This window comes from Tripterygium wilfordii, chromosome 7, assembly GCF_013401445.1.
Source record: "Tripterygium wilfordii isolate XIE 37 chromosome 7, ASM1340144v1, whole genome shotgun sequence".
Taxonomy (NCBI): Eukaryota; Viridiplantae; Streptophyta; class Magnoliopsida; order Celastrales; family Celastraceae; genus Tripterygium; species Tripterygium wilfordii.
In genome coordinates this window covers 7,637,348-7,709,436 of record NC_052238.1, presented here as the reverse complement: position 1 = coordinate 7,709,436, position 72,089 = coordinate 7,637,348, and the positions used below count along the sequence as shown (strand labels likewise).

At 36.9% G+C, this 72,089-nt stretch overlaps 1 protein-coding gene and 1 non-coding gene across 3 annotated transcripts; both read right to left on the bottom strand.

The window, feature by feature from the left end:
- Positions 1-34,264: 34,264 nt before the first annotated feature.
- On the bottom strand, positions 34,265-53,727 carry LOC120002844 (DEAD-box ATP-dependent RNA helicase 20). Of its 2 annotated transcripts, XM_038851688.1 has the most exons (11): positions 53,510-53,727; positions 52,082-52,338; positions 51,016-51,195; positions 50,755-50,916; positions 50,416-50,570; positions 45,955-46,047; positions 45,685-45,770; positions 45,378-45,604; positions 35,208-35,441; positions 34,654-34,755; positions 34,265-34,559 (listed from the first exon to the last, which is right to left on the bottom strand). In XM_038851688.1, exons 1-10 carry the CDS (start codon positions 53,563-53,565, stop codon positions 34,697-34,699), a joined length of 1,509 nt encoding a protein of 502 aa, XP_038707616.1. In that variant the 5' UTR covers positions 53,566-53,727; the 3' UTR covers positions 34,265-34,559; positions 34,654-34,696. The 2 variants fall into 2 exon arrangements, with proteins under 2 accessions (XP_038707616.1, XP_038707615.1); XM_038851687.1 differs by having other exon boundaries at positions 34,265-34,755; positions 53,510-53,726.
- Positions 38,903-39,009, bottom strand: LOC120003161. The gene has a single exon (XR_005469292.1). It is a non-coding gene; the product is annotated as a small nucleolar RNA R71 (small nucleolar RNA).
- Positions 53,728-72,089: the final 18,362 nt, after the last annotated feature.

Here is a 72,089-nt window from a genome sequence, read left to right as displayed (position 1 = left end):
GTATAGTGTTAAAATATTATAAGATCAATCTATCTTGAATTTTTTATGTAAAATTGAATAACTTAAAGTACCTCCGGAGAAATGTTGTCTTCAGGAAGCTGATGATAAAAGGAGTGGTGTTTCTTTCCATGTTCAAGCATGACATTGTTTGTCATAACATTATCCACTGTAGTTCGTCTTACAGGAATGGTATCGTTTGGACATCAAGTCCCATTTTTCAACCATAATTGGGTTACTTCGTTGGAGTTGGTCTCTAAATTTTTTTCTCGCCATTTTCTACGTACCCTCTGTTAAGTATGCAGGTAAGAAGGTGTATGTATATATACAGTTATTAAAAATTTTATAGAAAGATCACAAGTGGACAGATATTCACTTATCTGCACTTTTGATGTATATTTTCATTTAATACCTGTATTTTATGGTCTCTAAGAAGAGGATGGTCGAAAACTGATTGCTTTCTTTTATCGACACAATCAATTAGATCTCCATCTGGACTCTACTCATGAGAAACAGTTGTTCAAATAATACCATCATATTACAAAAACCAAAATACAAAAAAACCTAAACAATAAGCATGAGATTGTATATGACTTTGATTACCTCTATAGTTGGCAGAGCTAGTTTACTGAAGCTTTTTGCTGTCATGGTTGTTTCTTCTGGCTTTTTGTATTCTAGAGCCGAGGCAGAAGTAGTACTTAGGAGGAAGAACGCCAACAAACAACAAACCGTAAACTTCATAGCTTGAAAATTAATTAAACAGGGGATTGAGGTGAGAAAAATCAATATGCTTGGTAAATTGAAAAGCAATTAATATATATGGAATTGAAAAATAATTAGTTGAAGATGGTTTCCTTGACAGTTTAGATTTATAATATTGTCTCCTCCGTAGAAAAATCCATAGAAAAATATTTGGACACATCGAACAATGTTTTTGACAACTCATAATCACCTATGAAGTTTCGTCAACATTTTTTAATTGACCGAATAACATAACTTTGTTGGCATGTTAATCCCAATTATTAACTATATTAGGTGTTTAGAATATTGTACATATCGAATAATGCTTTGGACCAACTCATAATCGCCTATGTAGATTCCCCAACATAGGGTACCTTCTTGTTTTTACCTCTCATTTTTTTAATTCACCGGATGGCATATTCCCATTGCATGGAAGGCATTGAATGTATGTATATGGCCGAATGAGATTTGCAAACTGTGCAAAACACGTGATAACAAGGAAATGAGGATATATAAAAGCAAAGCCCATCCTTTTTCTATTGTATTAGCGTTTGGGATGCTAGTGGCTGGTATTATATTCGTATTCAAAGGCTAAACAACTGGAAGAACTCTTGTGATAAAGCAATGATGCAGAATAAGAGTTGCTATGGGTCCAAGAATAGGAGTTGTTATGGGCTCAAGTTAGAAAGCCCAAGAAGCATGCCTTTACATGCCAAGCCCAACCTAATAAGGTACAAAGAAGCGACAATATATGCAACTTGCATTGGAAAGAACGGAACACTTTTGGAGAACTGAAGAAATTTTTTATTTGTATTTCTCTGCTTTGTTTTATCGTACATGTAGTTGCTGGGAGTGATTCTCAGAGTAGTTGCAGTTGGGAGAGGCTGAGAATGATTCTCAGTGTCACTTGTCGTAATATGTCATTGTGGTGTGTTCTGGTTGTCTTTGAAGTCTCCGCCTAGCTATTTGATAGTTGTGCTCAAGGTGTTTGTTAAAAGTAGTACTCATTGATTGCATCAATTTTGGTATCAGAGGAATAAACACAAAGAGTCATAGTGTTCACGATCATCGCTGGAGAGATGATGTTGCTCGGGTAGATTCCATATATGTTTGTTACAGTGGGTTATGTATGTGGGAACCAGTCGTTATGGATATGATGGTGTGTAGTGGTGTGACTGGCATCAAGATTATCACGTAAATTCCTATGAATGACCTTGAGCTCGAGATGGTGCTGTAGATTTGTCAAGTTGGTATCACTGGGGGAGAGAACACTGGTGCGACTCAACACGATGTATGGTCTCGATGCAGCCAAACTAGTGATTATTGAAAAAATGGTGGTCAGCCCTAGTTTGACCTAAATTTAATGACTAATTAATGAGAGTCATTGAATAGAAATTGATGGGACTTAATCTTCAATATGAAGAGAAGAGATTAGAGTTTAATTTGATCCAAAACCATTTTAATTTGATCCAAAACCATTTTTCGGTTGAATGGAAATTGACTCCAAAATAGTCATGTTAATCATGAAGAACAAAATGCAATAAGTGAGTGTATGGGAATCCCACATCGGAAAAATTCAATGTGGATGTATTGTTTATAAGCCCAATGTTTGTATGAAGGTATTGGGCCCAAGGGCATCCAATCTTTTGTAGGAGGGAGAGGCTCTCCACTATTGTCTTGGATTAAAAACACGCGCACTTGCCCACCGAGCCGTTTGTGGTGGGCTGGGCCCGTGCACGGACTTGGGCTTACAAAGGCCCAATAGTCCTCTATTTTTGCTCAAAGTTCATTTTCATTTCATTTTTGGTCAATACAGTTGTAAAAACACATGTTTATGGGCTGGTGCTTACAGGCTCGAAAAATCAGTGATAGTTACTGATTTTTCTTGGCTCACCAAGGGCATCCAATCTTTTGTAGGAGGGAGAGGCTCTCCACTATTGTCTTGGATTAAAAACACGCGCACTTGCCCACCGAGCCGTTTGTGGTGGGCTGGGCCCGTGCACGGACTTGGGCTTACAAAGGCCCAATAGTCCTCTATTTTTGCTCAAAGTTCATTTTCATTTCATTTTTGGTCAATACAGTTGTAAAAACACATGTTTATGGGCTGGTGCTTACAGGCTCGAAAAATCAGTGATAGTTACTGATTTTTCTTGGCTCACCAAGATCACACCTTCTCCTCAAGTCTGAGCTTCTTCTTCTTCTTTTTCTCTGTCGTCTTGTTCTTCTGAGAGTGTTGTTCTAAATTGGTTCGTTAGATCACCTATTTTGAAGTGTTGCTAACAAGGTGGTGAAGGAGCATTGTATCTTGGGAGGTGATTGCCCGGAGTTGCTGACACCACGGGGCAGGGGCAGGGGCTTACAGGCTCGAAAAATCAGTGATAGTTATTGATTTTTCTTGGCTCACCAAGATCACACCTTCTCCTCAAGTCTGAGCTTCTTCTTCTTCTTTTTCTCTGTCGTCTTGTTCTTCTGAGAGTGTTGTTCTAAATTGGTTCAGTGATAGTTACTGATTTTTCTTGGCTCACCAAGATCACACCTTCTCCTCAAGTCTGAGCTTCTTCTTCTTCTTTTTCTCTGTCGTCTTGTTCTTCTGAGAGTGTTGTTCTAAATTGGTTCGTTAGATCACCTATTTTGAAGTGTTGCTAACAAGGTGGTGAAGGAGCATTGTATCTTGGGAGGTGATTGCCCGGAGTTGCTGACACCACGGGGCAGGGGCAGGGGCAAATTCACTTTAAGGAGATTCGGTGCACATCGTACCTCGCTCTTCCTTACTGACATTCTCCTCTCCAACTACTGCAAACTTCGGTTTTGGTATTCTTAATTCAAGCAATTTTACTTCTGTTACTGGTTTAACTAGTGTTACTGTTTTTGCCAGTGTTACTGTTTCTAATTGTGTAAATTGGCGGTAGAGCATGCAATATATTTATTACTACATTTGCTTATGCATGCCATATCCAACAATCTTAAAGTAAAATTTGGTGTATTTCTAGAATAATTGCATGCTCATTACTTGTACGTGCATCAGCATTGAGTATCTTTGCTTCCGTTAAAACGTGAAATTGCTATATCATAAAGAAGTAATAATTGCTATATCATTTAGCTGTATGCTTAAATGATTTTATTCTCTGCCTATTGTTTACTTAACTGCTATTGCACAAATTTTTGACCAATAAAGTTACTTTATTATTTATTCATTTGTTGAATTGTTATTTGGATATATATATATACAAATATTTTGGTAATCTTTTTAGTGATTAACAATGACTAAGTAATGTTTAGAAAAGTTCTATCTAGAAAGGGGGTTACTTAATTGTGTGTTGTAGTAAACGGAAGGCCCCCTTTTACCTAGGAACGATCTGGTTGCTAAAATTGTTAGTCTCTAATTTAGAAAGCCAACAAAGTATTTCTGTGCCTTTTTGAACCAATAATTTTATGCTGATTCTATGGGTTAAATTGCTAAGGATTAAAATTTTGAATTATTTTTGTTACTTATTCTACACTTTGACTTGTGTAGAAAATCAATGGCACTAAATCAAAATACTGAGGGATCCACCATCCACCACGGAGGTGATGACTTGACCCCTGGTGGTTTGAACAACCCAGGTGGTGTGGCTACACCTAGCGAAGGTGTGCCGGTGACTGCTCCTATTGGAGGTATGGCTACTCCTAGTGGAGGCAAGCCTAAGACTGCTCATGTTGAGCCTGTTGCTCTAGCTTATGCTTATGGGAGGACTGCGGCTCCTCTGGCTGGCAGTGTAATAGTTCCCGCCGAAAAGCCTGAAAAGTTTACTGACAAGGATTTCAAAAGGTGGCAACCAAAGATGTGTTTCTACTTGACCACCTTGAACCTTGTCAAGTACCTCTATGAGGTGTGCCCCGTTCTGTCACCAGGCGAGCAAGACAGAACGACTATAGCGGCAATCCAGTTTTGGAAGGATAATGAATATCTGTGCAGGAACTATATCCTTAATGGATTAGTTGATGACCTGCACAATGTGTACTCTGAAACCTCTTTAGCCATAGAGCTTTGGGACTCTCTTGAAAAGAAGTACAAAACTGAGGAGTTTTGTGTTGTCATCTCTCAGGTGAACATAGTGGCAAACACCAAAGATTGGTGGATGGACACAGGTGCAACCAAACACATCTGCGTCCACAAGGAGTTCTTCTCAACATATGAGAAGAAAGATAATGGTGAGAAGGTTTATATGGCTAACTCTGCTCCAGCCACCATTTAGGGAGTCAGAAAGGTGATCCTAAAGTTCACTTTCGACAAGAAGCTTGAGCTGCTGAATGTGATGCATGTCCCAGATATCAAAAAGAATCTGGTATCAGTGCCCACTCTGATCGAGAAAGGATTCAAATTAGTGTTTGAGTCAAACAAATTTGTACTTTTCAAAGGTGGGATTTATTTGGGAAATGGGTATATCAATGATGGGCTTTTTAAAGTCAACTATGCTGTAATAGACGGAAAGTCTAAATTCTTGTACCCAAAGACTGTTATCAATAAAGAAGAGTCTTCGGCTTACATGATTGTTTCTCCTAATCTATGACACGGTAAATTAGTACATGTAAACTATGGTACAATGGAAAAATTGGCAGACTTAGGTTTAATTTTGAAATTCAATTTGGATGTCAACCACAAATGTGAAACATGTGTGGAAGAAAAGTTTGCCAAGAAACCCTTTCCAAATATTGAAAGAAATACCAAGCCTCTGGCATTAATCCACACAGATTTATGCGACTTGAAATTTGTTCAAAGTAGAGGTGGAAAGAAGTACTTTATTACTTTCATTGATGGTTGTACCCATTATTGCTATGTTTATTTATTAACTAGCAAAAACGAAGCAATGGACATGTTTGTAAAGTACAAGAATGAGGTTGACACTCAACATGGTACGAAAATTAAAGCACTAAGGTCCGATAGAGGAGGAGAATTGGCATACTTAGGTTTAATTTCAAAATTCAATTTGGATGTCAACCACAAATGTGAAACATGTGTGGAAGAAAAGTTTGCCAAGAAACCCTTTCCAAATATTGAAAGAAGTACCAAGCCTCTGGCATTAATCCACACAGATTTATGCGACTTGAAATTTGTTCGAAGTAGAGGTGGAAAGAAGTACTTTATTACTTTCATTGATGGTTGTACCCATTATTGCTATGTTTATTTATTAACTAACAAAAACGAAGCAATGGACATGTTTGTAAAGTACAAGAATGAGGTTGACACTCAACTTGCTACGAAAATTAAAGCACTAAGGTCCGATAGAGGAGGAGAATATGATTCTGCTCTCTTTGATGAGTTGTGTGCTAAGTTTGGAATAATTCACCAAACTATAGCACCATATACACCTCAACAAAATGGAATTGCTGAGAGGAAAAACCGAACTCTAAAATAGCTGGTTAATTTCATGCTCATAAGTTTAGGTCTATCACAGAACTTGTGGGGGGGAAGCAGTTTTGATTGCTATTTACATTCTTAATCGAATGTCCCATAAGAAAACAGGTAGCATTCCATATGAGATATGGAATAAGAGACCACCATTCTTCAAATATTTAAAAGTGTGGGGGTGTCTTGATAAGATGGTTGTACCTCCACCCAAAGCAAGTAAAACTCGAACCTAAGACGGGGATTGCATATTCTTCGGATATGCTCAAAATAGCAGCACATTCAGATTTCTGGTTCACAAATATGAAATTGATGATATCCATGTCAATACGATCATGGAAACGTGAAATGCAGAATTTTTTGAGAATTTTTTCCCTTGTAGACGAGATGAAACCTCTCAGAAATGGAATAGAGATTCAAATTTTGAGAACGAAGAAATCAGTGAAGAAGAGACCGATGAAACAGAACCAAGAAGGAGTAAGGGATCGAAAATCTCTAAGTATTTTGGTTCAGATTATCTAACATACATGTTAGAAAGCAAACCTCAGACTTATAATGAAGCAATGTCATCTTCAGAATTTCCATTCTGGAAAGAAGCTGTTGACAACGAGCTGGAATCCATTCGTAAGTACAAAGCAAGGCTTGTAGCCAAAGGGTATAGACAAAAGGAGGGTCTAGACTACTTTGATACTTATGCACCAGTCACGAGGATTACATCTATTCGGATGTTAATCTCGATACCTTTGCTATATGGATTGGTGATACTTCAAAGGGATGTAAAAACCACTTTCTTAAATGGTGAACTCAATGAGGAGATTTATATGGAACAACCTGAGGGTTTCAAAGTCAAAGGACAAGAACTCAAAGTGTGTAGACTTGTCAAGTTATTGTATGGGCTTAACCAAGCTCCAAAGCAATGACATGAGAAATTTGACCAAGTAATGATTCGAGACGGATTTCGAATCAACGAATGCGACAAATGCGTTTACACAAAAACTATGAACAATGAATGTGTAATCATTTGTCTATATGTCGATGATATGCTAATTCTTGGTCGTAATGTTGAGATCATCAACAAAACCAAGAAAATGTTATCGAAGAACTTTGACATGAAAGACATGGGTGAAGCGAATGTGATACTAGGCATTAAGATTCTCAAATCTTTGGAAGGCCTAGCTTTTTCTCAATCACACTATATTGAGAAAGTGATTGAACGGTTCAAAGGACATGGTATCAAGGATGTGAACAATCCTTTTCTCCCTCACCTGGTCTTACATAGGAATACTGGAAACAATATTAATACTCTAGCATTATTGGCAGTGTCATGTATATCATAAACTGCACAAGACTGGATATTGCGTATTCTCTTAGTAAACTAAGAATATACACTAGCAATCCTGGACATAAGCACTGGAAAGCTCCATTGAGAGTATTTGGGTACCTAAACAAAACAAAAAATGATGTTTTGAGCTATGGTAAATACCTTGCTGTTGTAAAAGGATACATTGACGCCAATTGAATTTTAGATTCGGAGGAATCGAAATCAACTAGTGGTTATATATTTCTTCTTGGAGGGGTAGCTATATCATAGAAGTCCTCAAAGCAAAAGTGCATCGCACTATCAACGATGGAATCGGAATTACTCGCTTTGGATAAAGTCGATGAAGAAGCAGAGTGACTTCGTCATTTTTTAGAGGACATTCCAATATGGCCAAAGCCTATGCCTCCAATTTGCATTCATTGCGATAGTCAAGCTGCAATTGAAAGAGCACAAAATATGATCTATGACGGTAAGTCTCGACACATTCGTCGAAGACATAATTCCTTTAGGTAGTTACTCTCGAGTGGAATAATTTCCATAGACTTTGTGAAGTTTAAAGAAAATCTTTCGAATCCGTTTACAAAAGGTTTGAGTCGAGAGGTGATAGACTGCGCATCGAGGGGAATGGGCTTGAAAGCCTTGATTCAATAAGTTACCTTGATGAAAATCTAATCTAGCGATTGGAGATCCCGGGGACTAGGTTCAATAGGACAACACAAGTCGAGTGTAACTTAAGCGTAAGCAGTACGGAGTATTACTCCAACCCATTCCTAGAATGCACAAAGTGCTGCTAGAATGGGTGTATAAGGTTAAGCTATGCTTTTAATGATTCCTATATCTTGTGATAAACAAGTGGAGTATTAGAGGATACTTTTGATAAGAAATCAACTATATGAGTGAAGAGTATGACAGACTCTATGAAAGTATTTTAAGACGATATTTTCTAAAGCACTCACTGAACCCAAGACGTTCATAGCCAAAATAATGAACACAACAGAGAACCAATTATGAATTGGATCAGTGTTGTGTGAGGTCTGTTGACTAGGCTTACTCAAACAACTGGCAAATTCAAGGCGTCAGTCCTCTGACTAGTTAAGTAAGTCCGATAGGCTTTCACTAGGGAATGTTCAAAGCCAAAAGCTTCCTATCTCGATGCAATATTGATTTTACTGCACTCTCAAATGTATTCCCGTGTCCGCGTCGTCGTCTGTTTCCATTCAATGTGGGGGATTGTTGGAAAAATGGTGGTCAACCCTAGTTTGACCTAAATTTAATGACTAATTAACGAGAGTCATTGAATAGTAATTGATGGGTCTTAATCTTCAATATGAAGAGAAGAGATTGGAGTTTAATTTGGTCCAAAACCATTTTTCGGTTGAATGAAAATTGACTCCAAAATAACCATGTTAATCATGAAAAACAATGTGCAATAAGTGTGTAAGGGAATCCCACATTGAAAAAATTCAATGTGGATGTATTGTTTATAAGCCCAATGTTTGTATGAAGGCATTGGGCCCAATGGCACCCAAGCTTTTGTAGGAGGGAGAAGCTCTCTGTAGTACCCGGTTTTCGTCCGACCCAAAAAAAATAGAAAAATTAAAAAATATAATAATAATAATAATTCAAAAGCCCGTTCTGGAGCCCGTAAGCTTACAAAAAATCAAAGCCTATTTCTTGGACCCACAAACATGCAAAAATCCTAAAGCCCATTTCTTGGGTCATAAGCCCATAAAAATTCAAACCCAAACCCAATACAACAAAACCCTAGAAAATATCTAAAAAATAGGAGAATTAAATAAATAATAAATAAAACCTTTAAAAAGGAAAGGTGACACCTTTTAGGTTTTTGTAAAAACATTGGAAAATACCAAAATATTAGTTTCTTAGGAGAAAATAAATAGGGTTTGGGGGGACATTTCTTGGCACCCACAAACTTGGTCCACACTTTTGGTCCACATAAGAGAATTTCTGTATACATATACATACATATATATATATATATTGTATATGTGCTTGTATACGTATATATTTCAGTTTGTATATTTGTATATATGTGTTCGTGTGGGCATGTTTATAATATCTATGGACTGAATTTGATTTGAGTTTTTATGGCATTTGAGTACAATTTTGACCCTCCATTTTTATGTTTGATGTTGGGTTTGGGCCGGGCTTGACCACACTTGGACCGAGGGGCAATTTAGAGGATTTGGACCGGATTTGAGCAATGGCCCCATGGGCAATATTCCAGTTGTTGTCTAATATTTGTATTTCTCGTTTTATATTTGTATTTTGTACATGATTGTAAAGTGTAAACTTTGTAATAGTGTAGTAAAAATAGTGAAAAGTGCATACATAAATATTTTAGGGTGCTAGAAGCATATAGACATTAGGAAATGATTTTTGTGAATGATGATTGCATTAGAATGCATGCTTAGTACTTTGATTTCTCACACTATGCCATGATGCTTAGACGTATGATAGTATTGTTTGAATGCAACGCGTTAGTCATTAGAATTAATCCAAGCCGTCTCACCTTAATAAACACACCAAGATTAACTTATGGAACCTTTATGTTTTGTTTAAATACCACAGAGCCTTCAAGATATTGGGGTTCCATTGGCATTCATCCAAAACATTTGGATTTCGTGGACCCGGAACGCAAATATGTTTTTAGGGATTATGAGAATTTATTTAAAGACCCAAAGGGGGTTTAAAGATATTTGGCCCATCCGATGGGCCTTAAATGTATTCTTTCTTTTCTCATGAAGAATATAATTGTGAGTAAGGCATGAATTGAACCTTTTTCATTGATAATGGGCCTTTTTGGTGCATCAACCAAGTTCCCAAAAAAATCTCTTCTCCAAAACCATCAAAACCCATTCCCATGTTTCTATCCAAATAGCTTTTTTTCCCAAATCATCCAAAACATCAAAACCCAGTCCGATATGGATTTTTCATCCAAGACCAAGTAAAACATTTTCGGCCAAGCCGGGAATGGTCGTAGTGATCCCGTGCATCTTTTTTATCCAGAACCGCTTCAAGTGGAGTCTTTTATTAAATATTTTCGGCCAAGCCGGGAATGGCCGTAGTGATCCCGTGCATCTTTTTATCCAGAACTACTTTAAGTGGAATTTTTTATTAAATGTTTTCGGCCAAGTCGGGAATGGTCGTAGTGATCCTGTGCACTTTTTTTTCAACAACCACTTCAAGTGGAGTCTTTTATTTAACATTTTTGGTCAAGCTGGGAATGGTCATAGTGATCCCGTGCACCTTTTTTCCTTCTTTTTTTTATCAACACCTATAAAAATAAGATTTTTAAAATCAAATCTTGGTCTAACATTAATGGAACATTTCCACCCATTTGATAATGTTGGACCAAACGTCCTACATTTTAATTTTGATGATCCAATATTATTGTGCTATTTGATTACATGCACTATGTGATGAATTTAAGATTGAATTTGAGATTGATTTTTATTGATGAGGTTTATACCTACTTGTGAACTCACTAATCATTTTTATATCAAATGAATTCGGATTAAGCTGAAATTTGGTAGAGACATTATTTACATCATAATAAACATTTTTCATGAAGACATGACTAAGAAATGTTGACTTCTTCTTACTCAAAATCGTTGCCCAAATATCTGTTTGAAATTGCTACGAAATGTTATTATTCAATTGATTTATGTGACTTATTATATGACTATATGATATTTATTTGAGCTGGAAACTTACATACACATTAGCCTATCTATGCAAAGATATTTGGAGAGAGAGTTGGCTGGGATTTGATTTCAAATAAAGAAAGACTTACATATTTGATTGAAGCCATTAAGCCATGAATTATGGAGAAGGAAATCAAATAAAGGAGTTCTCTTTTTGACTTACCAAAATCACAATAAATTGAGAAGATCTTGCAGATGATTCTTCTATGAATAAAGAAGGGGCAAATTCAAGGATGTTTTCAAAATTGGAGGGAAGACTTTGACATTTGAAGTTGATTATGTTACAAGTGCAAAATTCAAAGCTGAATACATAATTTGACGTGTCAAATTAATGCGTCTAATTGAGAGAAAATCATGGAGCTTTTTATAGAAGTCAAAAGAAGTTGGTTCTATCACATGTTCCGAAGACTTTTACAAGGCAAAATCTCATAATTAAAAGAGAAGAATCAAGACATTATTGCTGACTTTATGGATGATTATCTCAAGAGCTAAAATCGTGGGAACATGATTTTTCTTGGCCTATATAAGCAGCTCCTTAGCACAAGAGAAGATATACAAGAAAGAGTTAGAATTATCAAAGCTACTTGCTCTCAATTTCTCACCCAAGCTCATATAATATTCTTCTATCTTACTTCACCGTTTGCTTAGTGCAAACACAGGTGTGAAGAACTAAATCTTCATTGTTCATCTTCACCGATTGCTATTGCAATTCCAGGTGTGAAGAATCTTCTCTTCTTGTGAGCTCTTCTAAATTCAAATCCGATTTTCTATTCGTGAGCCTCACTTTAAAATCTCTTGAGAGTTCCTCCTAGTTTGTTGAGTGCAAACACTGAGTGAGTGAATCATTGAGCCTATCTTTGTAAAACCCAAACCGGGTACTATATTTGTGAGATTTTGGAAGAGTTGGGGTAATTTTGAAACCCTTGTGTAAGAGTTTTGTGGAGCTCTTGAAAAGCCACACCTTAGTGGAGGTTTGAAAATCCTAGGTGGTGAACCTAGGTAGTAGACGTAGGAGAAGGGTCTCCGAACTACTATAAATTACTTGTTTGTTCTTTACTTGCTTTACTTTTACAGCTTTCATTAACTCTTCTAATTTAACATAACTTGTTTTATTTTATTTACTTTACATTATTGTTTATTCTGTTCATATTGCCATTGTCCTGTAAAAATTGCAAGTTAAGTACTTTCTAGTGCTTATCTTGTTAGAAGCTTTGCTTCAATTGGTTCCTATTGTGCAATTTATTCATATTGCTCATATAGGTCCATTTGTGCGCAACTATACTTTGCCAATAATTAAATTGACAGGATTTTGCATCTAGACGCATTATATACTTAAGTTACAAGTTTGCTCGGAAATAAATTAGGGAAATTGTATTAGTAAGACTCACTTTGTGTGCTTGGTGTGGTGCTTGATTTGTGAAATTGATATAAGGGGATTTCTATTCGGAATTTGGGGACACAATTCACCCCCCCTCTTGTGTAACCTAGGTCCATCAGATAATACATGATTTTTCGGGTATATGGAAAACTCATTAAAACATTTGGGACATACAATCATTCCTCAAATCAAAGTAGAGTCAAATAGGAAAACTTTTTTGAAGGTAACCATTTTCGGGAGTTGTGGGGTGCCTAACATCTTCCCCACGCTCAATAGACCCCGTTACCCATTTTTCTCGTAGACCAAAATGGATGTCTAATTGCATCCTAAAAATCAATTGGTGGCGACTTAATTGTATTTCAAGCCGGTTGCTTCACTCTCCAATATGGGCTTGGATTAAAAACAAGGCCCATGCGCGGACTTGGGCTTACAGAGTCCCAATAGCCCTCCATATTTTTGCACAAAGTTCATTTCATTTTCTGGCCCATTAATAACCCAAATACATTGAGTTGGACAGAAGATTTATTCATGTCAGTCATGGCCCGTTTGAACTGGTCAATACAGTTGTAACAACACCTGTTCATGGGTTGGTGGTTACACCATTACCTGGTCAAGGGTCAGTTGCAACAGCCAAGAATATGGGCTGGTTGCAGGCTCGAAAAATCAGTGATAGTTACTGATTTTTTGTGGCTTTTGGTTGCACATCCTCCTATATAAGGAGTGACTTGCAGTAAGCTCAAACACACCAAGATCACACCTTCTTCTCCAGTCTGAGCTTCTTCTTCTCCTTTTCTCTGTCGTCTTGTTCTTCTGAGAGTGTTCTAAATTGGTTCGTTAGACCATTTTGGTATTCTTAATTCAAGCAATTTTATTTCTGCTACTGGTTTTACTAGTGTTACTGTTTCTGCTAGTGTTATTGTTTCTAATTGTGTAAATTGACTGTAGAACATGCAATATATTTATTACTACATTTGCTTATGCATGCTATATATCCAACAGTGATGACACAGCCCAGTACTATGATTGGCCTTACGATGACAAGGGATATTGGGACGGGCATTCATGGGATAACAGAGCACAATTGTATGATGGGTTTCAAGAAGCAAAGGTCGATTGGAACCACAATTCAGAACTTAAGCGGAAGCCCTTTTACATGTTTGAACAAATGCCTGAGAGATTTTTTCTACCAAACCTCCTCCTACGTGTGGGGCCACAAGCTACACATCGGTCTCGAACAATGAAAGATCAAATGATAAAGCTCACTATTACGATTGGTCTCAAGATAAGAATGGACATTGTTATAATTATTCTGGTGATGATAGGGCCAAAGGGGATGGATGGCCTCTGGGCAACGTAGACAAAATAGAGAGGTACAATGGTCCTCAATATAACACAACAAGCTGGTATGAACAATGTAGAGATGATACAGAGAATGGATATGAATGCCACCATAACATAGCAGGCTACTACCATCGTGATTTTCCAAGTTGGGATTCAGAGAAGAACACTCTGGCTAGTGGTTGATATGACGAAACAATGAAAGTTCGTTCTTGTTCAAGAATAGTTAGTCAAACTAATGGAACTTGCGGAACAAATAAACAATAATCAAAACACACCAGAATAACGAGGAAAATCCAGTAGGGAAAAACCTCGACTCTATCAAGCGACGAACCTTGACAACAATCCACTATGTGAATAAAGATTACACATGATCTAATCTCAGATACCTTATTTGATTTTCCTTCTTTTTTGTTGGGTTTTCTTTCCATCTATTTGTATGCATGTCTCTATTTTTTGTGTTTTGGTGTTTAAAAACCCTTATTTTTCCAAGCGGATTTTTGTAGGAATCTATTGGAAACAATATACACATGTATCATTACGCAACGGAATACTTGTTGTAGCACAGATTCACGGATCGAGCTGTTTAGTTCCACGTCACTTACCGTTGGCACGTCGGTGACTAACACGGATCTATTCACACCCTTACTAGCCTTGATCACGTAGGCGGAAGATCGGAGTTTCAGAGAGAGAGCGTTTACGTATATTATTTTGGTGTGTGAAATACGAAGGACTGACCCTCTATTTATAGGCTCATAAGAGATAAGAATTGATATCTTCTAATTTGATTAGAAGTCTATCAAATCTCTCAGGATAATACTATTCAAAATCAAATACTTAATTTGATTAATATCCAACTAGATATTATCCTTAATTATTAATTAAACAAATTAATTGATAATGTAGACGTTTATCCACATCTCCCACTCGTCCACATAGGACTCTTTCTCAAACTTTGTACAGGCAGTAGGGCGTGCGACCAGACGAAGAAGATTCAACACTCGGTTGAACAGTTACACTAAGTTGCCACCTAACTAGTGTAACATATCATATAGATATAGTTCGTCTATGCTCTAGACAGTTTGACAACACCAAACCAAACACTCTCAACACCTTTTGAGAATAATCTCTAAACAGTGCTTGATTTCCACACAGGTACAAGTACTCACCCAAGATCACTTTGTTGCTAAAACAATTTATGATCCCCCAGGCTATGGATTTGTACTATTAAGGCATGTTATCAAACAATCTTCCTTAATGACTCATATCAATTCGTCTTTGTTTTAATATTTTCTAGTTGTGCCTCATTCGACCGTAACAATATTCATGGCCGTGTATGACACAACTAAGAAAACACTTCAAACTCCAACTACATGATAAAGTCTTAAGTCGTAAGAGTATAAATAATTTTCAAGGCTCACACAGTGACAGATAAGCTGTTTAATTTTCAAGGCTCACACAGTGACAGATAAGGTGTTTTTCATGTCACTCCTGAAGTGGTCGACTTAGCACATATAAAAACATATTACATGTTATGATGAAGCTCCCACTTGATGGGATGTCACTAGCTTAAACATCATACGGATTTTTCATAGATGCTACACAATCATCCAACTTAAAACGTCAACTCATACATTTTGTCTGGCTTTCGTAAGCCTTATATGTGGTGATTAATCACACATTCGACTATAGAAATAGTCTCATCTCAGACTTACTGAGGCGACGTATAAATTAAGCAACTTATGCAAAAATAAACCACTCATGTCACTAATTAAGTGACAACTAGGTTTCTTGTCTCTTTCTGCCAACCACGTAGGTGATAGAATTATTCCCCGTGTGAGTAAGGAGATCGTAGCCTTGTGACATTAAATTGTGCCTAAATTTATGGTGTAATAAACATAAACATATTATGAATAATACTTCATTTTATTTCATAAAAAAAATGAGAATCCAATAAATACCCTTTACATAACTAGAGTCTACGTAGACCCATTGTTCTAACATGAAATAAAAACAAATCTCTAGGTATTGCTTTTGTTAATGGTCAGCTACCATCTCTTTGGTGGGAATGTGTTTAAGGGTAACTTCTTTCTGGTTGACCATAAGTCAGATATTATGATAACAAATATCAATATGCTTTGTCTTCCCATGATACTTGGGATTCTTTGCATACTCCAAGGCGGCCATGCTATCGGAGAAAATCTCGACAGGCTTTTCAATCTGAGAGGTATGTTGGACCTATGGTCCTATATGTCTAATTTTGATGATATTAAATCATTTATAAATGATAATGAAACATTAAAGCAATATTTGATTTATATGAATTGAATTTAAATGACTATATATTTTTGAGATAGTGCTGGAAATTAAGTTTTGAAAACAAACATACATGAACTAAGTTAGAGCATTAATTTTCCAATTATCATATCTTAACCAACTTAGGTCGAAATGACTTGAAACTTGAACCACATGCACATGAAGGCTTAATATATGTTCTAGGACTATAATCATGAGAAATTAAGTGCATCACATATATATTTGGTCATATGCTTAAATTCCGCCAAAACTAGGTTTTACCTAATTTTGTGCATATGTGTTCTTTGTGAACGTGGTGAACCAAATGAACTCCGATTTAAATGAAATTTCGTGTGCATCTTAGTTTCATCACTATGAACATATTTGATTTAGTAAAGTTCAAGAGAAAAGGCCATTTACACTGAGTTTGCAAAATGACTTTGAATTTACACTTAGAATTTATCGGTTTTACTATTAGTGATCAAATTGCTTGGTTGAGTGACCAAACGATTTCCGATTGTTATGAAATTTTACATGGACATTCTACTACATATAAAATGATTTATCATGCAGTAATATGAATTTTCTGGGTTGTTTTTCTAATGTAATTAACCTATGCGCTCTATATGAAGCTCTTTGAGCTTACATGCAATTGGGGAGTTCTACCTCCTATTTCCTTGTAGGTTAATCATCTTTGTGGTCTCATATGCCTCAGAATTCAGTATGTTCAAGAGTGGTCGAAGTCCAGTTTCTAAGAATGAGCTTGGAGCTCTAGGAAACTATGAAAAATCCTATATTTGCCAACTTTCCACTAAGGCACTTTATCAAGTTGAATGAATCAAACATTGAGGCTATTGGTTGTGGTCTTCATGGAGATACAACTCTTTTCAATCATATGAGACAAACCTTGTCCTCTCTATCATTAGTGATATATTCTTGTTTGACATTTTCACTCAAGACATGTGCTACCAAGAAAGTTAGGTTGGTGCAATCAAACAAGATCCTTGACATTTTCACTCAAGACATGTGCTACCAAGAAAGTTATGTTGGTGCAATCAAACAAGATCCTTGACTAAGGGATCACTTTTGAAGTCTTTGATTCAAAATGAAGGGACAAGATGGCATAGTACAATCTACATCCATGGCTGAGAATTAAAGAGAGTTTGAATGATCAAGATTTGAAGACATACATTGATCAAATGGTTGTGCATAAGACAACTTTCTTGCTTGCAATTTTTGACTTAAAAAAAGGAGCATGTGCAACGTCTATATGCTCTATGGTGGAGATTTGTTTGCTCAAATCATCAATGACCAAGATTAGGAGCTGCAATGGATGGTAGAGATCAACTCTTGAAGTTTGATCCAATGGCTGCAAGCATAGGAGAGAATTGCCTTTAAAAGAGGATCTTCCCTTTCATACAACTTGGAGAAGCATTTACAATCAAGAGAGAACTTTGTTCAAAGTTTTCAAGCATTCAAGCATCCATTGTCTACTAAAATCCCAGCTTCTTCTTGAGCCACTACTCAAGGCCTTCTCACCATTTTGCTGCTGCAAAGAGAGGGTGCTTTCACTTAAGCTCAAGGTGTTATTTCTCCCAAAATCACCTCACCTTACCTACTTGAAAATCCTACCCGTGAGTGTGTGATTGTTGTTATTGAAAGTTCTTCACTTAAATAGCTTAGTGCTAGTTGTGAGAACCTTGGCTAAAAAAAAAAACAAACCCATTGAGAAAGTCCCTTTGTTAGGGCATATTACAAACATTGAAGTTTGAGGGAGTTCTTAGAAACCCTTGGTTGTAAAGTTTGAAGATTGTCTTGAAATCTTCAGTTTCAAGGGTGACCTAAAAACCCTTGTGAGTTTTGTGGAGCTCTTGAGAAAACCACATCCTTAGTGGAGGTTGAAAATCCTAGGTTGGTGAACCTAGGTAGTAGACGTAGGAGAAGGGTCTCCGAACTACTATAAATCGTTGTGTCAATTTTTGTTCATTGCATTGTTTGCATGTTGATTGACTAAGTGTTTAATTGTTTCCTAAACTATTTTGGTCATTGCAAGACCATGCATTAAAACTGATTTTCTGCCCTTGTGTGTTGATAATTTGCTTGAGGTTGATAATTGCATTAGTGGAGGTTTCTTTGTTAATTGTCATTAATTTGTTTAAATTGAAAAAGGGATTCCAATTGGAATTTGGGGACACAATTCACCCCCCCTCTTGTGTTAAACTCGATCCGTCAATTGGTATCGGAGCAGGTTAGCTAAAACTAGGAGTTATATCCTATTTGGCATATTTATGGCAAATATTAATTCTTATGGTGAGGCCGAAGGCCTATCCATGAATAGACCACCATTTTTCAATGGCTTGCAATACGGTTTTTGGAAAAATAGGATGAAAATTTTTATAAATTCCATTGATTATGATTTGTGGGAAGTTGTAGAGAATGGTCCTTATGTTCCTAGGAAACTTTTGGGTGATGAGATGGTAGATAAGGAAAAGAGTGAGTTTACTAAGGAAGATAAGAGATTACTTAGCCTAAATAATAAGGCAATCAACACTTTGCACATTGCACTTATTAGGAGTGAATTTGATTACATAGCTCAATGTAAGAGTGCAAAGGAGATTTGGGATATGTTAGAGTTGAAGCATGAAGGAACAAGTCAAGTGAAGGACTCTAAGATAAACATGCTAGTCACCGAGTTTGAGACCTTTAGAATGAAGAAGGGTGAGAGCATTAGGGAGATGTTTTCTAGACTTACTTGCATATGTAATGAATTAGAAGCTTTGAACAAACCATATGAGGAAGTTGATAAGGTCCAAAAGATCCTTAGGAGTTTACCTAGGATTTGGAAAGATAAGGTAGTAGCCATTAAAGAGGCTAAAGACCTTAGGAAGCTTAAGATAGAGGAATTAATAGGAAGTCTAATGACACATGAGTTGGAGATGTCAAGATTAGATGAGGAAGATGCACCACCTAAGAAAAATGGCTTAGCTCTTAGGATCAATAGTGACACTAGTTCGGATTCTAGTGATGATGATAGTGAAATAGGGGCAGCCCTATTAGCTAAGCATTTCAAGAAGTTCTTGAAGATGAACAAACGTGGAGGATTCAAGAATAGAAAGGCTTTTAAAGAAAAGAGAGAGGAGATAGAGAAAGAAAAGAGTACTTGCTTTAAGTGTGGCAAAGTAGGTCACTTTATGGCCGATTGCCCTAAGCTTCAAAAGAAGAATCATAAGGAATATAGAGAGAAAGAGAAGAAGAAGGACAAAGGGAAGAAGGAGAAGAAGGCATTCAAGGCCACTTGGGATGATTCTTCATCATCATCTTCAAGTGATAGTGAAGAGGAACTTCAAGCCAACTTGTGTCTCATGGCAAATGAGGAAGAGGAAGTGTCCTCATCAAATTCGGATGAGATGGTAACATCTTCTAAACCTTCTTATGATGAGCTCTCTTGTGTTTATGATGAACTTTATATTGCTTATGAGAAATTGATGCATAAACACAAGCATGCTAAGAAAGAAGTTAGTAGACTTTCTAAAGTAGAAAAAATGCATCTAAATGAGTGTTGTGATTTGAAATCTAAATATGATGATGTATGTTTTTCACTTGATACATTAGTTCAAGAAAATGAGGATTTAAAAAATCAATTGAAAACATGTGTTAATTCTAGTAACATTGCATCATCTAGCAATTCACATGACTTAGATGCTTTGCATGCTAGGATTCATGAGCTAGAAGGTGAGTTGGATACATGGGATGATCATGAGTGCATTATTATGCCTAACTCTTCTTCTCTACAAAAAGAGCTTGATATGGCCAATGAGAAATACAATATGCTTGAAAAACAATTTTCAAAATTTTCTATGAGTTCTTCTAAATTGGATGAACTTCTTGCATCTCAAAGACATTATCTTGACAAGAGTGGATTAGGATATGATCCTATGAAACTTAAGGACACCCTAGAGGCTAAGGAGGTCACGGTCAATGTGAACAAAAATGGTACCTACCCCAAGGGTAAGGCTAATGTTCCTAAGGGAACTACACCTAGGAAGAGAAAAATTTATGTGAAGAAGGTTTGGGTGCCTAAAGGGTTGAATGACTTTGAAAAGAAAGCATATGTGATGAGAACTTTCAAAATTGATGCATATGCCTTTATTGCTACTAACCCCAAAGGATCCAAAGTTTGGATACCTAAGGTATATTAAACATGTGTTTATCTAGGTGTGCTTAAAATCCAAATCCGAATCATGCAAATGGTATTTGGATAGTGGTTGTTCTAGACACATAACGGGAGATGCTTCATTATTCACATCCTTTGAAGCAAAGAAGAATGGAGGATTTGTGACCTTTGGAGACAAGGTCAAAGGTAAGATCCTAGGCTTGGGATCCATAGGTAACTCTTCTTTCTCCCTTAGTGAAGTAAGATTGGTTGAAAATTTATCTTTTAATTTATTGAGTGTTAGTCATTTAGCCGATAAAGGCTTTGATATTCTTTTCAAAAATGATAAATGTTATGTGTTTGATGTTTATGGTAATGTTGTGAAATTAGGAAGTAGAAGTGGTGATATGTATGTAATGCATTTTGATGCTATGAAAAATTCTAAAATATCTTGCTTGCTTGCTAAGAATGATGATGCTTTGCATTGGCATAGAAGATTAGGTCATATCGGAATGTCTACATTGAAAAAGTTGTGTGCCAATGAACTTATTAGAGGATTGCCTAAGTTAAATTTCAATGTTGAACATGTTTGTGATGTTTGTGTTAGGGGTAAACAAACTAAAAAGTCTTTTAAGCTTAAACTTGATATTAGTACTTCTAGGCCTCTAGAATTGTTACATATGGATTTATTTGGTCCTAGTAGAGTTAGGAGTCTAGGTGGAAAATACTATGCATTTGTTATTGTGGATGATTATACTAGATTTACATGGTGTTTGTTTCTTGTGCATAAAAGTGATGCATTGCATGCTTTTGAAAACTTACTTAGGAGATTGCAAAATGAGCATAACTTAAAAGTTTCAAAAATTAGAAGTGACCATGGAGGTGAATTTGAAAATGCTAATTTTGATTTTTTGTGTGCTTCTTTTGGTATTAAACATGAGTTTAGTACTCCTAGGACACCTCAACAAAATGGGGTTGTAGAAAGGAAGAATAGAACTTTACAAGAACTAGGAAGAACCATGCTTCTAGAATATAAGCTTCCTAAATATTTTTGGGCCGAAGCTACTAGTAATGCATGTTATGTGAGTAATAGACTTAGCATTAGAAAAGGATTAAAGAAAACTCCTTATGAACTCTTGTATGGCAAGAAACCTAAAGTAGATTACTTTAAGGTTTTTGGTGCTAAATGTTTTATTTTAAATACCAAAGACAATTTGGATAAATTTGATGCAAAGAGTGACATTGGAATATTTTTAGGATATTCATCATCATCTAAAGCATATAGAGTATTTAACTCTAGAACTAAAATTGTGGAAGAAAGTGTAAATGTTAAATTCGATGATATGACCACACTTGCTCCAAATGTGCTTGTAGAAAATAAATTTTCAGATTTGGAACATCCTTTGAAGCACAAAAATGAAGGTACACATGGAGTACAATTGCTAGAAGAAGATGAAGATGATGTCCCTTTGGCGGAGAACTTAAGGGAGATGAATATCTCAAATGAAGAAACACCACCAAATGAAGAAAGTGAAGGTGAACCCGAGGGAAATGAAGAACAAAAAGAAGCTGAAAATGCTATGGAACAACCGGGTGTTCACAAATACAAGGTGATGAAGTCTCATCCAAAAGAACTAATTATTGGAGACTTGCATCAAGGAAGGCAACTAAGAGCCAAAAGGGACTCTACGGTCAATTCTAATCCTTTAAACTCTTTTGCCATGCTTTCTTTAGTAGAGCCTAAAAATGTACGTGATGCTTTGCATGATGATGATTGGGTGTATGCCATGCAAGAGGAGTTAGAACAATTTGAGAGAAGTAAGGTTTGGACTCTTTGTCCTAAACCTAAAGACCACACCATTATAGGAACAAAATGGGTCTATAGGAATAAGATGGATGAAAATGGTAATGTAACTAGGAACAAAGCTGGATTAGTGGCCCAAGGATATTGCCAAGAAGAGGGCATTGACTTTGATGAAACCTTTGCACCGGTTGCAAGGTTAGAGGCTATTAGATTATTACTTGCATTTGCATGTTACAAAAATATCAAACTTTTTCAAATGGATGTAAAAAGTGCATTTTTAAATGGTGTGATAAATGAGGAAGTTTATGTTAAACAACCTCCCGGATTTGAAAGTAAGAAATTTCCAAACCATGTTTACAAACTAGACAAGGCTTTATATGGTTTAAAACAAGCTCCTAGAGCTTGGTATGAAAAATTGTCTAAGTTCTTGCTTGAAAATGGTTTTCAATGTGGTAGTATTGATGATACTTTGTTTATTAAATACAAAGGTCTTGATATGCTAATTGTGCAAATATATGTTGATGATATTGTGTTTGGTGCTACATTAGAATCTATGTGTGAAGATTTTGCATTATGCATGAAGAATGAATTTGAAATGAGTATGATGGGTGAGTTGACTTACTTTCTAGGTTTACAAATTAAACAAACCCCACTTGGCACTCACATTAGTCAAACTAAGTATACAAATGAGATATTAAAAAGGTTTGGCATGGATATTTCTAAAGGTTCATCCACACCTATGGGAGTGGGAACCAAATTAGAACCCGACCTAGATGGTAATGATGTTGATCAAAAGAGATATAGGTCAATGATTGGTAGTTTACTTTACTTGACCGCATCTAGGCCCGATATTATGTTTAGTGTTTGCATGTGTGCAAGATTTCAATCTAATCCTAAGCAAACACATCTCATGGCCATAAAGAAGATTCTTAGGTACTTAAAAGACACACCTTCCCTAGGGCTGTGGTATGATAAGAAATCTTCATTTGACTTGCATTCATTTGTAGATGCCGACTTTGCGGGTTGTAAAATAAATAGGAAAAGTACTAGTGGTACTTGTCAATACCTAGGAAATATGCTCATATCTTGGTTCTCCAAGAAGCAAACATGTGTTGCTTTCAGCACTACCGAAGCCGAATATATGGCTATTGGTAGTTGTACTTGCCAATTGCTTTGGATTAAACAACAAATGCTTGATTTTAATATGGAATTTTCAAACATTCCAATTCTTTGTGATAACATAAGTGCCATACATTTGTCTAAGAATTCTAGATATCATGGTAAAGCTAAGCATATAGACATTAGACATCATTTCATTAGAGATCATGTTGCTAAAAAGAACATTGTGCTTGAACATGTAGAAGGGGAACATAATATTGCCGATTTGTTCACTAAGCCTTTAGCTAAGGATAGATTCATAAAACTAAGAAATGCATTGGGTTTGTGTGAAGCACCTTGAGTGCATATTACTTGAATGCTTATTATATTTTCTTGGTGATATGTGCTTATAAGCTAAATATATAAATTGGTATGCATGATTGAAGGGGGAGTAACCTAGTGTCATTAGGAGGCCATGGGTCACTTAGTGTGATAGGCTCCAAATTGGGTCACTTAGGTTCTATTAGTTCAATTGGTGTGTTGCCATTTGTTGATGAGAACTAGTTTTGATATTATTTGAAGCATGTTTATGGTCTTAAATCACTTTTGTGATAAAATCTCAAAAATGCTTATAAATCTTTTACAAAACTTGCATCAACCCCTTAGTTCTCCACTTTTTGATTTATTACAAAAAGGGGGAGAGACATGATGATAAATTGTATTAAAATCATTTGCCAAAATGCATATATAGGCATAACTTAAGGGGGAGTGTATATGCCATGATTGGGAGAGAATAGATGTTAAAGTAAGGGGGAGCTAAGCTTACTTAACTAAAGTTGTATATGAGTTTCAAAATTGATTTAAATTGATATCATTAAACTTTTTAATGCACTTTGAATTGATATTAAATTCAATTACAATCAAATAGACATTTATATCATGCATGTTTTGTAATCATCAAAAAGGGGGAGATTGTTGGACCTATGGTCCTATATGTCTAATTTTGATGATATTAAATCATTTATAAATGATAATGAAACATTAAAGCAATATTTGATTTATATGAATTGAATTTAAATGACTATATATTTTTGAGATAGTGCTGGAAATTAAGTTTTGAAAACAAACATACATGAACTAAGTTAGAGCATTAATTTTCCAATTATCATATCTTAACCAACTTAGGTCGAAATGACTTGAAACTTGAACCACATGCACATGAAGGCTTAATATATGTTCTAGGACTATAATCATGAGAAATTAAGTGCATCACATATATATTTGGTCATATGCTTAAATTCCGCCAAAACTAGGTTTTACCTAATTTTGTGCATATGTGTTCTTTGTGAACGTGGTGAACCAAATGAACTCCGATTTAAATGAAATTTCGTGTGCATCTTAGTTTCATCACTATGAACATATTTGATTTAGTAAAGTTCAAGAGAAAAGGCCATTTACACTGAGTTTGCAAAATGACTTTGAATTTACACTTAGAATTTATCGGTTTTACTATTAGTGATCAAATTGCTTGGTTGAGTGACCAAACGATTTCCGATTGTTATGAAATTTTACATGGACATTCTACTACATATAAAATGATTTATCATGCAGTAATATGAATTTTCTGGGTTGTTTTTCTAATGTAATTAACCTATGCGCTCTATATGAAGCTCTTTGAGCTTACATGCAATTGGGGAGTTCTACCTCCTATTTCCTTGTAGGTTAATCATCTTTGTGGTCTCATATGCCTCAGAATTCAGTATGTTCAAGAGTGGTCGAAGTCCAGTTTCTAAGAATGAGCTTGGAGCTCTAGGAAACTATGAAAAATCCTATATTTGCCAACTTTCCACTAAGGCACTTTATCAAGTTGAATGAATCAAACATTGAGGCTATTGGTTGTGGTCTTCATGGAGATACAACTCTTTTCAATCATATGAGACAAACCTTGTCCTCTCTATCATTAGTGATATATTCTTGTTTGACATTTTCACTCAAGACATGTGCTACCAAGAAAGTTAGGTTGGTGCAATCAAACAAGATCCTTGACATTTTCACTCAAGACATGTGCTACCAAGAAAGTTATGTTGGTGCAATCAAACAAGATCCTTGACTAAGGGATCACTTTTGAAGTCTTTGATTCAAAATGAAGGGACAAGATGGCATAGTACAATCTACATCCATGGCTGAGAATTAAAGAGAGTTTGAATGATCAAGATTTGAAGACATACATTGATCAAATGGTTGTGCATAAGACAACTTTCTTGCTTGCAATTTTTGACTTAAAAAAAGGAGCATGTGCAACGTCTATATGCTCTATGGTGGAGATTTGTTTGCTCAAATCATCAATGACCAAGATTAGGAGCTGCAATGGATGGTAGAGATCAACTCTTGAAGTTTGATCCAATGGCTGCAAGCATAGGAGAGAATTGCCTTTAAAAGAGGATCTTCCCTTTCATACAACTTGGAGAAGCATTTACAATCAAGAGAGAACTTTGTTCAAAGTTTTCAAGCATTCAAGCATCCATTGTCTACTAAAATCCCAGCTTCTTCTTGAGCCACTACTCAAGGCCTTCTCACCATTTTGCTGCTGCAAAGAGAGGGTGCTTTCACTTAAGCTCAAGGTGTTATTTCTCCCAAAATCACCTCACCTTACCTACTTGAAAATCCTACCCGTGAGTGTGTGATTGTTGTTATTGAAAGTTCTTCACTTAAATAGCTTAGTGCTAGTTGTGAGAACCTTGGCTAAAAAAAAAAAAAAAAACCCATTGAGAAAGTCCCTTTGTTAGGGCATATTACAAACATTGAAGTTTGAGGGAGTTCTTAGAAACCCTTGGTTGTAAAGTTTGAAGATTGTCTTGAAATCTTCAGTTTCAAGGGTGACCTAAAAACCCTTGTGAGTTTTGTGGAGCTCTTGAGAAAACCACATCCTTAGTGGAGGTTGAAAATCCTAGGTTGGTGAACCTAGGTAGTAGACGTAGGAGAAGGGTCTCCGAACTACTATAAATCGTTGTGTCAATTTTTGTTCATTGCATTGTTTGCATGTTGATTGACTAAGTGTTTAATTGTTTCCTAAACTATTTTGGTCATTGCAAGACCATGCATTAAAACTGATTTTCTGCCCTTGTGTGTTGATAATTTGCTTGAGGTTGATAATTGCATTAGTGGAGGTTTCTTTGTTAATTGTCATTAATTTGTTTAAATTGAAAAAGGGATTCCAATTGGAATTTGGGGACACAATTCACCCCCCCTCTTGTGTTAAACTCGATCCGTCAAGGTAGCCTCGAGATGTCGTAAAAAAGGCCTTAACCGGACGACCTCCTAGACTACAGCTGAACATGCAACGTATTCTGCTTCCATTGTTGATAGAGCGATGCAGCTCTGCTTTTTGCTACACCAAGATATTGATCCTCCACCAAGGATAAACACATATCCAGAAGTGGATTTTCTTTCGTCTCTATCACTGGCCCAATCAGCGTCACTAAATCCAATTAGTTTTAGGTTTCCTCCACGATAGCAGAGGATTAGATATGTGGTTCCACGAAGGTAACGAAATATTATTTTCACGGCTTCCCAGTGGGTAAGACCTGGATTACTTTGATATCGGCTCACTAGGCCAACTACAAAATAGATGTCAGGACGAGTACACAAGATAGCGTACATCAGACTCCCAACTGCACTAGCATAGGGAACCTTGCTCATCCTATTTCTTTCTTCGTCTGTCTTAGGGCATTGATCAAGTGATAAATATCGACCCTTTTCAATAGGGGTATCAACGGGCTTTGATTGATGCATGCGGAGCTTCTCCAAAATTTTCTTAATATAATTTTCTTGAGACAAACCAAGAATTCTTTTGGATCTATCCCTCATGATCTTGACGCCAAGCACATAGTTAGCCTCACCCATATTCTTCATTTCAAAAACGGAGGATAGCCAATCTTTCATGGCATTAATCATCCCCATATTATTCCCAGCAAGTAAAATGTCATCTACGTACAGAGACAGGATCAAAAAAACCTTCTCCTGTCCTTTTGACATATACACAATGGTCATCTTCAATCATATCCATGCCTGCCAACAAAATTGCATCATGGAACTTGAGATACCATTGTCTAGATGATTGTTTGAGACCATATATGGATTTTTTTAAGACGGCACACTTTGCTTTCTTGTCCTTCTGCCACAAAACCAAAAGGTTGATCCATATAGATCTCCTCATCTAGCTTCCCATTTAAGAAAACTGTCTTAACATCCATCTAGTGTAGCTCCAAATCTAAATGAGCTACTAGTGCTAGGATCGAGTGAATAGAGACAAATCTCACCACAGGAGAAAAAGTCTATTCGTAGTCTATACCCTCCATTTGGGTATAGCCTTTCACTACAAGTCGGGTTTTATGCTTGTCAATTGAGCCATCGGCCTTCCTTTTTACTTTTAAGACCCATTTATTGCCAATGGCCTTTCGGCCTGGTGGAAGGTCAACCAAGTCCCAAACTTGGTTCTTTGCCATTGACTCCATCTCATCGTTCATGGCAGCTAACCAATCATTGCAAGCAGGTGATTGAAGTGCTTCTTTGTATGAAGCTGGCTCATCTACATCTAATAGAGAGCATAACAAGCATGCCCTTTAACTCCAAAATGTTGATGAGGAATGTTTCCACGTTGACTTTTCCGCAAGGAGTTTTCATCACTCCCATTATCTATGGCGATTGTCTGAGAAGGACGTTCTAATTCCCTCTCCTCGCCAGAGATAGTAGAAGATTCCGTAGACTGTAACTCATACAATTCTAATTCTTTGCGGATATCACCAATGCTTGGGAATTCATTCTCTAAAAATTCCACATCTTTGGATTCTGTCTCTGTCATACCCCCATCAGGATGTTCACCATACATCACATACCCTTTTGAGTGTTCAGGATATTTGATGAACACCTTTTTGTTAGCCTTTGGGCCAAGCTTCCCATACTTATAGGAGGTAGAGTGAACATATCCTGCTGAGCCCCATGGGCGCAGATGATCTAACTCTGGTTTCCTTTTATTCCAGAGTTCATATGGAGTAGTAGGCACAGACTTACTTGGAACATGATTAAGTATGTATGCTGCCATAAGCAGTGCATCGCCCCAAAAACTTATTGGTAGATTGGCTTGAGCCATCATTGACCTAGTCATGTCTACCAAAGTCCTGTTCGACATTCCGCTACACCATTTTGTTGCGGTGTCCCAGGAATTGTAAGTTGCCCAATAATTCCTTTAGTTTCACATAGAAGTTTAAAGGAATCAGATAGATATTCACGTCCCCTATCAGTTCGGAGAGTTTTCAAATTTCTCTCTTGCTGAGTTTCGACTACCGCAACAAAGCGTTTGAAGCATTCTAATGCTTCATGTCGATGGGAAAGCAGGTACACATACCCGAATCGTGAATAATCATCTATAAATGTTATGAAGTACGACGCTCCATGTCGGGCTTTAACATTCATAGGCCCACAGATGTCTGAGTGGGCTAACTCCAATGGATGAGAGGCCCTAAGAGCCTCACCAAAAGGCTTTCTTGATGCCTTTCCCATTAGACAATTCTCACACATAGGGAGATTGACTTTTTCAAGCGAGCCCAATAGGCCCGCTTTGGCTAATCTAGCCATTCTTTCTTGACCAATATGGCCAAGTCTAGCATGCCATAACATACCATCTATTTTAGGGAAAGTAACAAGTGCAGAAGAAGAAGAAGCGGCATTATAATAATCCAAATTTAACTTAACGAAACCATTGACAAGTTGTCCATTAAAGAACAATTTATTATCAAAAAACATGTCAACAACATTGTTCGCAAAATGGAAAGAATAACCTAAAGGCAATAAGGCTAGCACAGAGCAAAGGTTACATCAAAAAGTTGGACAATACAGAACATCATGTAGGATTAAACTACGACCCCCTAACAATCTAAGTTGATAGGAACCGCATCCCAAAATCTCCACTTGTCCATTATTTCCCAGATAGACATACCGAGTTCCAGTTGGGATTCGGTGAAAATCCACAAAGCTCTATCTGTCACGAACTATGTATTTGTTCGCTCCTGTATCCAAAATCCAATCAGGAATGCAACTAGCAACTAATGCATAAGAACAAACATTGACAAAAATCAATTGAGGAACTATCTTCTTAGGCTCAGAACAATTTCTGGCCAGGTGTCCCTTTTGCCCACAGTTGTAGCACTTCATTTTAGCTACATTCTTCTTGGGCTTTGGCTTCTCAATCTTCTTGCTTTTAGGCCCGTGACCTTTCCATTGCTTCTTTTTCCCTCCTCCTTTTCCCTTATACCCATTTCTGGGTTTGTTGGGAGCATTGGCCTAAGGCCACTTTCTTGGTAGTAGCTTTGCAATCAGCTTCTAGCTCAAGGTGACGGGAAATATCATCGAAGGTCTTGATATTCTCTGAGTGAGTCATCAATTGCTTCATGTGAGCCCACTCAGGGTCCGACAAGGAACGGATCACGGACAACACATGTTGCTCATCACTGAGCTCAACACCAGCATTCCTCAAATCCTTAATCATGCCCTTCATTGCACGAAGATGCTCGGGCATTGTGTGATTTGGGAGCAACGTATACTCATTGAATTTGAGGTTCAAGGCACGAAGTCTAGTGGCATTGGTTTGCCCAAACTTTATTTTGTGCTCATTCCACATGGCCTGAGCCGTAGTGCAATCCTCAAAATTACCAATTAGGTCATTTTGCATAGCACTAAGCATTGTGAACCGTGCACAACGATCCTTTTTGACCCAATTGTCATAGGCTTCCTTGTCACGGCGGTGCTGGGCAGTGTTACTTCTTCGGGTGGCACCATAGCCATCTCCAAGGTCTTGAGCACTTCTTGCTCGTTGAGAAGATACTGAATCTTCCTCCTCCACACATCATAATTTTCAGATCCAGTTAACTTTTCTCCTTTATTAAGGTCAGCAATAACATTTTTCGAGGCCATTACTACAAAAGTAAACGAATGTTGGATTTTAATAAGGCACAATTTATCAACTTCAAATATAAAAATCAAATAATTTTCCTAAAAATGCGAGATCGAAAAATCGCTATGCTCAAGTCATCACCCACAATCAAAGGAAAAATCATTTAACCTTCATATTTCATCAATCAATAATCAAAGAACGAATCTTTATGATCCATCATATTAACAATATAATATGTGAGCAATATTGCACATAAATTTATTATTATAACCACTAAACTTATAACAGATATATTATGAGGATTATTATGCACATAGCACAAAAAAAAACTTTGTGAGCTTTCTAAATTACGGACTAACAAATTTAGTAACCAGATTGTTCCCAGGAAAAAGGGGGTCTTCCGTTTAATACGGCGCACAATTAAGTAACCCATTTCCTCGACAGAATTTTCTAGACATTGCTAATAACGTTTTGTCACTAACAAAGATTGCCCAAACAATAAATGCATAACATATATGTAGATCATAATTCCACGAATGAATTTAATCACAATTAAAATCCTCATTATAATTCAACAAATGAATTATTAATCATACAATACAAAAAAAATGATGATTTATAATCACAAACACTAAGCACACAATTAATAAAATCATGTGAGTCATCAATTAATTTAAGATATTACATAAATATCAAAAAAATAAACATGGATCAAATTACAACGGGAAAACACATTTGTAATATAAGTTTACTTAAAACGTGGGTTTAAGTCCAAAAAAAAAATATTTTTAGGATTTATCATAAAGACATCATCTTTATTCTAGCCCAAATAAACTTTAAAGTCCAAATTAGGACTAAGCCCATTTTTCATATATATATATTATACATATATAGCCCATTAGTCTTTAGTCTAACCAAAAAAAACCCATTTAGTCTTTAGTCTAACCAAAAAAAAATTAAGCCCATTTTGATTTAAAACATATAGTCGGCCCTTCTTTTTTTTTTTATTTAAGACCATATTGGACCACTTGGACCACAAAAGACCTACTTTTTATATAGCAATTGTTGCAACATATGCAACAACAAGACTAAAACGATTATATATATATAGATATATATATATATATATATATATATATATATATATATATAAACAGAATTATATAAACATAAGAGGGTTCACATAAGTGTCATTAATTAAAAAAAATGATTTACACAAAATCATAAGATTAAAATCAATTTAATCAATTGATGATTAAAACCTATTTAACCATAAATACGGGAACTGAATGAACCTCGCTCCGATACCAATGTTGAAAAAAATATACACAAGTATCATTACGCAGCGGAATACCTGTTGTAGCACAGATTCACGGATCAAGCTGCTTAGTTCCACGTCGCTTACCGTTGGCACGTCGGTGACTAACACGGATCTACGAACACGTCTGGACTCGAGGATCGCTACCAGAGTCCTCCCACTATTCACACCCTAACTAGCTTTGATCACGTAGGCGGAAGATCGGAGTTTGAGAGAGAGAGCGTTTACGTATATTATTTTGGTGTGTGACATACAAAGGACTGACCCTCTATTTATAGGCTCATAAGGGATAAGAATTGATATCTTCTAATTTGATTAGAAGTCTATCAAATCTCTCAGGATAATACCATTCAAAATCAAATACTTAATTTGATTAATAGCCAACTAGATATTATCATTAATTATTAATTGACCAAATTAATTGATAATGTGGACGTTTATCCACAGAATCAATTGTCAAAATGGGTGATGATAAACATAAAAATAACCCTTATTTTTCCATGCCATATGCATATATATAATACATTTTCCTCAAAAAAATACATAAATAAATATTATATAGTCAAAAGTCACGCCCGGCCCGACCCGAAGCCCGAGGTCTGACCCAAAGGCCTGAGCCTTAGGGGCCCGGACCGGGCCTGGGCTGGGCATCGCCGACCCAATGCCAACCCCTAAATGAAACAATACTGAGGGTATATAAGCATAATGTAATGTCTACCAGTGGATCCACTTTGTGACCTAGGGTGATTGGTGATATGGTTCTCCCACCAAAAGCAAAGGTTGTGATTGGGAGACCAAATAAAAAGGAGAAGACTAGATCATGATGAGCCAAAAACTAAGAGCAAGCTTCGAAGGCAGTATCCTAAGCTAAAGTGCACGAAATGTGGAAAAGAATGGCATAACAGAAGAACTTGTGACAGACAACAGAATCAGGTAGTATAATGTTGATTTATTGTCTTAAATATATGAACTATCTATTATATAGTCACTACAAATTTGTTGTCTTGTAGAATAATGCTGGAACTGGTGCCTCTGCCTCTGTTGTAACAACTGGAGCTGGAACCTCTGCAAGAGCCTCTGCTCCAGTTAGCTGAAAGATGACAGTGAGAAGATCAGCAACTACTGATACCTTGAGAGCTGGAACCTCTGCAAGAGCCTCTGCTCCAGTTAGCTGAAAGATGACAGTGAGAAGATCAGCAACTACTGATACCTTGAGAGCTGGAACCTCTGCAAGAGCCTCTGCTCCAGTTAGCTGAAAGATGACAGTGAGAAGATCAGCAACTATTGATACCTTGAGAGCTGGAACCTCAGGTTCAAGATACACATCCATTATCAATGGAACGCAAGAATCAACCAATCATGCTTTGAGGGATGTTTGAAGATACTTGACACTGTATTTTGATGATTTTGAGTATGTTAGAACTACTAAATTGTTTTTATGTATTCCTGCCTTTAGACTCTTTTGTTGGATGAATGTTCCTAAAGACTTATCAGTATGGTATGTATGGAATTCTACTGATATGAATCTATATGGGACTAGTTTGATACATTGAGAATTTGTCAGTGACTATTTTGTCACACCTAAATGCCAAGTGTGCAAAATCAATTATAAAAACGGTTATGTTTGACTTTTTTTGACGGATCAACAAATTGACTGATCGGATTTGCCCCAAAACTGATCGAGTTACGACTCACAAAGCCCAGTGACGTAATTGTTACGTTTGAAACGTGAGAAACTAAGTTGTTACATAGTCTAACTGTGAGGGACCAAAAATATCATTGATCCCTAAGTTATCCATCAGTGGCTTGCTTTCACAATTAGCTGGCATGCGAATGAATGCTTGGGCTAATAAAGTGGCTGAATGGGCAGCTTCAAACTCTCTCTCCAGATACATTCACAGCTCGTCCCTCTCTAAATCTTTAATGATTTCTTCATAGCGGGCATGATCCTCCACACCGATTTAGAGTCTAGTTGCTTGTTTTTGGTTTGTTTTTGGCTTCGTTGCTGTGAAAAAAAAGAAAGAAAGAAAACTAGTTCCACTGGATTAGGTCGATGAAGACAATTTGAATGTATATAAATCTTAAATAGAATCTGACTTTTTACCGTAACTATTTATTTTTGACTTGTATACTTATAGGTTTCTCAAAAACTTCGAGCACGGCACAAATGGCCAGGCAGAGGTAGGAAAAGCCAAGAATTGCGTTACAAAATCCGGAGTGGCATGGTAAAAAAAAATCAAATCCCAACGAAAATCAATGAGAAGCAGGGTCAAGAGAAGAAATGACCCTCTCTCATGTCTAAATGAAATTAGAGTACTTGAAACTCTGGTGACCCTCTCTGTGGTACCATACAATTACTTCACTACTCGGGCCCTAACTTGATTTTCCCTGAACTTCTCCAAACTAGTTTTTCTCTTACAACTAGACATAATCAAACTTTAACCATCAACAATACCAGTACGTACCGATACAAGGGGAAAAAGAAAAGAGCTAGTTCAAGCTCATACAATCCATGTTGAATGGCGTAATACATTATGAAAATTTTGTTTTGTTAACATAACTAATATACATATATTAGAGCTTAGAAATATGATTATCGAAAAGAATTAGACTGTAGCCTAGCAGGACCGAGAAAAGGACGAAGTTCAATCCATCAATAGACACTCAAGAATAGGAACGAGAACAATAAAACAACATTCAGATCAACATTCATCTCAGGATATAATAGCTACTTAAAAACCACCCCTAGGAGTAGTTGTAACTGCCCTTTAAAGGAATTAGTTTTCAGATGATCTCCTTCCGGAAGAGGTCATTTTTTTAAAACTACTATTGCTCCAGGATACATGATATGCTTTAAGTTCATTCCACAATGAAAACTCTTGGAAGTACTGAACTTCCAAGGATAAAAATTGACACCAATATCTGAAATGCAGACACAGAAACAATAGAACTCTAACATGGACCAATCGAGGGGAAAATAAAAATTTAAGAAAGAAAAGGAATATGATTTTCAAACACTAGACATGTACAAGTCTAGTACAGTAAACATTCTAGGTTAAAATTTAGTGTCCAGTATTTGAACGACAGCTGACTGAGTGAAAAGGAAGAAAACATTCCAATATGCAAGATGGTATGGAGAATCTTCTATCTAGTCATACAATCTTTCCTTGAGAAAACAGTCCACCCTTTATCAGCTCCAAGAGCGGCCACCACCATAACCTCTCCCACGATCTCGAAAACCTCCATGACCTGATTCGTTAACAAGAGGCACACCAGTGTTTTAGTATATTAGAGAAATTGACAACAAACAAGGCACCCATGTCATGAGCATACCAAGTACAAACAAACAAGTTGACATAAGATAAGCTCAACCTTCAGTGCCAAACTGACCAATGAAGATACTAGAACAATACGATATTCAAGTAGAATATCGGAACAATTGGGATGCAAGGGTTCTATCACAGTGAGTAACTTAAACTGGCCACATGACATCAATGACGACAATGCCCAGACAGCAGATTTAGACTGCCATGTCTGACCACAATTGCTAAAGCTTTATGGTCTGCTGAGAACAGATTCTGACTTTTTCCAAATGCTTGGTGAAAGGGAAACAACAAAAAGCAATGTCGCACCTATATGTAACAACTCACATCATGTATATGTGTGTACATTTATAAGAAAACTGATTCGAATTAGCTAACCTGATGGGGGAGGTGGGGCACCACGTCCCATTGCTGCCAATTCAGGACTGACCTTCTGGCCTGCTTCCTCAAGTATGGTGATAAGTTCCTTTGCAAATCTGGCATTCGCAGCTGTGAAGAAAGTGTACGCTGTCCCTTTTGCTCCAGCCCTTCCTGTTCTCCCAATTCGGTGAACATAATCCTCAAGAGATCCAGGGAAGTCATAATTGATCACATACTTGACATCTTTCACATCTGCCACCAAACTAGAACCAATAAGAAAAATGTAGCTATATAGGCAAGTGATGACTCAACAGTCACCTAATTTAAAATGCTTTGCAAAGATCTAGCACCCATGAACAAGTCTAAACTCATGCGTAGTTTTATTTCTACCTAGTCATCATGAAGGCCTAATACCTTCAGTAACATTATGGCTTTGCTCAAATACAAACTACGGCTACCAAACCATTTCTTTCAGAGGCATACAGCACCAAATCATGCAGCCTGTCACAAAATTATGTATTGTCTGCACGTGACTGTCAAACATATAATAAAAAATCCACTCAAGTGTTAGAAGTCACAACCAGTATCAAAGGCTCCATGCAAATGTTAGTCTGAATGGATGAACCCGTGGTGCCAACGTTTGCAATTAAGTACTTTGGTACCATGCCTTGGTTAAAAAGTGAAATGAAATGCACGAAACTCATGCCACCATTCTCACTATAAGGCAAATCGATATTAATCCAGTATCACAGAGTGACTATTTTTCAGTACTTCCTTGGTGCATGTTAATAAATTCTATTTTTGCATTCAATGAAAAGACTATTTTTGTGGTTTAAACCTGTAACACCAAAGCCAAAAAAACCATATCGCTGCGCAAGCTTGTCCCTCCATCAAAAACATTCTAACAAAACAAAGGGACAAGTATCCAAAAAGCTCCTGTACTTACCCAAAAAAGTCCAACTAATCCCCTATACTTTTTTTCAGGATAAACAAGCCCCTTACATTGCATGTTGGTCTCCGTTAATCAATATCTCCTTGAGCTGTTAAAATTTGCTGACGTGGCAAGTAATATATGATATGGCTTTTATTTGAAGAAAATAACAAATGAGGAGTAAATACTGATGTGGCTTTAAGCCCAATATGCAATAAGGACCCAGCCCATTAAAGCCCAACAAACATAAAACGAAAAACAAACATTTTTCATGTCAATTAGAAAGGAAAATTCAAAACCTAAAATTGATAGTTGCTCGCAGAAATAGCAACAATGAGACAGAGAATACTTCATCCGGCTGTAGCCACCGTCGACACTTCTCCATCTTTTCTCCTTTAGTTTCCACCATCGCGAAATTAAGGTATGGTGTTCTATTTTGTAATTATATTACATTTTGATTTAGGGGTTTCGAAACCAAATTTTGAATTGGGGTTTTGATGTTGATTTTGATGGTTGTAAATGTTTTAATTTTGGATTTTGAAAGCTATAACTAGAAACATAGGTTCTATTTTGAGTTACGTCTAGGGTTTAGGGGAAATTGGAAATCGATCTTATGTTGGGGTTTCAATTTGTTCTCAATGCAGCAAGTGGTGATCTACTGTAGAGTTTTGAAATGCCTCCAAAGAAGAGCATAGCTACTCGGACAAGGCTATCAGGGCAGCAGGTGAGTTTTGCCTGTTCTTTTGGCCATTTTTGGTTGGCCTTCTTATTTTCTGACTTATGTAAATGATTTTGTTGCTGCAGGATTTTACGAGTTCAGATAATGAGTATAGCAGTGAAGAAGTAGAAGTTCTCCCTAAAGATAATGCTTCCGAGGATGACGAGGAAGTAATAGTTGCCAGAGAGAAGGTTAAAAATTATAGGAGGGACTGGAAGTATGTTGCTCTACTGCACGAGTGATCGTACTATATTTTATATATTTTTAAACCTCACTTTACACTTTTTTTGTCTCTTTTAATTGAACTAAGCATGGATTTTACATAACTTCTCATTATTTTTGATTTTCAGAATATTTATGAGGAAAGTGATGAAAAATACTTGCTTTAGGATGAATCCAATACAAATAAGGAATGAAGAATACTTGCAGATCAAGAAAGAGTGAAAGAGGTGGGTCCAACTCTTGACAATAAGAAGAAAAGCAACGTAAAAGAAGGAAGGCAAAAGGAAGTTTTGGTGTGAAGGACTTTGAAGGAAATATTTTGACAAGAAAGAAGAAAACAAAGAGACCGAGTCATACAAGGAATTGGACTTGAAATTTGGCATTAATTGAAGGAAGCTTTTGTCACTATAAAAGGGAGTCCTCTAGCACAATAGAAGACACGAATTGGAGAGCCACATTCTCTAGCTTTTATTCTTGTTCTTGTCTCTAGTTTTCTCTTTGTTCGTGTTCTTGATTCATGACGTTCTCATATTTAGTTTCCTTGTGTTCTTATAACATGAGTAGCTAAACATCTTTGCTAGGGCTTGATGTAGCCTAGTATGATTATTGCAAGTACTTCAATTAATTGAATGCATAATTTTGGTTCATGATTCTTGTCTTTAATTTCTATCCTTATAATCTATTGTTTATTTGGTTGATTGACCACCAATTGAATGCTCAATTAGATTCATCTAGCTAGGACTAAAGAACGAACCGAATTCACATGTCTTAGTGGAACTGAAATTAAGGAAATCAATTGTCGACTGCCATGAACAAGGTTTAGGGAATTGATTGGTTGTTATAGTTCTTTAGATCGTAATGAGTTGCTAGCCTTGGGTTAAAAACTGCAAACCGAACAGGATTAATCCATTGTTAATAATATTTGTTGGCACCGCGAACGAACGAACCAATATATTTAAGAAAGAATCAACCCTTGAATCGGAACCATAATTGTGTGTTTGTTAATTGGATGCTTGTGATAAGATTACTAGGTGAAATCATTACCCTAGTGTTCATCTCTTATTGGATACAAAATCTGAATTTTATTTCTTTGCCTTTATTTTATTTTATTTACATCAATCATTCTCCCTTTTTCCCCAAATCTCAATCATTCATCAAGTTAGGTACATTAATTAGATTAACTAGTCTCCGTGGGATCGACCTCGTACTTGCATACACTGTACTATTCGTAGACTCTTGTGCACTTGCGAGAATTATTACATCAAGTTTTTGACGCCGTTGCCGGGAATTAGTTTAGTTTAATTGTGTACTTCATTATTTTTTTATTTTAATTTTTTCAGGTTTATGCAAGGTAGACACTCTTTGAAAGGAGAGCTACAACCTTACATAGACAACATTGAAAGTTTGCTGAGGAACAAGAATCAAGGTGAAAGTAGCGAAGAATCCTCAACCGAAGACAAGAAGATGGCGGCAATAGTTCCAGCTGAAACGATGGGTGATCTTGACATCCCCACTATTCCGGAATCCCCATCTTGCATTGTACTTCTGACGGCAGCTAGGAACTATGAGCTTAAGACCATACACTTTAACATGATGCCTTTTTTTCATGGTCTAAGTTCGGGAGATCCACTTACTCACATTCGTGAAATTTTTAATATGGTTTCTAGTATGTCATTGTCTACAAGAGTTACTGATAAGCACTTGAGGTTGAAAATATTCCCTTATACTATGAAGGACAAAGCAAGGACATGGCTTAATGGTTTGAGGCCGGGTTCACTGACAACATGGACTGAGGTACAAAATAAATTTTTAGAAAAATTTTTCTCAACTCAGAAAACTGATGCTCTCAGGGACAAAATCATGCAATTCGAACAACAACTTGATGAGTCGTTTTCTGAGGCGTGAGAGAGGTTTAATAACTTGTTAACTCAGTGTCCCCATCATGCTTTGCCTTTATTAGTGTTGATGCGTATTTTCTACAAGGCACTGACAGTTTCTAGCAAAGCTGCAGTTAATAATTATGCAGGGGGGTCGATTAGGAATATGACTCCAACCGAATGTCAAACTTTATTTGAAAGACTTGCTATTGAGACGCGACATTCGGAAGTAAGAGGTAAGAGAACAGGTGTGTATGAAATTTCCAATTTTGATTCTTTTGCACCAAAATCGCAGGTTGATGCCATCTCTACCAAGTTGGACATGCTTCTAGCAATGAATGGGCATACGACTCAAGGAGTGGATTTTCCGGAGTTTGTACAAGAACAAGCAAACATGATGAACTCTTATAACCGGAATCCAAGGTTTGACCCGTACTCCAACTCTTATAATCCTGGTTTTCGGGCACATCCAAACTTTTCTTGGAAGAACACACAAAACCAAGCCAATCCACCAACCACCACATTGGAGGACATGGTGCGGCAGTTGGCAATTAACCATCAGAAATTGGAGGCACAAGTGGGTCAAATCGCTGAAGCATTGAGTCAAAGGGAGGTTGGAAAGTTTCCAAGCCAAACTGAGATCAATCCGAACCATACGGAGCATGCCATGGCTATCACACTTTGTGATGAGCAACAAAGCCAAGTTGCTACAAAATTGGAAGAGCAGAAAGTTCAAGAACAAGAGCAGCCGTTTCAACAGTCACGTCGTGCAATCATGTATGGGTTGCCTGACCCCGATAACCCTGCTCCACCTGTGAGACCTCATGTTCCTCCAATCCCGTTTCCTGGGCGTCTTAGGAGAAAAGAAGAAGTATCATCATTGCAAAAGAGAAACCCAAAGACGAATGCGGAACCTTCTATTGTCCAAGAAAAGAAGGAATTGGATGAGAATAAGGTGGTTCAACTGACTGAAGAGTGTAGTGTCATATCACAAACGAAGATGCCACCAAAGCTTAAGGATCCAGGGAGTTTCACTATACCTTGTTGCATAGCCAATCAAAATTTTGAACATGCTTTATTAGATTTGGGTGCATCAGTTAATCTAATGTCTTTCTCTGTCTTTGAATCTTTGAATGTAGGTGCGCTCAAAAAGACCTCTGTGGACATACAATTGGCTGATCGATCTATTCGATATCCTAAAGGAGTACTAGAAGACGTTTCCGTTGAGGTACATGGACTGATTTTTCCAGCTGACTTTCTAGTGCTTGATATGCAACAGTGCCAAGGTCATGGAGAAGAGTTTCCACTGATTTTGGGACGACCATTCATGAAGACTGCAAGGATGACAATTGATGTGTATGAAGGCACCCTGACAATGACTAATAATGAGGAGACAGTGACCTTCAAGCCCAAGGCAGCACAAGGTGAGAAATCAATGAAGAAAGTGCTCACTATTACAGATTACATTGTGGAGAAAGAAGGACATCCAACTAAGGTTGAGTCTATGAATCTACCTAGAGTCATGCCATATGAGAGAGGCAAGCATACTCCCGCCTTTGAGTCCTTTCCTTTATCCACTAACAAGTTGTTCCCCTCAATTGTGAAAGTAACTCAAGATAAAATCCTCCAACAAGTTATTTTCGGAAAAAGGGAAAAAGGATATTCAGATCCTTTTGAGGAATCGATTGCTCTTACAACTTTGAGTAACGAAAGGCATACTTTGGATGTTGAACTGGGTGTTGCTAGAGGAAGACGATTGCTACAACCCAATGAACTGAAAGTGGGCTTCCAAGTTCACTAATTTAACTATTTGAAGAGTTACGTCTCGCCTAGACGTTAAATAAAGCGCTTGGTGGGAGGCAACCCATCCGGTAAATTCGTTCCTTTTATTGTATATTATTTTAGTTCATTATAGTAGAGCACTCATCCCACATTGAATTGAATTGCTATTTGTGCATCAAATGCAGAAAGAAAAGTTGTGCCAAAGCGCTGGATTGAAACAATTTTCTGGGACAACTCAGGATGAACCAGAATGCAAGCCATAAATGTATAGAAAGATACGGATGTCTAGTTTCTGCAGAATTTTACGGTTCATGAATCCGAGCTCAGATGAAGGAGAAATTGATGATTTTACAACAGCTGTGCAGTGCAGAATTCTACGCGGGAATTACTTCCTGAATGTTTTTGCAGTCAGGTGGTATCACTCTAACTCATTATTTTTTCTTCGTGTTATTTTTCACATTATTCCATGCACTGAGGACATTGCATAATTCAAGTGTGGGGGTGAGAATAACTTGTTTTGAAAAAAAATTTTGAACAAATTTATTTAGTTCCTTCCAATGCGATGATGAGACATAAATTGTTTAGGTCTAAAATTAGTTTGTTAGTGAAGAGAATTTTCACTAGAATTGAGCTTGAATTACAATTTTTCATGGGCCAATGTTAACATGATATGTTGATTGAGAAAGAAGTATGTTTAGACTTGATATAGACTTGCATAATTACCCTTGTGAGTTTTGAGCCTATATGATTGATACATTATGCATATCAATCCAATTTCTTTCTTGTGTGCTCTCATGATTACATGTTTCTCTAGAACTTGCTTTAAACCTTTTTGAGACTATATTGATACATGTGATGACATGTATATGATTGAGGCATTAGGAGTATACCAGCATAGCCAAATTGCCTATTGTATTCCTTAGAAAGCCCTTTGAGCCTAAATAAGCCTTTTTATTCATGAACCTTATCTACTTGACCCTTTAACTTGAAAAACAATTACTTACCTAATTCTAAGGAATTAGTAGAGCATACCATGAGATTTTTCAAGTGTTGATGGAGTTTAGTATGTTGAGTTTGATGATGAAAAGAATTAAGTGTGGGGGAGTTCTTGTTTATTTTGGGATGTTATTTGGTGGAGAATAAATGTGATGTCGAACACATGTGCATTAATGTGTCGAAAAAGAAAAAGAAGAAGAAGAAGAAGAAAAATATGTAGTATGATTCGACATTGTTCTGAAAAAAAAAAAGAATGAAAAAAAAAAGGAAAAAAGAGAAAAAAAGAAGTTTATGTGCATAGTGAAAGAAATCTTGAAGTTGTGAAGAATTGGTGGAGTAATAAATATTGAGAATGAAGATATGGGCCAACAAGATGATATATGCCCTAATTTTTGTGTGCTCTACTAATTCTTTAGAAATTTTGTGATTTCCTCTACCACTTTTTCTTTTTACCTTCACCCTTGGCCCCATTACAACCCTGAATAAAGACCTCTTGATTCATGAAGTTACAAGTTTTTAATAGTGTAGAATAGGTGGACAAGCAAGTATATGGTAGAACTGTTTTCATGAGATTAATTGAGTGCAAACACTTTACTACCACTAAATTGAGTGAATCTTGAGAGTATTCCTTGTGAGAAGTTGAAATCGAGTTTGAATGTGCACTATTTCGATTGAGATATGTTGTGTTGATGTTGGCCTAATTCAAATCATAGATATTCGAGTATGATTCTTTGTTAAATTCTTTAGCTAATGACTAGTTTATAAGACATCTTTGGTACTTGAGCGAGATTGGAAGGACTATTTTAAATGTTTGTGGGTGTCGTTCTGGTAAACCATCACGAGACTATAACTCGTCCACTAGGGACACCTATGGATTTAAAGGCTTGTGTCACATGCTGAGTGCCACCGCGATTCCTGCGATGAACAAAGTTTAGGGGATTGATTGGTTGTTATAGTTCTTTAGATCATAATGAGTTGCTAGCCTTGGGTTAAAAATTGCAAACCGAACAGGATTAATCCATTGTTAATAATATTTGTTGACACCGCGAATGAACGAACCAACATATTTAAGAATGAATCAACCCTTGAATCGGAACCATAATTGTGTGTTTGTTAATTGGATGCTTGTGATAGGATTACTAGGTGAAATCATTGCCCTAGTGTTCATCTCTTATTGGATACAAAATCTGAATTTTATTTCTTTGCCTTTATGTTATTTTATTTACATCAATCATTCTCCCTTATTCCCCAAATTTCAATCATTCATCAAGTTAGGTACATTAATTAGATTAACTAGTCTCCGTGGGATCGACCTCGTATTTGCATACACTGTACTATTCGTAGACTCTTGTGCACTTGCGAGAATTATTACATCAACGAGTGACAAAGAACGGTCTGGTGGTGATAAACAAGCTGCTAACAGTGGTGCAAATGCTGGTGATCATCATTTTGAAGGTGGGGCTGATGTTGGTGAGCATGCTGAAGTCGGATTTGATGCTGATCATCAAGCTGAAGGTGAAATTGAGTCTGATGCTCCAAAAAGTGACTACTTTGACTCTTATGATTCTAGGAGCTATAGAGATAGTACCAATGAGGACCCAGAGTTAAGGAATGAGACAGTTAGTAAGAAAAACAGATTTTCAGCATACAAAAAGCAAAAAGGTATCCCTAAATTCGAGCTTAGCATGTTATTCAATAGTAATGAAAAGAATTAGATACAAGATATCGGGTGTAAGTGCACGGAAGCATGATTATGGCCAACTAATTCAAAGTGAGGGAAAGCCATATGTGGGTGTCTGAATGGAATGGAGGTGGTAGTTATGAAGTGAAATGTGGGAGAAGTCAGTTTGTGGTGAGATTAAGGGAGGGTGTGTACCCATTTGGGGAATGGGAACTTTCTGGTTTCCCATGTCCCCATGACATTTGTGCTATTATAATGGTGAAAAGGCTGAAGACTACGGTGTTCTTTTGTATAAGAATCACACATACTTAGAGCGTATCAAATACCAATTGCACTAATCCGAGGGGAAAACATGTAGCCAAAAAGTGAGCAAGACCATGTAGTTCCTCGTTAGGGAAAATGCCTAGGAGACCGAAGAAGAGAAAAAGGGAACTTCATGAAGTTATAGCTAAAAACAAGCTGGCAAGAGAAGCGAGGACTATGACTTGCCATGTGTACAAAGGCAAGGGTAACAATGCTAAAAAGAAGGAATGTCCCGGTAAGAGTGATACGAGTAGCCAGAATAGTGACATTACTGCAGCTAATACACCAAGGGGAACAAGGCAAACCATGCAGGCATCTCAAACGTAAGCCTCTAGCATCAAGGCAAAAAGGATCAATGGTGTTATTGCAAGGACAATCTAGCAAATCTAAATACGTGGGCAGTGCCAAAACTGATGGGGCATGATATCTGGTTAGTCTCATATGGTCTGATGTGTTCTTTTTTGTAGCCTGGAACTTCCATGTCTAGTGTGATTGACCGTGGAAGTGAAATACAAAGATGAAGAAAAACCCTCGTAGGAAGAAGAATCAGGTCGACCAAAATAGCTTAACGTTGATGGTGTTTCTGGTGTTTTTGTAATATTTTGTTTCTACATCTATTCTGTTTAGAAACTTTGTTGGAGCTTCTGTAATATATTGGTTCACAACATGTTGGAGCTTTTTTGGAGATATTTTGGTTTAAATGTTGGATATATTTTGACACATTTAAATGTTGATGGTATCTATTAGGTGATTCAGGGCTCATTTGACCCACACCCACTTATTACAAGTGCTCAAATGAACCAATGTCTTGAAGTACAAGGGCTTCATTGCCCCTAAAATGATAAGTCTCAAAAAAAGTCCACAACATGTAAAACATAATTGTAAATGATATTATAAATTTTGACATGTGTCATCATTTTATTGGTTCATGCCACGTGGACGCCACGTCATTAATCATAAATTAATTAGAAAATCCATCTAATATGTTTAACGGCCAAGTCCGTACCGTTATAACGGAATTAAGCAAAAGGCACTTGTTTAGCCCAACATGTAAAGTACAGGGGCTTGTCTAGCCCAGGGAAAAAAAGTAAAGGGACTTGGTTGGACTTTTTTGGAAAGTAGAGGGGCTTTTTGGATAATTATCCCTAAAACAAATTATCATCATTAAAAAAATGAACAAATAAAACAAGCTATCATCAGACTAACTACTGTGGAAAAATCCATCATTTACAAGGTTCCAGCAAAAACATCTACCCAAATGCAGTATGATGCAGAGAAAAATTGCAACAAGAATTGACAGTATTGGGGGTAAGAAAATAACAAACAAACCAATTAATTGTAGCCAATTACTGTGCAAACAAGAGCTATAAGGTCGTACCCCATAAAGATGAATAAAGTGGCTTAGAGGGAGATATTGAGTTTCATACGGTACATGCATAACCAATGGCAGCAAAAAGCAACAATAACATTGCGAATGTTGAAGATGTCACGAGAACAGGCACACATGGATAAGCAATTATTAGCACAAAAAGGGGAGAGAAAGAGAGAGAGAGAGGAGAAGGGCAAAAGTCAACAAAATTGAATGATTGAACCTATCTAAGAAATTAGTCATTTTTTCCGGCTAAACAAGGTCATAAAAAAAGAATTTGACAGGGCCATGCCATTGAAACATACATACCTAAACCTCGAGCAGCAACATCTGTTGCAGTCATTATAGGGCTTTTGCCTGCCTTGAACTCTGAGAGTACCCAATCACGTTCTGCTTGACTCTTGTCACCATGAATTGAGAGTGCAGGCCAACCATCCATGCGGAGCTGCCTAGTAATCTGGTCGCAGCCTTTCTTGGTATCCATGAATATAAGTATACGGCTACCATCCATTATATCCTCCAGCAACTTTACCAATCTGAAAAATCAAGTTTATGAGTAAGCCAACTACATAAATAAATAAAAATATATATAAATAGAGATATAAACAGGGACTACTTGTTATATTTCTGATTCTCAGAAACAATGTCAACATGTTGCCGTATTGCGTGATTAGCTTTTAAATCTGCAGATCCTATTACCACCTGGGCAGAGTCCAAGTAGAGAAGCAATTAGGTAATGAAGCATAAATATTAATCTATCTAGAGTTTAAAAAAGACCAAAAAAATGAAAGGAGCATTACTAGCACACAAGATCACTTCTCTAATATTGAGAAGCATGCTCAAAACCAACCACAACCGACTATGTACATGGTTGTAAAAAACCTACCTTATATGGGTTGTAAAGAAACTGCCTTGCCAATTGTTCAACCTCCTTAGGCCAAGTAGCACTCCAGTACAAAGTTTGACGGTCAGGGCGAATCTGTGAATGATGAAACAGTGAACAATCAGCAATTTGCAGATTGAAAGTATGCATGAGTATGCGAGAGAGAGAGAGAGAGAGAGAGAGAGAGAGAGAGAAGCATGCATTAGTTCTCAACAATGGTGAAGCTCTGAGAGCAGAAAATTTACTCTCTGCATACCCAATTACCTTACTCTTCGACTTTATTTGAACTCCCAAGACATTTATTAATCTTCGTTTTTCATGAAATCAAGCATTTTAATGACGACATAACCAAAAGGAAACTCCTAAAAATCCATCAATTATCAACCTCAATATATTTGACATCAGCCTTAAACCCAATTTTAAGCGCTTGCAGGTAACACCAAGCCATCCTACATCACTTGCTCTCAAATGCGGACAACCCAGTGTAATCAAAGTAAATTTAGATTTGAAATTCTTTTAAATAGATGGCATCTTGATCTAGAAATCTGCATTATTCGGGGAAATATATATAAGAGTTAGAGAGAGAGAGAGAGACAGAATTTGGTGCACATAGGCACCTAAGGGTGCCACCCTTTTACCACTGCAAGGAATTACAAACTTCTGCTTCAAAGCTTATCCATTACACATGCATAATAGCATCTTATGTTTTTACTTATGCCACTGGACTACTAGCATAAATGTTGTGGACAAAAGTTACAAATATTTGTTACAGAGTCTTCCTCTCCTTTGAAAGCCCTTCTGTTTCTTCCATCCCACATTACCCAACAGATGATGTTCAGCGTAGAAGCTTATTGTATCCACTTCAATCTTTGTCACTAAAATTGAACTCCCCAGGCTTCAAGCTCCTTTCCCACTCACTCACATGACACCCATTAAATACCCAAATGAGTCCCTATAGCCAACGAAAAGGAACTGATCATGATATTCACTTAAAATCCAACGTACTAAGATCAGTTTCTCCAACAAAGCATGCCTTGGAAACCATACACACCACAGAATGCCAAAAATTCACAAAGCATCAGGCTCAATGACCGAGACTGTTAGCAGCATCTACGAACTGAGTGTTTTCTGTCATACTATCAGCATCTCCGATTTTCAAGTGAACCATCAACATATAGAATCAACTGTACAAAGGAATAGATACTCGTTCGAAAATATATCATATGCTACCCAAAGCAAAACTTCCAACATGTTTTCCTGCCTTTCAACCTTTGATCTTGCTTCCACTTCCCAGAGGTAAATTTGACTGAAACTAACAAACTACATCATATGAATAATCATGCTCCTCAAACAGTCTAAAGTAATAGAGTTCATCTATGATTAAAACTCTCTAATAAGTATTCCGTACTTTAGGTATCAACTACTTAGAGTGATAATAACAATTGAAGAGAACATTATTCCGATAAGCACGACCGTGAAAGAGTGCAGATGATGGAAAAAGGGCCCCATTATGATGGAGTTTTCATTAATGAGTCCAATTAATTTCCTTATAGTCTAGCCAATTTCATCATTATGTCGAACTAGGAATTAAGAATGTTGGTTTCAAAACTAGCAATCCAAGAGTTACATTAAGCAGTAAAAGTATTTCAGTTCAAGGTAGCACTAAGAATGTAAATTCCTACACAGAATTAAAAAGCCTAGCACAGAAATGTGAGAGAATCCAAATCAGATATAAATGATGAAGCGCTTGGCTAGCAGCCTTCAGTCATAAAGAGTTGCAACCCCTCGTCCCTCTTTTCATTAATTCCTTCTCGTTCAAAAATGAGATGAAGAGATTGGAGGGGGAAAAAGCAGAAGAGTAGAGAGCAAGAATATGCTAGCAAGAGGACATAATGAGGATGTATCAGTTTTTGAACAGAAAAGTTATCAAAAAGATATTGAGAGCAGATAAGACTTTGTCAAAGAAAAAACACAAGGTCGACTCCAAGTACTTTTGGATTCAAGGACCAGACCCAACTATTTCATGTTAGGACTTTTGTATTGTTGTTATTAGGTTACAGAATTAGTTATACTTTTTGAATGTCCAAAGTAATTTATCTACCCCGCTTCTTCCCCTTCTCTTTCCTTTCACTATTCCCACCTAGGTCCCTGGCTTTGGTTACCTAGGTCCCCGGCTTTGGTTGCTTGGCTGGGATGGAACCAGTGCTTAGTAAGCAGCCTAAAGCCCCCTATATAGGTTGGAGCTATGAACTTCTTATTATGAAAAGGAGCGAATAAAAGCACCAAGGGAGTGCCACCAGTACAAGCTACAAAGAAAATGCATCTAGAACATCATTATGGATGCAAGTCTTTACATTGAAATCACCTTTAAACCAAAAGAAGACTGGTCAACTAATCTCTCAGATAAATCTAATTCCAGCCTCAATCACTCCAAAGAATCTTCTAGTTCTTGCCTTCCAGATTAGCCAACAGTTTGGTTGGCATGCAGTTAAAATGCCCAAGCTAGAAGTTCCACTTGAAAATGTCCAGCGATTGCCCGAAATATCCCCATAAGCCCAATAGCGACATTCCAAAGTGTCCTTATCCATGCACAACGAGGAAGTGGTTAGCCGATTCTTCATCCACTTTGCATAAAGGACATAAAAAAAATGAAGCCTGGTCCTAAGCTTGTCCATTTCCAAGGCAGTTGCCGCATAAAAAATGCAACCATACTGAGCACTTCTATCCAGATTCGAGTAAATTTTCTTCAAACCAATTGGAATTTAGAAGTTAGCTTTCAGTAGTATATCTTCTATCTCCTGACTTTTTCCAAATTACTTTTATCTCTTTCATTGGTGTCTATGGTGGTTTTGTGTACTCACCAGGAAATTTATGAAAAACAATTCCATCTGCAGCTTTCCCAATCCTTCATAAGGGGACATTTGAATATATCAATCAGCTTCCACATTCCACGTTTGGATTAGAAGATTTTTTACTTTCTGCAATAAAAGGGAGTCGACACCTTTGTAGAGTCGACACTTCTCTACAAAGGCAAAACTTGTTTATATATGTTGATAGTGTATAAAATTATTCCGCGGGGAACTCCTAGAATACGTTAGCGAAACAATCTTTCTTCTCTTCCTTCAGTTTTTCATTATATTACAAGTTATCGCAAGTCATACCATAAAATCCAAACTAAAGAGAAGGTGTTTTGGGAGGGAGCGAGGGAGGCTACTCCGCTACTGCCAGAGAGAGAGAGAGAGAGAGATGCTACTGCCACAGCTGACAGCCTTCAACGCAAACCAAATACTCAATATTCCCTTAGCAAATTCATTGATTCAATAAAAATAAGAGAAGCAAATAGATATTTTTTAGATTCTAAAGTTTTCTAAACTAAACAAGACTTGGATCCTAATTCTAGTGAGACCATCTTCTCTAGAAAGAAAATTATTAATACAACTGCTAAAAAATGGAATTGCATATCTGCCACTGGTATAATAAGTAACAATGCATGCAACCTCTAAATTAATAGATTTTGAGCTTGAGGTCAGATCCAAGCTTCTCATTCTGCGACAACTTGTAGAAACTCCATCCTTAGGACAAAAATAGTAGGAACTACAGCATATTAGCTGAAGGTAATTTTCAAATCACAGCATGCACCCTTTCAATTTAATCACACGACATAACTCCAAAATGTCATCTCTTAACCTAAACCCTTCAAAAGATTCATAACTAATTGCTGAATCATATGGAGCGTAGAGTAGGTTTCGCAACAACATATCCCAATGTTTAAGATGACGTCATCTCTCTCTTTTATCATAGTTTCTAACAACATTGGCTGGGAATCATGAAACCATTAAATGCTCACCCTTTAGGTACTTTGTAGCCACCAACCCCAAGCGATACTAATGTTTGTACTCGGAAATCAAAAATATAAACATTTTTAGCACCATTCAACAATTTATGTGTCAAATGTAATACTTGAGATACCTATTAAAAGTACCCAACCATCCAAAAACATTTATAAATAAATAAAAAACTAACAGCACCAACTGGGTTAAAGAAACCACAAAATCAACATAGGGACAACCGGAATATCAGCCATTTTGTTAATTGTTTCCTTGAAAATTTGTTTCACAAAATAAATAGAAAATGGAAATTCTTTAGAGTGCAAAAGAGAGTGGTAAACAAAAACCTGTGAAACAATTTTTCATATCTGAGGCTCAAACCCCATATCTAGCTTTCTATCAGCCTCATCTAACACCAGGTATGTTACCCTCCTCAAATTTGTATGGTGAGATATAAAAAAATAATAAATAAATAAATAAACTAACAGCACCATCTGGGTTAAAGAAACCACGAAATCAACATAGGGACAACCGGAATATCAGCCATTTTGTTAATTGTTTCCTTGAAAATTTGTTTCACAAAATAAATAGAAAATGGAAATTCTTTAGAGTGCAAAAGAGAGTGGTAAACAAAAACCTGTGAAACAATTTTTCGTATCTGAGGCTCAAACCCCATATCTAGCATTCTATCAGCCTCGTCTAACACCAGGTATGTTACCCTCCTCAAATTTGTATGGTGAGACTCCATCATATCGATCAACCTTCCAGGAGTGGCAATAACAATTTCAACTCCTGATCAAAGGGTATAAAATAAGAGGAAACATAAGAAATCACAATAACTCTCACATATTAAAGCTATAAGAAATAGCAAAGTTAAATCAATCACCATGTAAGACGATAGCCAGTTATGAAGACCGCAACATAAAGAGACAGCAAAGTCTTCTTGAAAGTCATCTCAAGCTTAATCACCACCTACCTTTTTGAAGATCACGCACTTGAGGCCCCTTTGGGACCCCGCCATATATGCATGTGTTCTTTATCCTTGATGACGCACCAAATTTAGCAGTTTCTTGTTGTATTTGAACAGCAAGCTCACGTGTCGGAGCTAAGACTAACACAATCGGGCCGTCTCCAAGAGCTGGTAAGATGGAGAAGAGGACCAAAACTTATTCTTGCCAACCGATGTAAAACATAACAATAGGATGGAAGGTTTAAACATGTGGAATCATTCTGTTACCCAAAATTGGCTGGGCATTAACATGAACTATTGCGGGCAACAGGTAAGCAAGCGTCTTTCCCGATCCTGTTTCAGCAATACCAATAAGATCACGGCCCTTCAAAGCCATTGGCCATCCTTGAGCTTGTATGGGTGTTGGTTCACTAAAGCCAGCCTTAGTAATTTCTTGCAGAACATAGTCTGGAGTCAAGGGTGTATATGCTGTAAGTAAGAATCTAAATACAGAAAGCATGTGCACTTCCAGAAGAAAAGACTGCAGAAAAATCATGCATTAGAGGCTAATATGATAGCCCATAAACCATTTCCATACTTCTTGTCCTCTCATCCAAACTGAAATCAAGGGTAAATAGATTCACCAGCCTGGAGGTTTATGCTAAAGAAAAAGCCTCCAATAGTTTCAAAAAGACCACTGACCTCCCTCCTTGTATAGCACAATAAGCAGACACTCTCTTAACACAAATTAAAGGAAATATGACTAAACTGCCTCATTTCCCAGGACCCCTAAAATCCCAATCACCTCTCTCGCGCTCTCACTCTCTAACCGATAAACCAAAGCAAAGGAAATGGAATATTCAGTGAAATAATTTACCAAATGGAAACATTTATTACAATTGGGAAAAACAAATAAGAGCATGCGATTCATCTATCCATCGCCCAGCAATTCATGCAATATGTATTCAATGTAATCATCCAAACATTCTACAAGCATGTTATAAAACTATCAAGCAATCATCCCACAGTAAAAATCCTTGATTCTAAAAGTCTTTCTTTTAATTCTTGTATCCAAACATTCAATCTAAACCTATATCTTTGAATAACACCAGTTAAGATACCTCTTAACATATATATTTCCTTCTTCACAGCAAGAACAAAGAACCCAACCACAACCACGTCCCAACCACTAAAAAAAACATAAAGGAAAAATAAAGTTGCCTTGTTCGTTCTCTTTGGATTACACTATCTTTAAGCAGCTTAAAAAAAATTCCTTTTCCATTCAAAAAAGAATAAATAAAAGAAAGTTATTCCCCAATGATAACCAAAAAGGTTTGTCCCTGAGTCGGAGTACCTGGGAAGCCAACATCCAGAAAACTTTTGACAGGTTTAGGAACATCGCGGCCTTCAACAGTGATTTCTCTCCGCCGACGATACTCCTCCACATCTCTGTCTGTCATTGCTGCAATTGCTGATGATTCCACATAGAAGTTCTTCTCAAAAGGAGTCAACCCATCTAAATCTGACCTCTTCGGGGACTCCACTCCATCATAATCCCTTCGACCGGATGAGGCACGGTTAGAGCCACCACCCCCACCAAATCCTAAATCACTAAATAAGACAAATCCCATAGAAAATGAAATACAGAATTTCGTAGTAAAACTCATATGTATTGCGAAAAATGGTAGTCATGCGGGGACAAATTCATGGCAAAAATTCTCTCTGCCTAACTTGACATCATCACCAAACCAAAAAAAAATTCAAGCAAGATGCAGTTAATTAAAACAAATATAGCTCAAAAAGTCTAATTTTGGGCCCATGTCCATGCAGAACAGCAGTAGAGCTAAAAACAAGGAGCTTGTGGCTCTCGGTAGCCGACACCTTATGTTTTGCACAAGGTGTAAGGTTCAATTTTCCCCTCCCTCAAGCAATTATGTATATGACCCATAAATTATTTTTTATAAAGTACGAGGTAGAAATTAAGAGTTTGTTCTTTGGATGTGAACAGTAATATGTATATTGAATTGTGGGAAATCAATGATTTTACGAAATTAAAGTGAAAATCAGGATTATGCAATAGTTAGAAATCAGATATGGACTTTCCTAGAAATTATAAATTCTAAGCATAGCCAACTAAAGCAAAATATCATAATAAGATACCACTTTCTTATTTAAGGATTCCTAATCCCACAACAGCTTTCCTCATGGAGATACTTCCAACTCCTAAGAGGAAACTCAAATAGAACTAGAGTCAACAAAATAACTTAATAAAAGCCTCATAACAATTTCCTTCATCAATCCTTTTTCAAAATTATAACAAACCCGATATTTTAAACTCAATTAAAAATTGACCCAGCAATTCTAACCTACACACACGTAAGAGTCTTAAGACTACAAGCTCCCAAACAAACCATGGTTCTAAGCTTCCTCAATCTCGCATCACATAAGAACCTAATGATATGGGGTATTAAAATGAACAAAAATAAAGCTCTCATAAAGATGAAATTTCAAAGTAAGAAAATTGAAACAAATTCGAACGACATGCACAGGCATTCACTAGAAACAAAATATCAAATTATTCCTACATATGCCAAATAAAACTGCTAAACTTGCATCAGTAGACTAGAAATAAATTTTAGAGAGAAGAAGTAAGTCGCCAGTAAGGTTCACACAGAGAGATCGAACAGACCTCACAAATCCAATTAGTATTTAGTAATATGAAACTAAAATCATAACTATTTAAGATAATAATACACAAAATACAATGATGTATATGTGTTACCTCTTACGGTCACGGTAAGAGGTAGGGTCGCCGGAGCGACTATCGTAGCGACTCATGCTGCGGTAGCGGTTGCGGTTGCGGTTGCGGTTGCTGATGAGGTATCAAACGAGTAATGAACTGCTACTTGGATTAGAATCGAGGGTTAGGGTTTAGATGAAGCCAAAGAATTTGAGGTTTTCATTCTTGCCCGCAAAAGCCGAACAAGGCGTATGAGCTCTCTAGAGCTGGTTTTGATTATTATTTCTTTAGTTAAACACTATGCGTAACGCCACAGGACGGTCAGAATTATATAAAACAGCCAATTATATACCCGACGCGTGTACAAATATGTCGTGCTTGTGCAACTGTTCAAAACCAGGTCTGTTTGCCGGTATATTATGGGTCCGTTTGGTAGACAATTTTGACAGTAACATATATTATAGCATATATTGTACACAATTTATGCTGATAAAAAATGGTAGCATATATGGTTGTTGAAATGTTGGTAATTGTTTGGTTCTAGTTTTGCTGGTAGTATATATACTGTTAAAATTGTTGGGTAAATTACGTGCAGGGGTATTATATATTTAAGGTGTGTCATATTAAAATAAATAGTAAAATAAATTTGAAACAAATTTATAATATTTATAAAAACATTTTAATAAATTAAAATAAAAGGCATATATGTTTATTAATGTGAAACTTAATATTTAAAAAATATACATTTACTTGTATAATCACCTCCTCCAGCCACAACCTCCACACCATCTCCAAACCCATTTATCGAACCCTCCACCTTGTCCAGAACCTGCAAGGGGCTGGGATCAAACAAATAAACCCCGCCACTCAATGCACGGACCATCTTGACCTCATCCACGTTTTTCCTTCAGTACAAGTATCAATGAGAGTGATTTGGGCGTCAAGGAGGTAGACTCCGATGAGGGAAATGAACTGTAGCATCTCGGAGAAGGCCATTGACGGTCATAGTTGACGATGACTAGTGAACGCTTTGCATCTTTGGATCACTGTCATACTACAACTCCTCTTCCAAGTGCGACACCATAACCAAAATTCCCAAGAAGCAAACTTGTTCGTGAGAAATCAAACACGAAATCCTAAATGAAAGGGTGTTTTTGACTTAACATTGAAAAAGAAGGGTATTTCGATAATGTTGACAGAAAATGGTCTCAAAATTGTTTAAAATGTGACAATTTTGAGAAGGCAAGAATATAGTTCTAAAATTGCCTAGGAGTATGCACCCGAAAACAGTCGTTTGGTAGACCACCACAATATATGGTCTCAAAATTGTAAAGGTAGCATATATTGTTGCCCAATATTGTGCACCAAACAGGTGCTATGTTTTGATTAACTCTAGTGTTTTTACTTTAGTTATGTTGATAAAAAGTGTTTTGAGGGGTCACAAAAAATATCGTGTCGTATGTGTAGTTTAGCTTTTGACCTGTACCAAAGAGTGATGAGAGGTAAGTTTATTTTTTTGATTGTAAATTGTACTAAGAGGGCTGGGGTAATGTTTAGTTTGTCCCACTAAATATCTAAATAAATTTTAACTTATCTATTATAAGACATTGCCATCTAAGCAAGTGACATGATAAAATTGAATTTTGAAACAAGCCTGCATTACGAGACTGTCGGTTTAGTTTTTTCGTTTTTTTCATAAACGAATTTTCAAAATGTTTTAACTTTCAAAATGCATAATACATTTTGAAAAAAAAAATTATATATTCAAAATCACAGGATAAAACTCTTTCCAACAACGCTCACTTTCGATAGTTTTATTCGGTCATTCTTAATATATTATTTTTTCATACCAATGAAATTTCATTGTAAAAATGACTAGAGAAAAAGAATATACGTGGTGGAGTCCTATTGATATTCTCATAAACTCATGTAGCCGACCTTCAAATTTTGAGATATAGGCTTTGATAATGATGATGACACAGAAAACAATAAATGTTAGAGTGCATTTGCTCATTTCCATTGCTTTTATCAAGAATAAACATGTTCCAATATATATTGACAATAAAATTTCACCATAAATTTACCAAAATCCGTTGTTTTTTATACTAGTTGTGGATAAATGGAATAGCTCAAAGCCAAGTTAACATGGCATGTGGGGTCATGATAGGTCAGCCTAAGACGTTGAAAAGAGGAGACTTATCCTCAAGATGAGACGTTGGAAAGAGGAAACTTATCCTCAAGCTAACAAGCGTTCAAATTCAAACAGACGTTCAAATGCAAAGAAGATAAAGGATCAAGTATTAAGAAAGATTGGATCCTACCTACCATGATCATCCCTATCCTACCCACCAAGATACTCCATGTCAAACGCTTTTATCGTTTCATCCTTACAACTCCTATATAAAGGAAGTTAGGGATGTGCAAAGGTATGCTAGACAATTTCTCAAATCCACTTTCATTCCACTTTGATTATTTGAAGAGTTTTGACTTGGGTGTTGGAGTGCCCCCGGGCCACTAGGGGCCGCCTTCTCTCTTGTTCCTGTAGGATTTCTTGGAGACTTGCCACACTAGTATATGGGATGTGTGAGTTTCAGTTTTTTTATGCATTAAGAGTCCGTTTGGCTACCCCTGTAATGTAATGGTAATTGAATTATTACAATGTTTGGTATCCATTAATTTAATTGAGTTCTTTATAAAACAAGTAATCCAAATACCATCTAAAATTTGGTATTGTGATTACAAAGTCAAATATTTGTTCTATGGATAAATATATCTCCAATAATGAGAAATTATTTACAATTGTATCCTTACATATTAAAGTTTGAATCCATTATCAAGGTTGGGATCCTTACATATTAAAGTCCTCAAGCCTGGGTCAGGCATCAAGATCGGGTCTGCTCCTCCATATTTCCTTTGGCACATGTCGAAATAAACCTGTTGAAATTTATGGTGCAACCTGTCACGCCCTGATCCGCGGGGTGTAAAGAAAAGGACAAATACACAAAAGTCGCATGCATCTCACGTGTTACATCCCAAACCAGCATAAACTTTATCAAAAATTTCGACAACATCTCCCCATAAATTGAGGAAACTCACCTGTAATCAAGACACAACAAATAAACACTTCTATTATATCCAAATCCATTGACCCTCAGGGTCCACCATTAATTACAAATTCCATCATCAGCATCAACCATCCAAAAATCATGGGATACCCCTCTAGGTCATCCATACATCATCAATATCCAAACATATATCTAAACTCTCGTACTACAATACGCACACACAAACGTAGCATACAAGCAACACATCATGCATGAGTACCCATATCCATGCACAAATGCAACAATGTGATAGCTAACATCATGTACACCAAAACACAAGTAGATAACCACACCATACGAGATCCTAACTTGGCCCACCGGCATCCCTATACATATCGGGACCCTGAACAGCCCAACGACATCATCACATGGTGTTTCAAACACATATGGAATCTTGACTCGGCCCACCGGTATTCCCGTACTTATAGGAACCCTGAACGGCCCAACGACATTCCACATTCCACATCAATCACAACTAAGAGATATACGAGTACATACCCGACACCTACCATGCACTTACAATGCATGTCCAACATGGCTATGCAATAGGATATACATACAACCTACATATATATATACTTCATGATGCATGTTCAAGAATAATTCATGCTCAATGGAAGATTGAACAAGTAGGGTATGCAATATAACTCAAATTATACCATGAAGAAATCACAAATTGGGGTTGTTCTCCCTTAGGTGCAATTAAGGCAAGAACGATTTATAATGAATAATGAGAAAGATAAACGTTCTTAATAGGAAGACATATTCAAAGAGAATAGTAAAGAGTGGAATTTCCCTACCTCGCACTCCAAAAATTAGCTATGTAAACCAAAACTCAACCTTGAATTTTCCCGACCTCAACCAACCTATTATTCGGTAAGCCCATCTTCCAATAAATATACAAACAACTTCAATTTCACATATCTAACACAAATTAATCCAATAAATCAAGAACCCATTACCTTCTCTTACCCAAAACTTTTCAGGTTCTTGAACTTCACCTACTCAAGTTTGCTACTCCAATCAACAATAGAATCTAGCAATACCACCATAAACAAGTCTAAATCAACCTATTAAATCACTAATTTCATCTAATTAAAGATTTTCCCCCAAATCTACAAAACCCATAAAACCCTAGAATCTCAAATAACTCAATCTCTAAACACTAGCTTTTAGGTTTAAGAAACTTACCAAGGTTGTAGAAAAAAGTAGAAGGAAGGGATTCAAGATTCCTTTAGGCCTCAAATGATGTAGGAACTCATGGATTTGAGTTTGGGTTCAAACCTTGAAAAATTAGAACAAAAAGAGGAATTTAAGAATATGTAAGCTAGAGAGAGAAGTCATGAATCCAACTTAAAACACTTGAAAGAGGACGATCTTACCTTGATTGATGATCTTAGATTGAGGGAAGGGAGGAAATTTGAAAGAAAATGGGTTTTAGGGTTTGTTTTGGTCGGGTATTTGAAGAGAAATAGCGAAATGGGTGTTTTTAAAACAATTCACGCGTGCTGATTTTAGGGAGGTGTCCGGACACCCTGGATGGCCGTCCGGACACTTCTGCCTAAAAACCACCTCTGTCTCAGTTTCTTCTATGGCTGTCCGGACAGCTTTAAAAAGTTGTGCGGACAGTTACACCTGTTGTCACAAATTTCAGTTTTAAAACCACTAGTACACCCCCAAATCACTCGGTATTAATTTCTAATGATTTTATATATATATATATATATATATATATATATACGTAACACATGTTGGTCCTACCTAATTTCTAAAAGAAAAAGAAGTTCAGGGTGTTACATCCTTTCCCCCTTAAGAAATTTCGTCCTCGAAATTTAAAAACGTACATAGATTTGTGAATAAATACAGATATTTCTCCTTAATCTTCGACTCAAACTCCCAAGTTGCCTCTTCCGTGTCATGATGCATCCACAAGACTTTACCAATGGTATGGCACTTGATCGTGTGACCTTGTCCTTTCGATCCAAAATCCTTATCGGTTGTAGCTTCCATCTTCCTCCACTTCCAATCTAAAACATGTGATAGATCTGGCTCATATTTTCATAGCATAGAAACATGAAACACATTATGAAATTTAGTCAATTTTGGTGGAAGTGCTAAACGATGGGCTACTGGTCCAACTAGCTTAAAGATTTCAAAAGGACCCACAAACCGTGGTGCCAACTTCCCTTGCTTGCTATACCTTTGAATGCCACGTCGTGGACTAACCTTCAAAAATACCTTGTCCCCAACCGCAAATTCCAATGGCTTTCTCCTCTTATCCGCATAGGACTTTTGCCTACTTTGAGAACCTTTTTCTAATCTTTTCAATTCCATCTCTCGCCTTCTTCACCATTTCAGGTCCCGATATTGCTTTCTCTCCAATCTCTGCCCAACACAATGGTGACTGACAAGGCCTCCCATAAAGTGCTTCAAATGGTGCCATCCCAATGTTACTTCGGTATGAGTTATTGTACACAAACTCTGCCAAACGCAGGTATTTCTCCCAATTACCACCAAAATCTACCACACAAGCACGTAACATATCCTCCAAAATCTGGATAGTCCCCTAACTCTGCCCATCACTCTACAGGTGATATGGCGTAGTGAAATCTAGCTGTGTCCCTAAGGCCTCCTGTAAACTGCCCCAAAATCTACCCGTGAATCTCGGGTCTCGATCAGACACAATGGATAGTGGCACTCCGTGTAGTCGCACTATCTCTTACACGTACAATGTGCTCAATGACTCTATAGTGTCCATCTTGTTCATCGGTAGGAAGTGAGCTGATTTGGTCAATCTATCGACTATCACCCAAACCTATCATTTTGCTTAGGTGTCATCGGCAATGCTGTCACAAAGTCCATAGTGATCATCTCCCATTTCCATTGTGCCACCGACAGGGGTAGTAGCAAACCCATCGGCCTTTGGTGTTTCACCTTCACTTGTTGGCATGTCAAGCATCTTGTCACAAATCTAGCTACATCGGCCTTCATGCCACTCCACCAAAAGTTTCTTCTCAAGTCTTGGTACATCTTCGTGCCACCGGGATGCATAGCAAATTGAGAATGGTGTGCTTCTTTCAAAATCTTCCCTTGTAGCTCCTTGTCATCGGGTCTCCCCACAAACCTCACACCTCCATCATCACCCTGAACCCATCTGGAGTCCTCCTCAAATGTATCAAAAATTGGGTCCCCATTTTGTGCATCCATCACCTTTTGAATTAGCATTGGTCTAGAAGTCATACTACCCAAATACACCCTTTCCTCTACAATTTGCAACTCCAAACCAAATTGACTTATTCTCTACAATTTCCCACTCATGTATAAACAAACTAGCAACTCTATACTTTCTACTCAATGCATCCGCAACCACATTTACCTTACCCGGGTGATATTATAAACTAAAGTCATAGTCCTCTAAATATTTCATCCACCTCTTTTGTCGCAAATTCAACTCTCTTTGGGTGAATAGATACTTAAGACTTTTATGATCCAAAAAGACCTCAAATTTCTCTCCATAAAGATAATACCTCCATTGCTTCAAGGCAAATACAATTGCCGCTAACTCCAAATCATGAATCGGATAGTTTTTCTCATGTATCTTTAACAATCTAGAACCATACTCCACTACCCTATCTCTTTGCATCAACACACAACCCAACCCCACTCTAGAAGCATCACAATACACTTGGTATCCTACACTTCTCTCCGGAACCACTAATACCGGTGGAGATGTCAACCTACCCTTCAAATCCTTAAAAACTTTCTCACACTCATCCGACCACACAAATGGTGTACCTTTCCGCGTGAGTTGCATCATAGGTGCGGCAACACATGAAAAGTCTTGGATAAACCTCCTATAATACCCGACTAATCCCAAGAAGCTTCTAATCTTCGAAACATTCTTATGTCTCTTCCAATTCAACACGGATTCCACCTTAGAGTTATCTATCGTAATATCCTCTTGTTTAATCACATGCCCTATGAATTTCACCTCTGTAGCCCAAAACTCACATTTACTCCACTTAGCACATAATTGATTCTCCCTCAACGTTTGCAACACTAACCTCAAGTGTTCCTCATGCTCCTTTACCGTCAGAGAATAAATCAAAATATCATCAATGAACACAACCACAAATCTATCCAAGAATGGGTGAAGGATCTTTGCATCAAATCCATAAACACCGCCAGAGCATGTGTCAACCCAAATGGCATAACTAAAAACTCATAATGCCCATATCGTGTCCTAAATGCCGTCTTCAAAATATCCTCATTTCTAATCCTCAATTGGTGGTACCCCGAACGTAAATCAATCTTAGAAAAATGCCTAGCATCTCTCAATTGATCAAACAAATCATTTATCCGTGGCAACGGATACTTGTTCGTTACTATAACCTTGTTTAATTGCCGATAATCTATACACATCCTCAATGAGCCATCTTTCTTCTTTACGAACAATATTGGTGCTCCCCAAGGGGACACACTTGGTCTAATAAACCCCAAGCCTTGCAACTCTTTCAACTGAGTCATCAATTCCTTTAATTCTGTCGGAGCCATCCGATATGGTGGAATTGAAATTGTCTACATTCGGATGCAACTCAATGGTAAATTCAATCTCCCTCTTCGGTGGTAATCCAGGTAACTCATCCGGAAATACATCCATGTACTCTTCTACTACACGTGTTGGAGTAGCTACATCACCCTTAGGTGCCGATGTAATCAAACTCGTGATCCTACAATTTTGATATGAAGGGTTGTCCGTGAAGTGAGGACATGGGACCCCCTTCGATCCGTGTAATTGTATCTCCCCTCTTCCGGTACATTAAGAGTGACATTCCTCTCCCAAAAGTCCATCAACGTATGATGTTTTGTTAACCAATCTACTCCAAGGATTACATCAAAATCCTTGAAGTCTAAGACATACAAATCAATTTTTAGGCTATAGTACCAAACCGACACACACAATCAAGAACTACACCCTCCAATGAGGTGAAATGCCCAAAAAGAGTGTTTATCGTAAACATTCACCTCATTGGAGAGATTTTCAAACTCAATGCATGTGCAAGGGATATAGAAATGAATGATGTCGTAACTCCTTAATCAAATAACACCTTTGCCCAACAATTTGAATGACCAACTCAAACAAGAGTCTATAGAGAAATAATACATACCGAATCAGTGGAGGTCGTGACATGGCCTAGAGACTCACTAACATACCATACACATTCCCTGGACCCATACACAGATCCTATATTTCGTAACCTGACTCCGATACCAAAATGTAACGCCCCGACCCGGAATGCGTTACTTTTGGTACCGTCTAAATCAAACCATATTAATTCAATCATCACATCATCGAAAATTTTGACAGCACCTCCCCAAAATACGGAGGATGCCAGCCTGGAGTAAACACGCAGCAATATCACAAATATATTCACAACCTAGGCAGGGCCTCCGGCCATCTAACAATTCATAACACAATTAAATTCTCAAGTCTAAGCAGGGCCTCAAGGCATCTAACAATCACACATAATTTCTCCACACACCAATACATGTATAATCAACAACCAACACAAGTAGCAATCCCACAAGGCATTCCTATACAAATCGGGACCCTGAACAGCCCAACGACAACATCGCGTGGTATTTCACACACATATGGAATCCTGACTCGGCCCACCTACCATGTAACTACAATGCATGTCCAACATGGCTATGCAATAGGATATACATACAACCTACATATATATATATATATATATATACACTTTATGATGCATGTTCAAGAATAATTCATGCTCAATGGAAGATTGAACAAGTAGGGTATGCAATATAACTCAAATTATACCACGAAGAAATCACAAAGTGGGGTTGTTCCCCCTTAGGTGCAATTAAGGCAAGAACGATTTATAATGAACAATGAGAAAGATAAACGTTCTTAATAGGAAGACATATTCAAAGAGAATAGCAAAGAGTGGAATTTCCCTACCTCGCACTCCAAAAATTAGCTATGTAAACCAATACTCATCCTAGAATTTTCCCGGCCTCAACCAACCTATTATTCGGTAAGCCCATCCTCCAATCAATATACAAACAACTTCAATTTCACATATCTAACACAAATTAATCCAATAAATCAAGAACCCATTACCTGCTCTTACCCAAAACTTTCCAAGTTCTTGAACTTCACCTACTCAAGCTTGCTACTCCAATCAACAATAGAATCTAGCAATACAACCATAAACAAGTCTAAATCAACCTATTAAATCACTAATTTCATCTAATTAAAGATTTTCCCCCAAATCTACAAAACCCATCAAACCTTCGAATCCCAAATCATTCAATCTCTAAATACTAGCTTTTAGGTTTAAGAAACTTACCAAAGTTGCAGAAACAAGTAGAAGGAAGGGATTCAAGCTTCTTTTAGGCCTCAAATGATGTAGGAACTCATGGATTTGAGTTTGGGTTCAAACCTTGAAAGATTAGAACAAAGAGAGGAATTTAAGAATATGTAAGCTAGAGAGATAAGTCATGAATCCAACTTGAAACAAATTGAAATAGGACAATCTTACCTTTATTGATGATCTTAAATTGATGGAAGGGAGGAAATTTGGGAGAAAATGGGTTTTAGGGTTTGTTTTGGTCAGGTATTTGAAGAGAAATTACGAAATGGGTATTTTTAAAACAATTCACGCGTGCTGATTTTAGGGAGGTGTCCGGACACCCTGGATGGCCGTCCGGACACTTCTGTCTAAAAACCACCTCTGTCTCAGTTTCTTCTATGGTTGTCCGGACGGCTTTAAAAAGCTGTCCGGATAGTTACACCTGTAGTCACAAATTTCAGTTTTAAAACCACTCGTACACCCCCAAATCACTCGGTATTAATTTCTAATGATTTTAAATATATATATATATATATATATATGCTCAACATATGTTGGTCCTACCTAATTTCTAAAAGAAACAGAAGTTTGGGGTATTACAATCACAATGTAGAATCATAGGATATCTGTGAATAATCTTGATTTCTTTGAGTAGATTTGAAATCCAGGTTAATTAGTTGGTTGCAGAGGCAATAGCCCTGTACTCAGCTTCAGTCGAAGATCTTCAGACAGTCACTTGTTTCTTAGACTTCCAAGATATTAAAGAGTCGCCCATCTTTACATAGAAACCAGTCACTGATCTTCTTGAATCCATGCAAAAGGCCCAGTCAGCATCACAGTGTGCTTTTATCTGCATGAGGTTAGTACTAGGATAGAAAAGCCCCTTATCAATGGTTCCTATCAAATATTTGATAACTCTATATGCTGCATGTAAATGATGATCTATTGGTGTTTTCATAAATTGACTAAGAGAATTAACAGTGTAACTTATGTCAAACCTAGTTAAGGTGAGATACATTAATCTGCCTATTAATCTTCTCTATTGTAAAGGATCCTCTAAAGGAGTTCCTTTATCTTTGGATAACTTAATATTAGTATCAGTGGGTGTATTGTGAGTTTTAGCACTAAAGAATCCTATGTCCTTAATTAGATCTGTAGTATATTTCTTTTGACTTAGGATTAAACAAGATTGAGTATGATCTATTTCAAGGCAAGAAAGTATTTAAGTGGACCTAAGTCTTTGATTTTGAAACAACTGCTTTAGTATTCCTTAACTTTTTCTATGAGGTTTAAATCAGAACTACCTAAAGCCATATCATCTACATAGAGAAGTAATATGACTAAATCAGTGTCTTGATAGTAAAAAAACATAGAATAGTCTGCTTTACTTTGTTTGAAACCAAATTTTAAGAGAGCATCTCGACACTTAGCATTCCATTGCCTAGAGGCCTATTTAAGTCCATATATAGACTTATCTAGTTTACAAACTAGGTTAGTCTTATTTGGCTAATAACCCTTAGGTATTTTCATGTAGACCTCCTCCTCTAAATCACCATTTAGGAAGGCATTGTGAACATCTAGGTGTCGAGTGAACCAATTATGCATGCTCGCAAGAGCTAAGAAAATTCTAACTGTTGTGATTTTTACTACAGGAGCAAATGTCTCCTTGTAGTCAAAACCTTCATGTTGGCTGAACCTTTGAGCAACCAGCCTTGCTTTGTACCTTTCTAAACTCCCATCATAATTATATTTGATTTTAAAAATCCATTTTGAGCCTATAGCTTTTCTACCAGGAGGAAGAGGAACTAATTCCCATGGTTTATTAGCTTTTAAAGCTTCTAGTTCTAAATTCATGGCATCAGACCACTCTTTATGTTTTACAGCTTCATTATAGGTCTTTGGTTCAATAAACTTGGAAATGGATGCAATAAAATGCTTGTGTGTAATGTGAGGATGTAATGTTATGGCATTGCATTCATAATCTGCAAAATGTGCAGGAGCTTTTCTAACTCTAGTAGATTTTGGAGTGTGTGTCTGAGAGGGAATTTTTGGTGAGATTTCTTCTGTAATGTGATTTGGAGGTAAAATTTTGTGCGTACCAGTGCTATGTGTTTCACCTAGGAAAGGGAATTAATTTTCAACAAACTTCACATCTCTTGACACAAAGATTTCTTGACTTTCCAGATTGAATAGTTTGTATCCCTTAGTTCCTAAAGGATAACCTAAGAAGATACAAGTTTTTGCCTTAGGTTGAAATTTTGAATTTGAAGGCTTATTGTCTTTAGCTAGATAATAGCATCCAAACACTCTATGGTCCTGGTAATCAACAGCTTTATTGTAGAGAATTTCATATGGGGATTTCTTGTCTAGAACTCTGCTAGGCAATCTATTTATAAGGTAAACAGCCGTGTGAATGCAAAAAGACCAAAGACTGTCTGGTAGACCACTGTGCAATTTCAGTGTTCTGGCAGTGTTAAGAATGTGTTGATGTTTCCTCTCCACAACTCCATTTTGTTGTGGAGTGTAGGGACAACTTGTCTGATGTTGAATTCCTTCATTGATGAAGAATTCTGTCATGTTAAACTCAAGGCCATTATATGATCTTAGAGTTTTAATGCTTTTGTGAAAATGTGTTTTGACATATTGAAAAAATGCTTTAATATAGTCTCTTGTTTGTCCCTTATTATTCATCAAATAAACCCATGTCATCCTAGAATAATCATCAACAATTGTTAAAAAATATTTAAATCCATCTAGAGAAATTGAGGCATTAGGGCCCCATATATCAACATGGACAAGATCAAAAGCATGGTCTGAAACTATGTTACTAGTATTAAAAGCTTTTGTTTCCATTTTTCACAAAATGCAATCCTTACAATCATCAATTTTGATATTTGGCACATTACATATCATACTATGGACATTCCTGGAAGGATGTCCTAGTCTTTTGTGCCAAACATCTGAATTTACAGAGTTTATACTAGATTGTTGTCCTAGTTGAACAAAATGACCCTTGTTGAGTAGATATAGGTCCCTAAGCCTCAATCCCATGTCAATCTTCTCCAAAGTGGCTATGTCTTGCATTTCATAATGGTCTTTTGTGAAAATCATAGAATATTTTTTATCTTCAATTAGTCTACTAACTGAAATGAGATTAAAACTAAATTTTGGTACACACAAAACATTTTTTAGAGTGATATGATATGTTATTTGAATTGTGCCTATGTATGTAACTTCTAACTTTTGCCCATTTGGTAAGTGAACATATGTATGCTTAATAGTATGACAAGATGAGTATAGTGATGCATGACAAATTATGTGATCTGTGGCACCACTATCAATTAATCACTTATGTAAAAATTTATGAGCATAATAATAACTATTACCTTAAGCAGAAGCTACTTGAGTTTGTTTGCCATTAGTCTCATCAGAATATGAGACCTTCCCTTGGAAGAAATTGATTATCTGGTTGTACTGGTCCTCTGAAACTCAATGGCAGCTTTGTGCTTAGCGTCTGCTAAGGCCTGATGGACTGATGACATTCCATTGTTGTAATTGTTGTTTCTAGGCTTCTTGGAAGGCTGATTAGGAAAACCATTGAGCTTAAAGCACTTATCTATTGTATGGTTTGTAAGCTTGCAATAGTTGCAGACTAGGGATTCTTTGTTCCTCTGTGAAAACTTGTTGTTGCCATTGGTATCCATTTTGTTCTGATTACCCTTATAAAAATTCTTTGGGCCTCCATTGTTATTTTGCTAAGTTGTTTTGGACTCTCCATTGTTGTTGCTGTTTGAATTGACAAATTTATTGACTGCCATGATCATGGCTTCTTGAGAAATAGAATGCCCTTTTTCTGTTAGTTTCTACTTTCTTTCTTCTTGTGAAACAATGTTGAATACCTCCTTGATGTCTGGAAAGGGTTCTTTGAGGAGAATCTGACTCATAATGCCATTGTAGTTTTCATTGAGACCCATTAAAAATTGCATCACTCTTGCTTCATTTCTTTTGACTGAAAAAGGCTTGAACACATCACATTTACAAGTGCCACACTTGCATTTAGGTATTTCATCATAATCTTGTAGCTCATCCCATAAGCTCTTTAACTTTGCATAGTACTCATTGACTGTGAGTGTTAGCTGTTTCATCATTGAAATTTCTATTGATACCTCAAAAACTCTGATTTTGTTCACAACAGAATATCCGTGTTTGAGATCTGCCCAGATTTCTTCTGCTGTCTGCCAAGTAGATATGCTTTTTAGAACTTCAGTACCAACTGAATTGTTGATCCATGTTTTGATCAAACCATTGCATTGCTTCCAAAGCTGTAAATCAGGATCACCTTCAACTGGCATTGGGAATGTTCCATCCACAAAACCTACCTTATTTCTTGCCTCTAAGGTACTCAAAAAATTTGAACTCCAAAGATGATAGTTTCCTTCAGTCAACTCCAGTGATATAAGTTTTTGAATTGAAAAATCATTTGACAGAAAGTGAAAGGGGTTTTGAAAAGGATTATGTTGGTTCGCTAGCATTGATGAAAGTAAACTATTCAAATTTGGGTGTGATGTAGGTGTAGGTAGAATAGGTTGTGATCTGGTGAAAGAAGGAAGAGTTGATGTAGTGTAGTTAATTTCTGAACTCAAGCCTGATACAAGATCACCTTGAATCCCTGCATATGTTAAAGATGGTTTGATTGTCTCTGTTTGGTTTAATGCAGGTGGCTGAGTTGCATGAAATGAACCAGTATCAGTCCCTGAAATTGAATTTGTAGCACCAGCAACATCTGTGGATGATGAGATGCTGGCTAAGAGCAACTGGACCCTCTTCAAAAATTCTGACAACTGGGCCAGAGTTTCTGTAGTAAGTGGAACAATCCCTGCAGGAGTTCCTTCTGTGATTGTGGAACCAGATGACCCATAATTTGCTTGATGCAATGAAGGTGGGTTCTGAAACCCCTTCATAAAATATGTTGCCTCAGTTATAGCAACAGCCGAAACCACCTTGGTGGTTGGTGGATCAACACCCAATGTGTCCTGCTCCAATACCATATTATATTTTGTGTATTGCGGAAATATGTTAGATCAAAGAAGAGAAGGAAGAAGAAGAAGAAGACAAGGGAGGAAGAAGAAGTTCAGAAGATGTATTTCTCATTCGTGTAAAAAGTAAGTAAACCTTTACAATGTTTGTCTCTAATATAGAGATGAACAAGAATAGCCAAACGGCTATATGATGTAGACATAAATAATATAATATACATTAATTCAAATATGACAGACACATGGGCCTTATAAAGGCATGGGCTAAGAATAAGAACCAAGCTTATAACGATAAAATTAAAACAAGGGAGTCCATGAACAGAAGCCCAAAGCAGGCCCAGACAGAAATGATGTCTTCAAAGAGAAGACTCGAGAGTTGGGGCACTGAGAGAAACTGCCATAGACACCACCTCGATCAAAGATCCTTTCAACTCCACCCAAAGGAAACCCTTGCCGGCAGGAGCTTGACTGGAATTCGCCGAAAAAATGGATGGCTTGAAGTGAGAGGGCAAACCAAGCAAAAAAACCTTCTTATTTTTTTTAATGTTTCGGCCTTCACCATTCATGTGTTTTTTTTTTTATTTAATTTAATTTTATTCACTTTTGTTTGTTTGTTTTTTCTTAAAAATCATTTACTTTTGTTCTTTGACTAATTTGACCTCAACTTTAACTCTAATATTCCTTAACCTCTTAAGACATTCTAATTTCATCCCACAATTTTTATTCTTTCCATAACTAAGTCTCATTCATTCATTTTATTTTTATTATTCTATACTTTATTTATTTTATTTATTTTTATTTTGGGACGGGGTATTACACAACCCTCCATGCTTGAATTTTCCAGGGAGTTCCTCAGCCCCTCCGACATCCTTTCCACCATATACCCTGCATAACCATCAAGCCAATGCTCATGTACAAATCTGTGGACCCGTTATCCATTAACACATCATCTTCCATGACGTTAGCAACATGTCATGAAGATGTACAAGCCCCTTTTTAGAAGGTTTCATCTGCGTCTTCTTCCGAAAACGCGTCGTTAACTTTGCCCGAGCTGTTTGCCGCAACAGCTCCACCTTTTTGACAATTCCTTTTGAGGTGCCCAGTTTTCACACACCTCCAGTACTCAGGCTTTTGCTTCATAGGATCGCTTCTATTTTTTCCTATTTTCCGCTACCAAGACTGAATTTCCCGGTGAACCCTTATTTCCACCAATCAGTCTTTACGTTTCCGAGAAAAGTTTTTCGGTAACTTCAGAAAAAAAAATAACATTTTCCTTCCCGTGAATCACAATCGGCTTCATATGCTCATAGAAAGATGGAAGAGACCTTATCAGCCACAAAGTTATATCCTCATCATCCATCTTCACTCCAACTCCGAGATGATCCCATTGAGAACACTCAAGTGATCTGAGATTGACGTACCTTCAACCATCCGTAGTGTGTGAAACTACTCCTTCAGATACACTCGACTTGAAATACCCTTCGACTGATATAATCCTTCAAGCTCTCAAAGCGCCTTAGCCTTCGATATTCCATGCACGTTCGCTAGAACATTCTTGGCCAAACATAACCGAATTGCACTAGCCGCCTTTAGATCAAGTTCCTCCCAAGTTAATTACTCTTACTGGCTTGTCCCTTATCATCCGTTGAATTAGGTTTCCCCTTCAACGCCTTGCGTAACTCGAATTGAATCATCACATCCTTGACTTGTACTTGCCACAAGCCAAAATTCATCCTCCCATCAAATTTCTCGATGTCGACTTTCACCCTTGACATATCTGCTCCAAGGAATCTTTAACCACCCAAGAAACTGAATCCAAGAGCTCCGATACCAACAAGTTGGGAAATTAGATTCACTCTCCTCCTTGACAGAATAATCAACACGACAATAGAGATATTAAAATTGAGAAAAGCAACAATCACAACACAAGATTTACATGGAAAACCTCCAAGCCTGGAGGAAAAATCACAGTTGTTGTCAAAAGACAATCAAGAGAGAAAATTCACTATGTAGAAAATTGTAACAACTACACACTCAATTCTCTCTCACCTTGAACCGTATTAAACCTAAGAGATAAACCACAAAATTTTCTCCAACCTTGCTCTCACTCTTAGCCGCCTCTCAAAACCCAGAGAAACAAACAATTAGAATTATGGTTAAAAACCTATAAACAAGTCCTCTATTTACACTAAAATAGTGCAGCCTCGACACTTTGTCCGAACAACTCCCAGAGCTGTTCGGACACCTAGTCTCAAAACTCTGTATGAGCTGCTTCTGACTTGATTTCTAGATAAGGTGTTCGGACACCTCCCCTAATTGTCCGGACACCTTGTCTAGATCCACCATTTTTTATCAAAAACTCACAAGTGAGGCATTATCGCCCGGACAAACGAAGCGATAACACCTCAAAGCAATATGCTCCATTTTAGAGCTTGAAGCAATTGAGTTTTTTAGCATTGAACCCACGCTAAAAAACTGCAACTTTTTTTTAAAACAAATTTCTTTTGGTGTGGGACCCATGCCTTTATATATATAATATTATATATAGTATTTATAATATATTTATTTAAAATTATATATAAATTTTTATAATATTTAAATATAAATTTGTTTATTAAATATATTTTTATATTTTATTATATATATTATTTATGTATAAATATTGTATACAAATATTATAAACTTTTAAATAAAAATTGTGCTTTATGAAATACAAACTTTTAAATAAAAATTGTGCTTAAAAAATGCAAACAAAATTTATTTTACATAGTTTAACCGCTAACTACAGGAAAAGTTTCACCAAACACCAGCTTATTATTTTACAGTTTTAAACTCAGTTTTTTTTCCACAACTTAACAGGTAGCGTTGAAAATAACACCACTGCTATATCAAACGGACACATTATGAAAGAGCGAGGATGTGTAGGGAAGAAGACACCGTCTCTAAAAGGAGCACGACACCATTTTGGTCCTTATAACCTCTCTCGACAAGAAGACATCGTTTCTATTATCTCCTCTTGTAGTAATCTTTTTTAATTCCAACCGTTGCAAGCGATCTTCAAGTATTATCTATCCTCTTTCTCTGTCATTCACGATTCCATCCTTTCTTGCTCAATTCCTTCATCAAACTATTTTAAAAACCTGAGTTATGGTATAGGAATAATGTAATTGCATCATAGTCCCTTGATAGTGGTCAGTGGCCACGAGACATGAACCCTCCTACAGCATGGGTTGGACTCTAATTTCTGCTTGTTCTTGGTTTTTTCTGTCTTGTTCTTGTTGTCAAAGAAAACAAAAATGTAGATTCCAGTTATACAATTTGTAACATTAATATGAATGTCTATCAAAGAGAATTATTGTAAATCCACTCCCCTATATACACACCAACAATATTGTTCATTTTGAATTGATTGGTTCTCGAGAATACATCGGGCTCACATAACTTTATTCTTCCCAAACACAACTACTAAAGGCCGAACTCACTGAACAAAACCCAATGACTAATGAGTCAAAGCCCAATTCACTAGGATCGAGAAAAAACCTTCTTGTATGTAGAGAACAGGTTTGACCCATAAATATCATACGGTTGGGAGTTACCAATCGATGTGGGACAATGGTTTTAACAAGAATTGAAAAAGGAGAAGAAAATAAGAGAAAAGCAACAACAAGCGTAGGTTAATCTAATTGGAAAAAAGCTCTTGGTTTTTTATCAATAATTATTCCAATCATACATTCTCATTAGTCATTTCTCATATTGCTTTACACATTCAACCGTGCATGATTTGTTGCTTTCTATTTGATCCCACATGAGAGCTACTCAACTACACGATTCCACACCATAAACACAACACCATCACTATTCACAGATGACGTGTTGATTGTTAATTGGTCTACATTTTTTAGAAATCCAATTATTTGCTACGAGGTCACCGACAGCTGGCACGGGTTTTGTTGCACTTTCCACTACTCAACGTGGCCGTGTTGGCCGGCCTCGGTGGTACGTTGCCGTCGCTTTGTCCCTGCCGTCCCTACAACGGCTAGTGCGGTCTTATCCACACTACACTCCAATTCATAACATTGGGTCCTAGTAAACCACCAACTTT

Bases quoted from the DNA above. Each gene is read 5' to 3' on its own strand.
- LOC120002844 (XM_038851688.1), bottom strand. From the start codon at position 53,565: ATGAGTCGCTACGATAGTCGCTCCGGCGACCCTACCTCTTACCGTGAC. The intron at 50,571-50,754 runs GTAGGTGGTGAT...CCCTTTGATCAG, and splicing joins AGTGCGTGATCTTCAAAAAG to GAGTTGAAATTGTTATTGCC. The intron at 34,756-35,207 runs GTTAGCTAATTC...TTAACGAATCAG, and splicing joins TGCCCCACCTCCCCCATCAG to GTCATGGAGGTTTTCGAGAT.